Raw genomic sequence first — 72,089 nt, forward strand, 5'->3', positions numbered from 1 at the left:
AAGCCAGAGATAAATCCTGTTGAAACTTTTACAAAGACACAGACGGTGTTTAGAAAGGATAGATTGCATGCAACGGTGGTGGCGTGTTTGTCGCTGTTAGTAGTAGTTTATCCTGTAGTGAAGTAGAAGTGGATAGTTCCTGTGAATTATTATGGGTGGAGGTTACACTCAACAACCGAGCTAGGTTAATAATTGGCTCCTTTTACCGACCTCCCGACTCAGCAGCATAAGTGGCAGAACAACTGAGAGAAAATCTGGAATACATTTCACATAAATTTCCTCAGCATATTATAGTCTTAGGTGGAGATTTCAATTTACCAGATATAGACTGGGACACTCAGATGTTTAGGACGGGTGGTAGGGACAGAGCATCGAGTGACATTATACTGAGTGCACTATCCGAAAATTACCTCGAGCAATTAAACAGAGAACCGACTCGTGGAGATAACATCTTGGACCTACTGATAACAAACAGACCCGAACTTTTCGACTCTGCAAGCGCAGAACAGGGAATCGGTGATCATAAGGCAGTTGCAGCATCCCTGAATGTGGAAGTTAGTAGGAATATAAAAAAGGGGGGAAGGTTTATCTGTTTAGCAAGAGTAATAGAAGGCAGATTTCAGACTACCTAACAGATCAAAACGAAAATTTCTGTTCCGACACTGACAATGTTGAGTGTTTATGGAAAAAGTTCAAGGCAATCGTAAAATGCGTTTTAGACAGGTACGTGCCGAGAAAAACTGTGAGGGACGGGAAAATTCCACGTGTTTCAACACAAAGTTAGGAAACTACAGCGAAAGCAAAGAGAGCTTCACTGCAAGTTTAAACGCAGCCAAAACCTCTGAGACAAACAGAAGCTAAACTATGTCAAAATTAGCGTAAAGAGGGCTATGCGTGAAGCGGTCAGTGAATTCTATAGTAAAATTCTATCTACCGACTTGACAGAAAATCCTTGGAAGTTCTGGTCTTACGTTAAATCAGTAAGTGGCTCGAAACAGCATATCCAGAAACTCCGGGATGATGATGGCATTGAAACAGAGGACGAAACGCCTAAAGCTGAAATACTAAACACCTTTTTCCAAAGCTATTTCACAGAGGAAGACCGCACTGCAATTCCTTCTATAAGTCCTCGCACAAACGAAAAAAATGGCTGACATCGAAATAAGTGTCCAAGGAATAGAAAAGCAACTGGAATCACTCAACAGAGGAAAGTCCACTGGACCTGACGGGATACCAATTCGATTCTACACAGAGTACGCGAAAGAACTTGCCCCCCTTCTAATACCCGTGTACCGCAAGTCTCTAGAGGAACGTAAGGTTCCAAATGATTGGAAAAGAGCACAAGTAGTCCCAGTTTTCAAGATCTTTTGTAGAATTTTACAACATGTTTTTTGCTCGCGTATCATGTCGTTTCTGGAAACCCAGAATCTACTCTGTAGAAATCAACATGGATTCCGGAAAAAGCGATCGTGTGAGACTCAACTCGCTTTATTTGTTCATGAGACCCAGAAAATATTAGATACAGATTCCCAGGTAGATGGTATTTTCCTTGACTTCCGGAAGGCGTTCGATACAGTTCCGCACTGTCGCCTGATAAACAAAATCAGAGCCTACGGAATATCAGACCAGCTGTGTGGCTGGATTGAAGAGTTTTCAGCAAACGGAACACTGCATGTTGTTCTCAATGGAGAGGCGTCTACAGACGTTAAAGTAACATCTGGCGTGCCACAGGGGAGTGTTATGGGACCATTGCTTTTCACAATGTATATAAATGACCTAGTAGATTGGGCCGGAAGTTCCATGCGGCTTTTCGCAGATGATGCTGTAGAATACAGAGAAGTTGCATCATTAAAAAATTGTTGCGAAATGCAGGAAGATCTGCAGCGGTTAGGCACTTCGTGCAGTGAGTGGCAACTGACCCTTAACATAGACAAATGTAATGTATTTCCAATACATAGAAAGAAGGATCCTTCATTGTATGATTATATGATAGCGCAACAAACATTCGTAGCAGTTACTTCTGTAAAATATCTGGGGGTATGCGTGCGGAACGATTTGAAGTGGAATGATCATATGAAATTAATTGTTGGTAAGGCGGGTACCAGGTTGAAATTCATTGGGAGAATCCTTATAAAATGTAGTCCATCAACAAAGGAGGTGGCTTACAAGACACTCGTTCGACCTATACTTGAGTAATGCTCATCAATGTGGGATTCGTACCAGATCGGGTTGACGGAGGAGATATAGAAGATTCAAAGGAGAGGGGCACGTTTCGTGACAGGGTTATTTGGTAAGTGTGACAGCGTTACGGGGATATTTAACAAACTAAAGTGGCTGACCCTGCAAGCAGGCTTTCTGGCAGTCGTTCTTCCCACGAACCATACGCGACTGGAACAGGAAAGGGAGGTAATGACAGTGGCACTTTAAGTGCCCTCCGCCACACACCGTTGGGTGTCTTGCGGAGTATAAATGTGGATGTAGATGTAGACATAGCCAGAGAATATTTTACGAGAGGGAGGCATAAGGGGGTAGATTGTTTTTATTTCACCCAGACATACTCAAAAATGCCTAACAGCTAGTGCGGGACAACCTAAAGTTTTTGAACACCTTCAGGCAGGACGACAGGAGTTTGAGTCATATCAATCATGAATTAGTTGGTGGTGACTTGAAGTTCGACGACTTTAAGGAGCTGTGCAGTAGATGCTGGCATAGAGACAAACACGGTTTCATCACGATTGACATGTTAAGATCAAGTATAGAGAGAATATTAATGATTTTTTGAACGGTGAACGTAAGTGATGAACGATCAGCGTTGAACATTGAACGATGAACTATGAACGATGAAGGATCAACGATGAACATGAACGTTGAGTGATGAACGCAAAGGTAGAATGATGAACGCGAACGTTGAATGAATGAATGCAAACGTTAACGTTGAATGCACGTGTTGAACGATGATGAATGCAAACGTTGAACGATGATGATGAACGCAAACACTGAACGATGAATGCTAACGTTGAACGATGAACGATGGATGTCCAACATTTTTCTTTTAATAAATGTTCGCAAAATACGAGCGCTCTAAAGGGACGAGCATGTTGAAAGCATACGATCCCGAAGCCGTCAAGAAACCCAGGCAGAATATGGGAGTAAAGGCACAACTAAAGGAAGAGTTCAAAAACCGCGAGGGGTAGCTGCGCGGTCTGAGGCGTCTTGCCACGGTCCGGGCGGCTGCCCCCCGTCAGAGGATCGAGTACTCCCTCGAACACACACGTGTGTTGTACTTAGCGTAAGTTAGTTTAAGGTAGGTTAAGCAGTGTGTAGGCTTAGGGACTGATGACCTCAGCAGTTTGGTCCCTTAAGAATTCACACACATCTGGACATATACGAACAGTTCAAAAGTGGAAGAAGTAGCCAAGGACAGAATATGAAATTTTTTTTTTAAAAAAAAAAGAACCAACTTGATTGAAAAAGTCAAAGAGGCAATTGAAGGCTTGGGTGATAAAGTACTGAAGGCCATTCAAGAGAATAGAGAAGTCGAAAAAAACAACACCATTTTGATGAATTTCACGATATTCCATCAATCAAGCATCCTGATGACGAAGAGAGAGATTACACGCTAATGTAATCTGCTAGCAAAATACGAAGGAGAGCGACGTAAAATGAAGATCAAAGACGATGAAGAACGAGGCATAATGAAGAGCAAAGACGACGAAGAACGAAGTGAAATGAAAGGTAAAGACGTCAAACGAATCAACATAAACGAAAGAATGCTAGAATTTATCAACCACAGTGAAGACCACGTCTTTGGAATAAGGCCAGTTGGCACCTCCAAGTATGTCGGAAAATTGCCGATAAAGTTTGATGATGACAGGTTGAAAGTGATAAGGAGTATGATGGGACTAGTGACCTAATGAGTCTCTTGACTAAAAATGATACAACCTTGAATGATTCTGATGACAAGTTTCATTCTCTCGACTTGCAGAATTACGCAAGAATTTTGTTCGATTCAAACGCTGTGTACACCGAGAGCAACCCCAATAAAATAAAGTCGAGTAAAGGCAACAAGTACAATAACTTAATCAGAATTATCGTTGATGAATAATTCCACGCCTTTTCAGCGTCAAATCTCAACGAGTCATTTGAACGAGCTGGTGGTAGTTCGGACAGTCAAAGCAGTTCTCAGACCATGGTTGGCGACGGTTTGGTTAAAAAATACACAACGAGACCGATGGAACATGTTTGGATGAACGATGTTCGTCAATTAATCGACAGATTAGCAGTTATCCATGGCGAAGAACTATCAGGGAACAAAAATTTTCACAACGAAAAAGTTGGCATAACGCAGGTGCTGACGAACAAATTTAGCGACTTCATCATCAACAATCCCAAGGGGATTCCATACTTGATTTTTGAACAATCTTCAGCACACATTCTGGACGCGTGAAAAACATGGAAAAAGTCTAGTAAACACTCTCATCAACAAATTGCCATTCGAAATGCCTCTTCCAAGCTACAAATTTTGTGGTCTGGGGACGAAGTTAGAAGAAAGATTAGCTAGAGGAGATGAAGGAATCAATCAATTGGATGAGGCGTGCAAACGACATGACCTAGCATACAGAGACAACAGAGACTTAGAAAAAAGACATAAGCCGAAAAGAGCTTCAACTAGCTGCAAAAAAAGGAATGCATGCAAGTGATGCTTCATAAGGAGAAAAAGATGCAACTGTAGTTTGAGGAATAATGTACGGCAAACAAAAATTAGGCATGGGGATTGAAACTGACGGGGCCTGTAAAAATTTTTGTTCATCGCTTTTTTACCTTCATAACTGGGTAGCCTTTCAGTTAATTATACACTGCTTCCAAGCGGTAAGACAAGGCCAAAATCAATCAATTTGAGGTTGAAAAATGAGCAAATATATGCGATTGAGCCATTCTTGACTGATGCCCAAAAGCGGAAGAATGAGAAGGAAGCAGGTGGAAGTTTGCTCGTCACGCTATCCATACCAGTTGTGAAAAAATCGTCGAGTACCTAACAAAACAGAAGCATGAGGGTGCCTTTCTTCTATTATTTCTGGCAGCTTTACCATATCTCGCAACAACTGACTCACTTGTTGATGGGTCTGCAGCAATCGCAAAATCAGTCATAAACAAGAAAAAAGGTGATAAAGAGCTGGACGAAAAGAAAAGACACAATCAATTTGGAGATGGAGAAGAACCCTGGAAGAAGTCCTTCAGGTAACGCTGAACAAAAGTAACCAAAAAAAAAATAATCGAAAAGATGTTTAAAAAAATTGATGATCCACTGTCGAATTTTGACATAGAAACACTGGCTAAACAGTTAAAAATTGATCATTTTCGGGGTGTTTTCATGATTGATGAACTGCCGCCGGCTGGCGTGGTTGAGCGGTTATAGGCACTTCAGTCTGGAACCACGCGACCGCTGCGGTCGCAGGTTGGAATCCTGCCTCGGGCATGGATGTGTGTGATGTCCTTAGGTTAGTTAGGTTTAAGTAGTTATAAGTTCTAGGGGAATGATGACCTCAGATGTTAGGTCCCATAGTGCTCAGAGCCAGTTTTGAACTGCCCAATGAGGAGAAAAATTTTGAATGTGGCATAGTGAACTTAAACACTTCAAACCATGTTGGCACACACTGTATTTGCTACTACAAAAACAACAACATAAAGCTCGTTTTTAACTTGTTTGGTGGGATTATCCCTAAGCAGCTCGCTAGTTAGTTGGGTGAAGATGAGTTGTATCACAACAGCGAGAGAATACAAAATTTTGATGAATTTGTCTGTGGTCATCTGTGCCTGTTTGTCTTGAAACTCTTGTGTATGAATTATGGATTCAACGACATTTTAAACATGTTAAATGGAAACAAACTCGTTAAGAATTTTGAGTCTAACATCGATGGAGACTCAATTGAAGAATTTAGATCAGAAATCAATGATGTTTATGCGTCAATAGACTCAAAGATAGACTTGTAACCAGACGGTTTCGGAAAGAGTTGAAGAACAATTTTAAGGTGGCTAAGACTTTCGTTCACTTTAAGGGAAGAAGGATCGTAGATGTAAAAGACCCTGTAAATGGCTATGATGCTGTTACTAAACAATACCTAGAGAAATAGTGTGTTACAAAACCTGAATGCACGAGTATTCTGACACAATTCCCTCTCAATGCCAAGACCTTGATGAACGAATAATGCAGATTCATGAAGAGGTCTCTAACACAATAAGAAGTCTTGATCAAAATTTAACAAGCATGTGCACAGCCATCACGTTTGCTTTAGACAGGTGTAACAGACTAGAAAATTTAGTACATGATAGACAAATAGTTGAATTTACGTTAATGACTGTGGGCGAGCAAAAAACTGTGATTTCTGGCTTAAAAGAGTGGTTGTTCTTGGTAAGAATGCAAACAGAGACTTGAACTTTGATGACTCTGAAATCACTATAAGCGCAGTTGATAGCCTATATGAAGTAAACAATGGCAATCAATCAATAATGGTACACAACCACTAATCGGCCCAACAAACGCCATTACAGGTTCATTCACACATTGCTGCCCTTCAGTTGTAACCAGCAACTTGCTTCTCTGCTTTTACAATGATTTAAGGGGAGTTAGAACGGGAATTTTTTTTTCACATTTTCGTATATTTATCTCATTATAGAATTTGCAATTTTTCGAATAAAATGATGTAAATATCACTTATAAACTCACAAGGGGAGTATTTTATTTTATTTTTTAAAATATAATCTACACCAGTTGAAAATCTTAAAATTTTTACATGCATTACTTCAAGATCTAATAAAATCGGTAATTTTTTTATATAGAAGGATGCAGACTGCTGTGTTATAAAGATCATGTCCAGGTGAGGATGGGCACCAGGTTGAGGAAGTTGAAACAAAGTTTGAGAGACAAGAAACTTTCTGATGGTAAAATCATAAGAGGCAGGGTGACAGACAAAATGATTGATAAACTACATCAGTATTATGGGCTAGCCATTAGATATAATACTGAGGATTTGTTGAAAATGAAGCAGGCAGGTTAGCTTCTTCCACGGACTGTCAACTGATGAAAAACTAGTACACCACCTTTGCCCTCCTGGAACTGATTCATGGTGCAACTACAGCAATGCCCAGTACTCAAACGGTTCATAGAGCCATAAATATTCCATTCAAGCAGCAGTCATGGATATCATAAAACCTATTTCCAGAAACCTGGAAAATTCTGAATTACTGAAGAAGTGTCTGCTTGGTGAGACTAAAAATCCCAATCGGTCTTTCAATAATCTTATATGGACTGACTTCCCATGGGCAAGGTCGCATTGGTAAAGCAGAATATGCAGCACAGTTGGCCACTAAGGAGTCCAGAAAGAAGAAAAGAAGAAAAACTTGGAAAAAGATCAAGAGGATGATATACAGTATGGTGCAGAGTGCTTCTGAGTGACTAAAAATAAAAAATTAAGCACATACTAAGTGAGTTACAGTCTTTTCAAACTTTAGAAGCCGTTCCCGCAAGTTTACATTTTCTGTTTCCTTTTTTCCCTAAATATAAAAAATGACTTTGAGTAGATTACTCAAATTTTCAGGAAGTAATAACGTATATATTCTGAGTCTACTGAACCAAAAGAAGAACATAATGTTACGTTTAATTAAAATTATTTAGGATAACGTACAAAAAAGTTACATAACATTTTAACCGTGTAATTAAAAAATTGCATTTCCGAAAGCAGTAGCTGAAATGCAATTATTGTAGTTCATTGGACTCTGAAGATACAGTGTAATGTCCTGTAAAAGTTTCATGCCAATGGCTACAGTGGTTCCTGAAATACAGGAAAGCCAAGTCAGTAACTTTAACACTGTGGGGATAGGGCGTTCCAACTCCCCTTAATTTCCCCTGTCATATTACTTAAATTACAATTGAGTGGGTAAGAAGCAAAGGGGTATAAGTACACTTTTATTGTTCCTAGAAGACTGAAGTTAAAGTTCACAGGGATTCAAAATTCTCTCGAGATATCGAAATGGAGTTTCAAGTTTTTAATTTGTACTAGACATAAAAATACTTTGTAGCATTTTCTGTTCTCATGCTGGAGTAACAATTTAATATAAATGATCAGTTTGATATCACAGTTCATAATAGTCTGTATTATATTGTATCTCTTTGATTCCAGAATATTGGTAATTAAGGATATTCGATTCAACTTTTCTCCATAATACTTCATTATTGGTTGTTATCAATTCAGTTATCACACAGTTGCTATCTGGAGCAATATATATATAACGCTACATGAGCACTATCCCTTCTGTGGCTTACGATAGTGACACATACTAAGAATGAATACTGTGTAATGCACTATCTTATTGCTGAAAATATTTCGCACTGTATAGGTCACTTCCTTCTTGTCACGTGTCGTAAAAAGGTTAGTTAGATAACATACGACATAAAAGATCAATATAATCTTACAAGAGTGGAAGTCTTTCGTGACATCTTGTAGCTAGTTTTCTTTTCATTCACCGTGGAGCAATACAGAGTGGAATTTCAGTTGTATCCCTTTGACATGACAGTTTCACTTGCCTTACCATGCTCTAGGTGAACTTACCTCATTTTTGTGGGATATGTCACTTGTAGCCCTTTACTTCTGATCCCTCAATTCACCTTCTACTCACCTATGTAAATTATCCTTAGTTCGGATACTATCAATAATCTAAATTAACTAGCTATATTGATAAATAAAGGCACACCTACGAATTATGTCCGAAATTAGTTGAATATGATACAGTATTACAATCTTCAGGTGCTCAAAGCGTTTTCAGAAGTGATAGTCCCTCAAAAGTTCCAGAAAAAAGTGATACCTTGCACCAGTCCCAGATCCAATACCGCATTATTCCACGTGGTGTGAGATACAAATAGTGGCACGACTCTGCAATTATTTACGTACAAAGTGGCTATGCAGTTTTAAACATCAGATAAATACTGATATCTGTCAAAAGTTTCGAATGATCATGCGAAAGGAAAAAGATTCTTGTAAATGAATTGTAAGAGTTCACTGCTTTGCCTCAACTTTATAGAACAGTGGTTACAGTAACGTATAGTGAACAGGAAGTTCTCGCATTATTTTCACCTCTGACAAATGTTAGACATAAAAAAGGTGGCGTTATTTAAATTTTATACTCCTTTTAATGCTTCATTATATGATTGGGCAGAGGAAGTAGGGCAAGAACTTTTCTCTTATTTTCATGGAAATTAGTAAGTAATTATTTAATCTCACTGTATTAGAATGCGTATAAATAGACTAACATGTACAAACAAGCACACAATTATAAACAAAGTACAAATTAGTAAGCTGAAGTACTGACTGTGCGATATCGGCCGCAGTTAATGTAATCTCATGAAGTAGATTCTATTTTTATAACTAGTCACAGACGTTATTATGGTCTACAATGAAGGTAGTCCGTTAAAAGGATCCTTATGAAGATTACAACGAGTATTCTGCAGCCAAAGTCTGTTCATTGAGGGTCCTTGCCAGATTTCTTTCCTCTGCGGAACAGAGCTCTCGTCCGTGACAGACGATGTCTGGGTCCCACCACGACAGTATCATGTTCTTGAAAAGAGGGAGTGTTGTTTCGTTACAAACGAAGCAAACGAATAGCACTGGTCCCTGCACCATTGTAGCGATATGTACGTAGTACACAAACTGAGCTATACCCTGTGCCTGGTGGAACCCAATTCGAATGATTATTCCTACTCCACTTAAGATTACAGCCTTCACTGACATAAAAAGAAGTTGTTTCTTTGAAGCAAATTTAGCGCCACTAAAAATTTTGAGTTGCTTCATGGAATTCCGAGTACATAGGTACATGTATCCCAGCAGTCCGAGACAAATCAAATTGAAAGATATCGACAGTGTAATACCCAGCAGGAATAATATCCGACTGTACATCAGGTAATGTTTGCTTGTCTTTTCGAAAGCAATACATGCTGCACATACAGTACTCCAGGCTATTACTGCATACAGCGCCTGACGACGGAATATCTGGCTTGCTTCAGCACGTAGCAGGTCGTTAGGGAGTCTGAGATAACGAATGCATGCGAACATTTGGTAGCAGAATGAGTTTAGCCAGAAACAACTTAAAAGTGTGAGGGCGCTATCGATCAGCACTGCTGTCGATAAGTCAGGGACGCCTACCATACGATACACGACCTCGGAGCACAGGATCTGGACTATACCCGTGATCTGAAAGGACAAGAATATCTTTCCAGGTAAATTACGTAACTGGGGAAGGTACATATATACCCCTGCAGTCAATAAGCGGAAAAGAATATTTAGTGTTATAAATGAGATTTCTAATGGTTTTAAGTTGTCAATTTTAAAATCCTTGTATTTCAACGTGGCGCTGTTTAAACCGTATTTGTATTTCAGGGCTCTTTGTGTTGGCTTTCCATACTGTTTGTAGATACCTTCTCCCCAAGTTGCATTGAACACTGTAGAGTACGATCCATCTGAGTAAAGTTTGACGGCACACACCTCTAGAGGCTTATGTGAGGAAAAATCGCGACATTTCAGCAACAGAAGAGCTCTGAAAACAGAGCAGATGGCATCTGTATCGTTCGACTGCAGACACGACTGGTCGTCAGGGCTATCGAAATAGCAGCGAGCATCTTGTACGGACTGCGTCATACTAAAGGGGACGTCCTGACAAATGCTGTGTGAGTTGACAGTCATCCAGGCCAAGAGGCAGAGGTTGACGTTTGTCCTCTGCGTGTAAGCCAGGTAGCTGGTCACAGGTATGTGGGGTGACCTCTGCACCATGTCGTCCCAAAGTTGCACACGGCACTGATCACGCTGCTCGATCCTCTCTGGTGGCAGGTCTTCCAGTGGGCACGTGGGATGGTCCAGGGCATTCACCAACAGCTGCACGCAGCCAGTGTCCACGTAGAGCGTAGCGTTGCTTCTGTCTTCCAGCTGCCACTCCTCATCTGAAAAACAATCACAACAAACAAGTGTTGGTGATGCTCGTATACTGGTGGTATCTGCATTCGAATTTTCCTCCGGACAGCACAGTTGGGTGTCGTTTATCTAAATCATAGATGATCAATGAATAGAATAGGGTAGGTCATAATCAACAAATATCAAGGAGTAATCGCTCACAACGATGTAAGACGAAACGGAAATATAAATAACGTATTCAGAAAAACAGATATCTGAGATTGATGGAGTGAATACCACATACCTCTGCTTCATCTACAGCGTATCCGAGGAGTCCCCGTAACCCACTTGACTTCGTACAATTGAGGAAATGAATAGGTATTGCTCCTGCTCTGAAGCTGACAAATAGCAGTGTTGTCAGTTTGTGTTGTTTTGTTCCAGTGTTGTATTGTTTGCGCTGCGAATCCAATGTCGACACAGATAGATTGCAACGCAGCGATTGGTGGCGGCTACACACACTGTGTAGCTCACAGGTTGGGAAATTCTATTACAGAGAGGATCAGAGCATTTGCAATGATCTACCTAGCAAAGAAACCCTGCGTGGCAGAGAGAAACTGAGAGAAACTTCGTGTATTTTCGTGCTGCGTCAAAGACAGGAAGTACCTGCCATCGTCCCTTAATCAACTGAACTGTCTCCAATGAGATGAGTTTCCAAAGGAGCAGATGAATGTCAAGCACGGTGGCCACAAGGCGTGGCTTCCATGAAAAAAGATCTGAAAATGGAAGGGTTTAGGTTATACGTTAAAGTCCCCTACCGCTTGTTTCTGTCCGTATGTGAATGCTAATCTGAAAAACTAATGTAGGATTTTCACTGGAAGAGGACAGTTTCCGAATACAATGCTGGCCATCCAAAATGCAACTCCAAGAAGGGCCGGAGATATCGCAGCGAAATTTATTTGGGAGATGACACGTTGTGCAAAGATCACATGATTGAAAATACGGCCTCATCTGATGTGAGGAAGATGATGAAGTCAGTATTGATCTGTTGCCATTGCTTGCTCTAACGGCTACTACACGCCTAGGTAATGAATGAAACAGGCTCTGAATGTGTTGTTGAAGTGTAGCTGCCCACGATACTTCACACATATTGCCAAAGTTGATCTGGTGTAGCAACTAGTGATGTATCCCCGGCCAGGCTTTCCGCAATCACGGACGAGACGTTTCCAAAGGAGAGAGATTGTAAGTACAAGGAGGCCAAGCCTGCAATGCAATCCGATGGGTGAGACGAAGTCTCGAACACAGCATTCCAGATGTGGTCGGTCATTATCCTGTTGCAATGTGGCCATCAGCCAGCCCCGAAGGTATTGGAGGACAGCAGGCTCCAGCACTTGAGAGATGTAACTGTGACTGGCTGTGTAACAGCAGGGCGTAGTTGGGGGGTGCAGGAATTTAATGCAGTACCATCCCAAACCATAGTATCAGGTGCAGGACCAGTTTGGCGGTGGATGAGGCAACAGTCTCTCGCCGCGGTGCCTCCAGACAGTAATGCGACCACTGTGGTGGTGCTGGCAGAACCAGAATTCACCGGTAAAAACGATGTCGCCACATTCGGTTGTGAATGCCTGTCGTTCACCGCATCATTGCCGGATCGAATGCCTGTGCCGTTGACTCAGTGGTAAACGCACTAATGGATGCCTTGCGGACAGTAGTCCACTCTCCTGCAAACAACGTCGTATAGTACGCGCGCACACTACTTCTTGCGCAACAGACTGAATTTCTTCTGATACGGTTGGTGATGTGGCAGAGCGATCCATCACAGCCATGTGCACAGTAAGCCTGCCACCACGTGTAGCGGTGCAGCGAGGTTGGTGCAGCCGGTCCCGTCGGTCCGCCGTTCCTCCTGCGACCAGCGATTGCAGATCTGCATCACAGTTGTTCGGTTCCGTCCGACGTGGTCACCGATTTCTCTGAAGGATACTCCACAATCCATACAGGCAACTATTGTTCCTCGGTCGAACTACGAAACCTCACAGCCTTCTACGAGGCATACTGAAGCTGCTGACACAAAACAGCCGTGCGAAAGATCAATTCCGGTACGTCCACACTGTTCCCCGTTTATACAGCGCTTGCAGGTGGAGCTACTGGCGCCCGTGATATGAACATGCACTGAAATGCTAATCGTGACACAAATTGCATCCGAATTGGATGTTTCCTTCATGGTGTTGCATTTTGGATGGTCATCAGTTAATATTTGCAGTGCGTCCAGCTTTAGAAAATGCTACCCATGCAAAGGTGGGGCGAGTCACTACTTTTCTAATAAATGTGCTACATATCGCAGTTCGCACAGGAGGAATACCGTTTTCTAGCCTAAGGAAAACCACTGTTACGTGCAAGAGTTGGAAAGGAACCCACATCGTGTTATATGGCCCAGGATATTATCACGACACATGTCTCGACAACACTTTTTTGAAGGGTAAATGAACAGAAATTTTCATTTGAAATTGAAAAACTCCTGAGCACGATAACAAGGCTGCCACGGATGATATTTTGTGGTTACAGTAGGATGAAGTACAGAACACTTTGATTTTCAGGCGAGATGCTTAACGGTAAACGTCGCTCTCGTTTGGGCATGTGTCTGCAACATCTGCAGCGCCAATGAAGTGGCCAACACGAATTCCAGACGTTACCACGCCAACTGGGATATCTGGGTTCCATCTGGTTGAAGGTTACAAAACCAAAGGCAAATTTCGCTAAAGTGAAGCGGAAATGTTTCGGAGCGTCACTACAGGGACGCTTCGCGAGATGAGACGAGGCACAAGGAGAAACATAGTTCCCTAAGGCAAGATGGTTCACATACATTACTGTTAGATACAAATGTTTTCAGTAATCTACGGGTAGCATCTTTGATTACGAACCAACATGTCCTTGGATCTCGGGTTCTAACGCAGCCACTGCTTGAATTTTGAATAGATATCGTCATCAATCGTGGCTAAGGACACCTGGCGTAAGAAGTCACCCACGTTCTGCCAAAAGCCTTGTCAGAGAGGGCGAAGGTGCGGATAGAGCTTCAGTGCAGTCTCTTAGCCTTGGCGTGGAAAACTGCCCCTAAAATGCGAATGAGTCAGCAATAATCAACGGCATGAAGCAGAAGGAAAGGGAAACCACTGCATTAAAGACACATACTGTGTATACACAGGACATGAGTCCTATAATAGAAGAAGTGTGATGATAATCTCTGCAGTGGGAAAAAATTCCTGATCAATCTCGTATTCGGAATTCCGGGAGTGCGCTGCCAAGGGGGAGGTAACCATGAGAAAAAGATTGAATAACCAACGACGGGTTAACATTCTACGAGTCGGACCATGGAATATCAGAAGGTTAAACGTGGTAAGAAAGCTAGAAGGTCAGAAAAGTGAAATGCAAAAGTTCAGTCCAGATACTGTGGGAGTGAGTGAAGTGAAATGGAAAGAAGATAAAGATTTCTGATCAGACTAATACGGGATAATATCAACAGCAGCTGAAAGTGATATAACGGGAGTAGGATTCGTTATGAATTGGAAAGTAGGACATGAACGGTTCAGTGATACTGTAGTTCGCATCAGGTTCGCCAGTAAACCAAGGCTGACTATCATAGTTCCGGTGTACAAGCTAACGCCCCAAGCATCGGATAAGCAGACAAAGAATTGTATTGGGATACTGAACGGATAATTCAGTATGTAACAGGAGATGAAAATATGATTGTTGTACGAGGGGTGATTAGAAGATAGGACTTTGGAATGTAATGGGCTTGGCAGAGGAGAAAGGCTGAGTTCTGCAATGAATTTCAACTCGTAATACCGAATACTCTGTTCAAGAATCACAGGAGGGGGAGATATAAGACGTGTAGACACGAGAAAGTTCGAGCTCGATCACGTGATGTTCAGACAGAGACTTCGGAATCAGATATTGGAATGTAAGGGTCTATCCAGCAGCGGATATAGACTCAGACTAGTAACGATTAAGAGTAGACTGAAGTTTAAGGGAATCTACATCAACATCCATACTCCGCAAGCCACCTGACGGTGTATGGCGGAGGGTACCTTGAGTACCTCTATCGGTTCTCCCTTCTATTCCAGTCTCGTATTGTTCGTGGAAAGAAGGATTGTCGGTAGATTCTGTGTGGGCTCTAATCTCTCTGATTTTATCCTCATGGTCTCTTCGCGAGATATACGCAGGAGGGAGCAATCGTCAGAAAAAAAATCAGTGTGAAAGGAAGTGCGATGCCGTAGTAGTGAGAAATGTCGAGACGAGCTTAAAGTTCGCTAAGGATGTGGAGACTGCAAGAAGGAACACCGGAGTAGACAGTTCAGTTGAAGAGTAGTGGACCTCTCTAAAAACGGCAAGCACAGAATTTGGACAACAAACATAGTTACAAAGAAGGTAACTGGGAAGAAACCTTCTGAAACAGAAAACATACTTAAACTGATTGACGGAAGAAGGAGGTACAGAAATGGCCAAGGAAAGACAGGAATAAAGCATTATAAATCACTTACGAATAAACTAAATAGCAAATGGGGTCAGCCGGTCCGAAATGGCTGCAAGGTAGAGGTGAAGAAATGGAAAATAAAATGATCGAAGGCAGGACCGAAACAGTATAAGTATATGAAAGTCAAAAGAACCGTCGGTGAAACTGAATGCAACGGTGTAAGATTAGGAGTACAAAGGCGATTCCACCGTTAAAATCAGAAGAGTGAGTGTATAGTGCAAATACCATTTAAGGCCTATGTGAGGGAGAGGACGTGTCTCATGACGTGATAAAAGGGGAAATTGGATTCTATATGGATGACACAGGCGACCCGGTATTACAGTCAGAATTTAAAAGAGCTCTGAGATCAGATAAGGCACAGAGGATAGATTATATTCAACTGGAGTTTCCAAAATTATTGTGGGAAGTGACAAATAAACAAATATTCAAGCTAGTATGTAATATCTATGAGATGGGTGACGTACCATCACATTTTCGAGGAAATGCTATCAACACAAATCCGTGTATAGCTATGAAGAGCAAGTGCGAAAACTATTGAACAATCAGTTGAACAGCTCGCACATCCAAGCTGTTGACGAGAACGGTATACAGAAGAATGGCAAAGAAAATTGTGGATCTGTTAAATGACGATCAGAGCAGCTTTAGGAAAGGTAGAGTGACCAGACAAGCAGTCCAAACGTTGCGGTTGATATCGGAATCAAGGCTGAAGAAGAATGACGAAACGCTCATTCCTCGACCTAGAGAAAGCGTTCGACAATGTAAAACTGTGCAAGATGACGAAAAATATGAGAAAGCTATGGGGAGAGAAGGGAAGTATGTACAAGAAACAAGGAGGAGTCATAATAATTGATGATCAAGAAGCACGTGCTCCGATTAAAAATAGTGTAAGAGAGAGTTGTAGTAATTTTACTCTACTGTTCAATCCATTGATCGATAAAACAATGACGGGAAAAAATAAAGTTTGACGAGTGGAATTAAAATTCATGATCAAAGGATATCGATGATAAGATTCGCTGACGACGTGCCTTCTAAGTGAATATGAAGAAGAATTACAAGATTCTTTGGATGGAATGAACAGTTTAACGAGTACAAAATATGGATCGAGAGCAAACTGGAAAAAGAGAAAAGTATAACATGTAGCTGAAATGAGAACGTCAAAATTAGTGATCTTGGAGTAGACGAAGTTGGAACTTGTTACCTTGGAAGCAAAACTGCCCATAACAGACGAAGCAAGGACACAAAAGTAGACCAGCATAGGCAAAGGGAGGACTTCTGGACAAGAGAAGCCCACTTGCATCAAACATAGGATTTAGTCTGATGAAGAAATTTCTGAAAATATACATTTGGAGCTCAGCATCATAGACAATGGCAACATAAGAACAAAAAAGGATCGAAGCGTTTGAGATGTGTCGCTGCAGAAGAATGTTGAAAATTAGGTGGACTGATAAGAAATGAGCAGGTTTGTGAGCAATTGGTTAAGAATGCATGGGGAACACTGTCAAAATGAAGAGAGAAGATGATAGGTTATGTGCTACGACATATGAGTATAACCTCCATTGTACTAGACAGAGCAATAATGGCAAAAAACTGTGGCGGAAGAGAGAGATATTCTGCGAGTACAACTGTAAAACACTTGTATAAATGTATAACTTCCTGTCACATACATCTCTCATAATGAGAATAATCATCAAGAAGAGGAAATGGGTTGTATAATGGCTAGGTCGATGAGTGGTTGAGTGTTGGAATAAAACTCGAAACATCTGCTCTTCTGGGATAGCTGCTAAGATTTCGTTTGTCACTTATCGTTTTCTCACCCCTAGAATGGTTTGGCGACACAGAAAATGCCGAAACTGTGCAATGGCTGGAAGACCACATCAAAGCGTCCGTCTCCCACTAATAAACATAGGTCCATGGCCGGCAAAGCATTGTAGTGTCCAAACCAGCTTGACCTCTTACTTTCTGAGACGCACTGGGAGCTGTTTTCTTGAACACCATTCAGATTCAAAATAGAAAGCGAAGAGAAATGATATATACTGTGCATCATCCACTGTATGTTGTGCGTTGGTTCGATGAGTGCAAATCTAGACCCAATAAGACAAATATATTACAAAAGAATGAGATTCCGGCACACAGTTTTAATCTACCAGGAAGTTTCATATTACAAAGGACTCTTATGCACGGGCAGGTATATGCAAGGCCAATAACACGGCTTTGATGTTGATACGTCTTTTTCTTAACTATTAATTTCATTCTCATCACATGATGGAGTGGTGGGCAGACTGCATACATATTGCTACTCCGCAGCAAACTGACATTGTAAAATATTTACATAGTTTTACCTCTAGAATGAATTAAATTAACAGGATTAAGATAAATTAAAAAGCAATGTATCTCTAAAGAAGCAAAGATGGCGATGGTGATGCTGGTGCTGGTGCTAAGGTGAAGATAAAGCTACTGCTTCTGGAAAGTCCTTTGAGGTCAGCTCAAGGTAACTGCTATAAGGCTATTAAGATAGGATGGAGGTGAGGGCTGAAAAGGTTATATGGATCGGTAGGTTTGTGAGCGGGTGTAGGGAAGAGCGTGGGGAAATTTATGCTCATTGGGAGGTCAGATGATGTACTGTAGCCTTGACATACGGAGGCGATATAAACGCTACAATTATAGCTAGTAAGATGGGGGAACGTCAGCACGCAGTCCTGGGACAGGAAGTTTCCTTGGAATACGATTCGAAAGGTGCTGAACAGGAGGGAGGGTACAACATGTTAATATAGGCGCAACACGAACCAGGGGATTCGTGAGAAAACTGTTGCTTTCTTCTCCAAGTTTACAGGATCTATAGAATTTGTGAGATACACGAGGAACTTGAGAGGAGATGGCAATTTAATCACCTAGTAGACGGGAAAGAGTGCTTGGCATTCTGGGCTTTAAAATGAATTGTAAAGTGTTCGGAGAGTGGAGATCCGAGCTAAGTTGGGGGATGTGAGTCTGACACAGATAAGGCTTTAGATAAAACGAATAAAGTAAAAAGATTTGGGATCAGTGTCCTGTTAATGACGAAACCATTACAGACAGAGCACAAGACAGAACTGCGGAATTATGGGGAAGCAACTCAGCTGTGCCCTCCAAAACAACCGTCCTAGCATTCACCTTAAATTGCTTACGGAGCTCCTGGGAGACCTCGAGGGATAATTCCAATAGTCTAATGCGAAACGCTCATCTTCACGATAGCAAATATCCTTCAACTTTCCCCACAGAAAGAAATCCGGGGACGTCAGATGCGGTGAACGTGCGGGCCATGGTATAGTGCTTCGACGACCAATACACCTGTCATGAAATATGCTAGCCGGCCGCAGTGGCCGAGCGGTTCTAGGCGCTACAGTCTGGAGCCGCCCGAACGCTACGGTCGCAGGTTCGAATCCTGCCTCGGGCATGGATGTGTGTAATATCCTTAGGTTAGTTAGGTTTAAGTAGTTCTAAGTACTAGGGGACTGATGACCTCAGCAGTTAAGTTTCCATAGTGCTCATAGCCATTTTTGAAATATGCTATTCAATACCGCTTCAACTGCTCGCGAGCTATGTGCCGGACATCCATCATGTTGGAAGTACATCGCCATTCTGTCATGCAGTGAAATATCTTGTAGTAACATCGGTAGAACATTACGTAGGAAATCAGCATACATTGCACCATTTAGATTGCCATCGATAAAATGGGGGCCATTTATCCTTCCTCCCATAATGCCGCACGATACATTAACCCGACGAGGTCGCTGATATTCCACTTGTCGCAGCCATAATGGATTTTCCGTCGCCCAGTAGTGTATATTATGCCGGTTTACGTTACCGCTGTTGGTGAATGGCGCTTCGTCGCTAAATAGAACGCGTGTAAAAAATCTGTCAGAACTGTACACGGCGTTCAAAGTCGTCACCATGCAATTCCTGGTGCATAGAAATATGGTACGGGTGCAATCGATGTTGATGTTGCATTCTCAACACCGACATTTTTGAGATTACCGATTCTCACGTAATTTGTTTGCTACTGATGTGCGGATTAACCGCGACAGCAGTTAAAACACCTACTAGAGCATCATAACTTATTGCAGGTCGTGGTTGACGTTTCACATGTGCCTGGACACTTCCTACAGGAGAGTAATACGGAACGCCGTGCTGGATCCCAACGGCCTCGTATCACTAGCAGTCGAGATGACAGGCATCTTATCCGCATTGATGTAACGGATCGTGCATCCACGTCTCGATCCCTGAGTCAAGAGATAGGGACGTTTTCAAGACAACAACTATCTGGACGATCAGTTCGACGACGTTTGCAGCAGCATGGACTATCAGCTCGGAGAGCATGGCTGCGGTTACTCTTGACGCTGCATCACAGATAGGAGGGCCTGCGATGGTATACTCAACGACGAACCTGGGTGCACGAATGGCAAAACGTCATTTTTTCGGATGAATCCAGGTTCTGTTTACAGCATCATGATGGTCGCATCCGTGTTTGGCACATTGGATGCGTGTATTCGTCATCGCCATACTGGCGTATCACCTGGCGTGATGGTATGGGGTGCCATTGGTTACAGGTCCCGGTCACTTCTTGTTGACATTTATGGCACTTTGAACAGTGGACGTTACATTTCAGATGTGTTACGACCCGTGGCTGTACCCTTCATTCGATCCCTGGGAAACCCTACATTTCAGTAGGATAATGCACGACCGCATGTTGCAGGTCCTGTACGGGCCTTTCCGGATACAGAAAATGTTCGACTGCTGCCCTAGCCAGCACATTATTCACATCTCTCACCAACTGAAAACGTCTGGTCAATGGTGGCCGAGCAATTGGCTCGTCACAATACGCCAGTCACTACTCTTGATGAACTGTGGTATCGTTTTGAAGCTGCATGGGCAGCTGTACCTGTACACGCCATCCAATCTCTGTTTGACTCAATGCCCAGGTGTATCGAGGCCGTTATTACGGCCAGAGGTGGTTGTTCTGGGTACTGATTTCTCGGGATCTACTCACCCAAATTGCGTGAAAATGTGATGACATGCCAGTTCTAATATAATATATTTGTCCAATGAATACCCGTTTATCGTCTGCATTTCTTTTTGGTGCAATTTTAATGGCCAGTAGAGTAATAACGACAGGTTACATCAAAGATGGCAGTAGTCCTGATACTGTCCGCCTATTGTAGCGTCTGCCCGCGTCAAATTCCACGGCGGCCCCCTCACCGCGAGCGTGTACCACACTGTTGGTTGGTTGGTTGGTTGAAGGTGGAGGGAAGGGGACCAAACAGCGGCGTCATCGGCCGCGTCGGACTAGGGAAGAACGGGGAAGGCGATCGGCCGTGACCTTTCAAGGGAGCCATCCCGGCATTTGCCAGAAGCGATTAAGGAAAATCACGGTAAACCTAAGTCAGGACGGCCGGACTCGGGTTTGAACCGGCGACCTCCCGAATGCAACTTCAGTGTGCTAGCCACTTCGCCGCCTCCCTCCGTGAACTATACCGTACAGCCCGGTATTTCGCGCCCGGCCCTCACTTGTGTGCAGCGTATTAATTACGGTTTTGTAAAGGGATTCTTCACCGCCATTACTACTACAGTTAACACACTTTCACACAGTGTTTTCTTAGCCTCACTGCAGGGCAGAATATTAACATTTGTAAGAACTACACTGACAGGAAAAAAATTAGTACATCCTTTTAGAGGTATTGCAATTCACTCAAGATTTAATGTTGCAACAGTGCATGTGGAGTACATGAATAATTATATTTATGCATCAATAGCACAAGCGCTTATGAGGTATCAGTGCGAGCTGGCCGGAGTGGCCGAGCGGTTAAAGGCGCTACAGTCTGGAACCGCACGACCGCTACGGTCGCAGGTTCGAATCCTGCCTCGGGCATGGATGTGTGTGATGTCCTTAGGTTAGTTAGGTTTAAGTAGTTCTGAGTTCTAGGGGACTTATGACCACAGCAGTTGAGTCCCATAGTGCTCAGAGCCATTTTTTTATCAGTGCGAACAACAGGCTACGGTCGAAAACACTCTAATCTTTTTTTTGTTTTATTACAGAATTCGTATGTATATACGTTGAAGAATTATTTCCCAAAATATTGTGAGAGAACTCCAAAAATTAACGACTCTGCAAGCGTTTGAAGCCGAGCGTGCACGGCACTCCTCGGAGTTAGAGAACTGGTTCCGCGCTCACGCTCCATGATTTTTTGGAACATTGTTTGGGCGATTTTAGTCAAAATATGAACAGAACTTTCAATAGCCTCATTTGGAGATACGTTCCAAAAGTAACATCCAGCCTGAGCGAAATTGTCAACATTGCTTCAAATTCGGTCATATGTCTATTGACTGCAGGCCACACTGCATTAATGCACGTGGCAAATGCCCTCCAAATCAAAATCGGCGATGAAATGCGCCGATTCTGAGAAGATAGTGGCACCAGCGGAGATACGCTAAGCAACGAAAAGGGCTTTGAGGACGAAAATGAGGAGTTACCAGGTCAAAGTAGCCGAAGGAGGCCATCGACTAGTTGTTATGGACCTGGTATCGATATCATTTGGAAGCTTTGTCCCTTTTTTTATACGATAAATGTTTGTCTAACTTTAAACGCGTTTTCCTCCAATCCACGTTTTTCGGCATGGTTGTCGTCGCCCACGCTGCAATTTTAATCCCATTTTAATGATTTTTGGTCTCCCTTGAAGCAAACTGAATTCTGCTCAGTTCATCCTAACCGTCCAATAATGAAATTTTTTACAGGTATCTACAATTTTGATCAATTTATTTATTTATTTTGCAAATTCCTACGACGAACTAAAATTACATCTGTAAGGCTCAGCGTGATATGTTAATTTCATGTTTTACATAACCACAATCGGAGTGCAGCGACAACCGTCGATCTATCCCCTTTCAGAGCTGCCTCGGGAAAATCCTCAATTACGCAGCGTATATATTAACATTTTTCAATAAAAATACCAATAAAAACTTCAATGTATACTTTATTCATTGCAACAAACCCAATTTGTCTACTACACTCCACTACGGAGAAAATAATCCTAAATTTGAGCAATACTTTCGTCCATCAGCCTGTCGTTCCTCTTTAAACACCCATATTACCATGTAGTGTAGCCTCTACAGACAGCAATGCAGGTGCTGAGTCTGGCTTCCATCGATCGTAGAGATGGCAAGTACTGTCCTGGAATACGTTTGCCACGGCTGCTCGACCTGTTCACGTAGTTGAGTAAGAGCTATTAGTGGACGAGTTGCGCGAGTCACTTCTCGTCCCAGCATATCCCTCACATGGAGACAAGCCCAGAGATCGTGTTGGCCAGGGCAAGTTGGACTTCACAGTCAGTGTGTGGACGAGCTTTATCCTGATGGAACAACACATCACCTACTGGTTGCAAGAACAGCAAAAGGATGGGTCTAACAACATTATGCACGTGCCAAGCGCTGGCTACCGTTCCCTCCAGAAACACCAAAGGTGAACGGGAGTTAATGCTTTTCGTACCTCAGACCATAAGGCTTGGGATGGGACCGATGTGTCCTGGTGAAAGCGCTCCACTAGACAGCGCTCACCAGGTCTACGCCATACGCGGAAACGGCCATCACTGGTGTGCAGGCAGAATCCGCTTTCATCGCTGGAGACCACAGTGCGCCATTCCAAGTCATCCTCTGACGGGACCAGTCAAGCTGTGCACGTCGATGATACGGCGTGACTGAAAGATGGGCTAGAGGTGAGCGTGCCTGTAGTCCCACTGCTAATAAGTGGTTCACAACAGTTCGTCTTGACACATCTGGCCTCACAAGATCTGTTACCTGTGCTGTGTCCGGCACCGGTAGCTGAGTGGTCAGCGTGACGGAATGTCAATCCTAAGGTCCCGGTTTCGATTCCCGGCTGGATCGGAGATTTTCTCCGCTCAGGGACTGGGTGTTGTGTTGTCCTAATCATCATCATTTCATCCCCATCGACGCACAGGTCGCAGAAGTGGCGTCAAATCGAAAGACCTGCACCAGGCGAACGGTCTACCCGACGGGGGGCCTTAGCTACACGACATTTCATTTCACCTGTGCTGTGGTAGCCGTACAATCTGTCAGTGCTGCTGTTCCAATAGGAAGATCCCTGCAGGTGTCTGTGCTGCACTGGCATCCCCAACTTCATCTGTGGTTGCGTCAAAATGTTCACATGACCACTGATACCAGTAGCGCTGCACAAATGACGCAGGGCGTCCAAATTATATGGCAGTTTTACGAAAAGGGCCATTCCGCCACTCGGAAGGCCACGATTTGATAACCTTTCATACTCGCTCGCTTGGCTGTAGGAGGCACTAGTGCATCTCCATGGCATCGTTGCCTGCTTGCTTCACACGTCTGCAGCTCACAAGCATTCTGGCTGTGAGCATTGGCTGTTAGAGGGTAGACACAGACAGATCTCTGGTAGCTACTGCACTGCGTAATTTGGTGGCGGACGACGTTGATACGACCAGCACATCTACTATCCCCCAGGTGGCATGTGCCGCCACAGAATCAAAGTCGACGTCATCTTTCCAGGTGTACTAACTTTGTACCGGAAGTGTATATTATAAGCTTATGTTGTGCAATAAACTATTCAGTAGAAAAGCCAAATATTACTCATTAAATAAATATAGAAAGTATGAGAAATGTAGAAGGCTACATCACTTATAACAAAAAATTAAATTGTGTATGTTGCTGTTCCGTTAGAAGGTCAAATTTTCATTTTTATAACAAGCAAGATATACGGTACAAAATAAAATTATGTGCACATAGACTGTTTAGAGAATTTAAAAAGAAACAGTTCTTTATATGATACAATTGTCCAGTGCTCTGTTTCTGCACTAGGGTTATATGAACGTTTTGCTCGTTTTGCTGATAACGATGTTCACAGACGGTGTTCAAACTGCCGTGTGGTGAACGTTGTTTCAGAGATATTGCTGACCTCCTATGGAAATTGGTTTGTGGACGAAGCTGAAGTGTTTCGTGTATGAGACACCGATAGACGCATCAGATCAGATCAGCTGTTGCCCATGTGGTTGAAGCTGTAACCATTATTCTTGAGTCACCTGTGACTCTGAGCGAGTTAGACAGTCATTAGAAAGTAGATACCAGCTGTGCATTAATACAAATGCACCACATTTCCATCAAACATCAGTTAGAATACCACCTCTGAATGTTACTAGCGTCAAAACCTTCCTCGCTGGGATACTGAGCAGCTATGACATTTCTATCACATAAAAATGGTCTTTTTATATGTTTTCTATACAGTCTAAAATATTGTATACATAGTTTTTTTACACCTTGCATAACGAAAGACTCAATAGCACGTCAAAATATGGTATTCATCTTCTGATAGATCCAAATGAAGATTTGCTAACCTTCGAAAAACTGACGACGAAAATAACACATTCAGTTTCCCTGTGTGACACAGAAAGTCATGGAAGATCTAAAACTAAATGCCTGAAGTGATTTGCAAACCTAATTCCTCGAATCAGAGTACGGTTGACTGTCATCAGTACATAAACGCGGAATGGATGAGGCCCATTATTAAACTTACCCACGGTCTTGGTATAATATTTATATTTTTGGTTGAAGTCCAGTGATCTGTAGTCCAGTGCTCTATCATACCAGTAGCGATGATAGAAGTTGTACAGTGCATCGGCGAGACCGAACATTTGTGAAGCCTCTGGATGTTGCACCTCACACAGCTCACTGAAGTCGTCATGAAAGGAGAGATACTCCCCATGGTAGACCAGTAGTGCATCACTCAACAGCGGTCGCCTGTAACGTGGAATGAGAGTTTAAAGAGTTGGAAAACTAAAAATGTCAGCTTGCTTAATCATGTACAGTACATACTGGACTGTAGGAATATGAAGAATGAATTTTGACTCAGAAGCAGGGTGTGCGGTGATTTGAAACTTCCTGGAAGATTGAAGCCGTGTACCAGACCCAAAATATACGTGTTACCAGCATTGCGTGAAATTTCGTTGTTTTTTAGAATGCCTCGGTAATATAAAGAATGCCTGATGTTCTTAGGCAAACTATGAAATATAAGTTTTTTGTGAAACTTTACATACCTTTCGTAGGCAGCTTATATGACCCCTGTGTATTATACAGAATAACCAGGACAATTTACGCGAAGTGTTAAAATTTCGCATCATGAGAAGACTTCATTAATTAATATGTATTAGAAACAGAAAGAACAAAATTACGAGATAAAGGGCAGAATATTCTTACTAGAAAACAGTATAGCAGAACAGAGGCTGAAGTACTTATTGCAGTAAGTACTCACGTTTCTACTTCACGAAAAAAGCACTTTTCATTTTAGCAGTTTGATCTTGTGCATACATTTCGCGATTTATAGAAGAATGTGAACAGAATGCTGTTACCCGTAGAAGACAAAACAGAACTGGCACGACCTATTTCTTGCAACAGGAAAGGCTGGAGTGACATTTTGAATTGCACTTAATTTTCTTTTTGATACAATGTCACCTCATATTTTTGCTTTCCGTGTTGCAGATACATCTGAAGAATCCCTGACTGTTTTCTGTGGACTGAGAAGTAGCTGCGGATCGGAGAGGTGTTTTGTGGTCAGGAATGTCTTCAACTCTCATCAAGTTCTTTGGACGTCCGGTGAATTCTGATCTTGCTTAGAGCTGCTTCAAGATTCCTTCTGCAGTCGTAAGTCGGTAAAAGCCTTCCACTGTCACGTTCATAACAAATGTCAACAGTTTGCTTGAGTCATCCCGCCCTTTGTAGACGTCGGGAATCGGTACTGGCGCAGAGTACTCAAAGGTGCAGGAAGAAATTTTTGTCAGAAGCCCTTTTCGTTTATTTCGTATGGACCTCAAGGTTCCATTTCGATTCCATTTCACTTTGGATAGATTTCTCAATATTGACGTGAACAATGGACAAAAAGCTAACCCCATAACCTCCTACTTCGTCGCCGTCACCGGCTTTACGAAAACGTACACAAATGGCATGAACGTTTCTTCCAAACTTCTGACATATATGAGCACCCATGGTTTCTTTTAAGCAGACGTAAAAGATATCAGAAAAAGAAGGATTTTCGGTAAACACAGGAATGGAAGTCTCATCGACAACCATGGCTTCATCAATGCTTTGGTTTCCTCCATCATGGACTCCATTCACACTTACGTCTTCTGCAGGGAGCAGAATTCATCTCGTCTTTCTTTTCGCTGTCTGTACGCTCTCAATTACATTCTCCAGCTCTTCCTCAGATTCTACATCTTGTCTTGTAAAACGTCGTCAGGCAGGGACAACGTCGAGAGACCTACTCTAGTCTTTCAGCCTAACAGGGCTTGGTGTGGTGACTTGTTAATTGCAGAATGGAAAGCTCTGTCTTTCGTAAACTGGACTAACCGCAGTCCGTCACTGCAGTAGGTTGTATCCAAGCCTGAAACATATTTTCAATATCTTGATTTGTTCTTTGTACACTCCCCTGACTTTGTGTGAGGCGCGGCTTAGCATAGACCATCTTCAAGGTGGGCCAATAATCCTTTAGGCTGCTTACCACATTGTTTGCAAAATTTTCTGCCTTTATCAGACAGTAAAATCGTTGGAGCACCGAGCAACATAAATACGAGGGTTGCCCAGAGAATAATGCACCGCATTTTTTTCTTTAACTATTCTTTATTGAACATAATGAGACACACACGAAAGAGTGGTGTTTTATCTGCATACCCTTTTTCCCCACGTAATCTCCATCCCATTCTATGGCATTCCTCCAGCACGAAACACGGGCGTGTATGCCCTGTCGGCACCAATCCTTGTCCTGGTTCAAAGTGGTTCAAATGGCTCTGAGCACTATTGAACTTAACATCTGAGGTCATCAGTCCCCTAGAACGTAGAACTACTTAAACCTAACGAACCTAAGGACATCACACACATCCATGCCCGAGGCAGGATTCGAACCTGCGATCGTAGCGGTCGCGCGATTCCAGACTCAAGCGCCTAGAACCGCTCGGCCACACCGACTGGCCGTTGTCCTGGTGGCGGAGCCAGTGCCTCATTGTGTGTATCAACTCCTCATTGTCCTCAAAATGCCTTCCACAAATGGCATCCTTTAATGGCCCAAACCAGTGGAAGTCCAAGGAGGCTAGGTCAGGACCGTAGGGTAGATGGGATAATACTGTAGAAACCTGTTTTTCAATGTGTTTAGCCGTCCTCAGACTTGTGTGGGCCGAGCGTTATCGTGTTGCAGAAAAACATCTCCAGCGTTGATGTCGGGCCGAAGTCACCGGAAGCGCATCTTGAGTTTTTTAATGTGTTGACGTACGATTCTGAATTAATGGTTTATGTTCCATAAGATTTCACACACATTTGAACAATTAATGGTGCCGCCTCTTGGAATCACATCAGTGAGAATCACACCTTCGCAATCCCAGAACACGGTTATCAGGGCCTTATCGGCGAAATTTTTGTTCTATGGGGAGTGGGAATGACACCGTTCCACCGACTGTCGTTTCGTTTCTGGCTCAAAATGGTTTCATCACCTGCCACAGTCCGGAACAAGAAGGCCTACCCCTCAGTTTCAAAATGTTGCAACAGATCAAGACAAATGTTTTTTCTGTGCGATTTGTGATCCACTGTTCTGAATATCCAAGAGTACGGATAATTGCATCCACACTTACTTTGCTGATTGACAGATGAAGTGCCAACTGCCGAGTCGTAATGCGTCTGTCGTCGCGAATGACAACATCAGATCGCTGCAACACGTCATGTGTGACATCCGTGGATGGTCTCCCTGACCGCTGCAAGTCGCGGAACTCCGCCGAATCGCCTTATGATGACCTGATCTCCGTGCCCAGCGACTAACTGTACTTCTGACAACAGCAGATGCTCTATAGACTATGCACAAGCGTTTGTGAATACTCCTCACTACTTCTTTCTCTGCAGTGAGAAATTCAAGGAAGGCACGTACATCACCTACAGACGCCATTTTGGAAATGTGTGCATCTATGCTATCTGTTGGAAGTGACGGAAACTTGGCGCGCTCACTCAGGAGGCCTCAAAGAATACATACATAACATTCCGCATTCGTAACATTGTGTTCTGCTGACAAAAAATTGCGGTACATTACTTTGTGGGCAACCCTTATACGTCGATGAGGTTGTAGGCTACTTCTTCCATTCTTTTTTCATTTCAGAGCCTTGAGAACTACAAAATTAGTCAGATGATCTTGCTAGACCTATATAAACTTTTATTCTCTGTGAGGATGGGACTGAAAATCGATAAGACCGACCTGACGTCGGGAACTGAATTCCGGAAAAAAACATTGGCTTGACCACAACGCCTTTTGGTTCCCACCGGCAATGCTTCCAAAAGTGAACGTACAGCTCAATATCATGACGTATAACGTTCTTACACTTGGGTGAGAGTTCTTCCAACATCCTGCCCCGCCCTCCGTGACCCATAGCCAAATGGGCCTTATGGAGTTCGTCAGATAACTCACAGTCTGTGACGTAAAATTGAATAGGACTCATACCTTCTTTAACAGGATAGACAAACTTAGTTTTGTTGTCGACCATTATTACGACATAGTGTTTCAGCAGCCAATAGTCCCCTGGTTCCTTCTTCATGGTCATCTTAGCCTTTTTCATATCGTTGACTATGTTTTGGTAACTGATTTCTACTAGAAAAACAAAGCTCTTAGCAACGTTGATTCTTAGCTGGGATATTTCACTTCGTTGTTTATCGTTGCATGTCAGCATGGCGGGATTCCTGTCTTGAAATTAAACTACCTTGTGCCGATACAAGAACAATGAGGAAGGAAGATGGGATAGTATCTGTGGATCTACAGCGGGATTCTATGCACTGGAAATTATTATGGCAATATCCTCGGCATGATATTTGAACATTGCACAACAATACACTGTCTTCGCAACAAAAAAAGTTCAGAACCAGAAAATACTTTCACAGGAAATCCGAATATATTCCCCAAACTCATAAATATCGTAAGTCATGCCTATGAAACTTACTATTATTACCAAAACCATGAGTCCCCACTTCCAATCCTACTCTGCAGACATCCTGCTTTTTGTTTCCATACACCGTCACATTCCTATACCCACCTGCCAGGACTTACAGTCATGATGTAGAGTGTCAACTCTGAGGTCATGGTAGATGAGGACATGCAGGAAATCAAATAAAACGCCAACTTAGAAATACGAACCGGCATGCACATCCATAACAACTATGGACCCATCGGTTTTATCTGCGTTTTATCAGAAACCTCCAGCAGCATTGACCAACTAGTTAAAAGCAGAACATTCATTTACCTCCAACGCCATAAAGTAGAACCATCCGAAGTCCAGTTGCAAGCCATCCATTGCCTTGGGTGTCTTCACTACAATGAAACAACACAGTCTAAAAACCCACCGACCTGTCGACACTACAGGTCTAATAACCTACACGAAGACTGTCATAGCGTACAGACTATAATATACTCAGATTTGTAAACAACGTCCTCATAATTATCCGTTATATCGAACATCCCCATACCCTACAACAGTTGTCCCTATGTGCCCCAGCTGTATTCCACCTCAATGTGATCGCTGCCTTCTCCCACGAGCAGCTCGACAGTTTATTAACCTTAACTGGAGCTACTCAATTCCCTACACTACTTTCTAAATCTAAATGGCGCCACAAATACACAAATCCTTGATTCCAACATCTGCTTCAAGACAGCCCAAGACATCAACACTCTTACCCAACATAATACCCATGCTTTTATTCTGCCACATTACCTTTATGTCTCCCTATAACCTACAGTGGATCAATAACCACATACAGTAGCCATGCCAGATGTGGAGTAGAAACTGCAAACACCCCGAACCAGATACATGGCCTCTACAATAATTCTGCTGAAAACTTTATTCTAAACATGTATTTTACCTTCTCAACACTCAACTGTGCAGTGTTTGTATCTTTACGACTTATTCTACCCCATTCAATTTACTCGCTGTCATAGATTAACCTTCTGCATCTATGTTATTTTTACTGACTTATATATACAGCACTCCCATGCTGAACTTAAATGGGCCCCTCAGTTAATCACTTGCCTTCTGCGGTATATAGTTTGCTTCCTCGACGCAAAAATCCCCAAAATGACATTTCTGCCAACGTCCCCAGAAACATAATTGATAAGTCATCTGATTGGAAGCGATACCAACACCAGTCCAGCTTCAGTCCTAATCTACACTTCTCACATTCATAGCCATCTCGCAACAACAGAACTAAAATAATCCAATAACATCACCAAAAAATCTGGAGCACCTTCTGGGAGCTTACGCATATCCAAACAGCAAGCTACCTCCACACAACGAAGGTATCTCCAACACCACATCCTTCCTACAGATAAGCTTGACCGAAGCTGCAACCACACACACACACACACACACACACACACACACACACACACACACACACACACAGCCGCCCCATGCATCCAACTGACTTCAGTTAATCCTGCAAGCCTAACGCTCCTTCTCCTGCACCCATGACTGGTACACAACAACACCCACCCCCCTCCTCCAGAAATTACACAGAAACGTCCATAATATGCTTAATGCAAAAAGACGCCTCGACTATAGTTAGACATGCTATAAACTAAATGCCACACTACTCACAGATTCAAGTAACTGTTGGAAAGCTTGCCAACGACATACCAGCCGCAATCCTCCCCATTCCACCAACATCCACTCCGTAATCAACTCCTCCATGATAGCCTATGTAAAGTAAAACTTCTCGGGCCTCACGTGCTACTCACCTTCCACGACAATCCTGACTTGGCTATTCCATGACCTCATATGTCCACCACTGGAGAGACACATACGCTGTCCCTCTCTCTCCAAGCCTGCAGCATTTACGCCCTATGCAATGAAATGATTTAAACACACCAGTCCAAATTGAGATGTTAAAACCATGTCTCCCCACTTCTGTCAACATCCCATTGTTTGTTTCATCCTCATCGTTTCATAGCTTTTCACTTCGTTTATTGAGATTAACATGACTCGCGGACTCTACTCCTCGCCGAAACGATGACATTGGTCCAGAGGCATTAATGTACGATATTAGCATGAATCTCATATATGGGCAGCTATTTACTATGTTGCGTTCGTTGTGACGACAAATTTAGTTTTTGTGTCAGGTACCGGATGTGTTTCCAAGTTATCGTTGTTGCCACAAATTATGAAACGTTAGGTAATATCTGGAAAAAAACAGTATTTCCTCTGGTCCAAGAATTAACACTGTTCATTGTAACGGTTTGGTCTGCTCATCTGGTGCGTAATATGAGGGAGATTTAAAGATAGAAGACAAACCTAAAAGCAGAAGATAAACTTGATCCGTAAAACTTGTAAATTATTACTTGACGTAACCGTCTCATTCATTACTGTCTATCTACCAGTGCTCTCTTACTCTATCCTCGATTAAATGATCTCAGTGATCTCAGTTGTTTGTATAAGAGTAAAGACTACGCTACTGGCAAAGAAACGAAATAAACATTTATGAATCACAGTGAGTTTGAAAAAGGTTTGAATGTGCGCTGGTTTATACCTGAGAATATACTTTCCAGAACTATTCTTGTCCTCTTCAATCTTGTAATTCACTGTCTGGTCGATGACGAATTGCGTATCTTGTACCCAGCCTCTTAATTTTGTGTGCAACATGTCTCTCACACGTTTTATGTTCTTAATCCATCCAGGAAGTAGTTCATCACTCATATGGTTACCCTGAGACACATGAAAAACAGTTCAGATTTCTTCCATTACATTCACAAGCAACAGCCAATCAAAATTTCCACTTCTAGGTACGGCTGTTATACAGCATTTAAATTATTAGTGAAGCAGGACTACGTACGTCTCTAGCGATATTTCAGGAGATACACACAAATCTTAACCTATAGCGCCAGGTAAGAGAGTTGTAGATATTTCTAAATAGTTACATTATAAACATTTTAAAGCACGAATGCATGTTCTCGTGGCAGTATGAATGATATATTCTGGGGGATGCCAACGGCGTCACGTTGCAACATGTGTGTGCCCACCTGAAACCAGCCTGTTTCTTTAGATATGTTGACGATACCTTTGTTGTTTGGCCTTATGGTAAGGAGAATTTGAGTGCTTTTCTAGAATATCTGAACTCGATCCACCGGAACATTCGTTTTACGATGGAGGTGGAAGAGAATGGTTGGCTTTCTTTTCTTGACGTGTTTGTTAGGAGGAGGGATGATGGATCACTGGAACATGCAGTCTACAGGAAAAGTACTCACATCGACTTGTACTTACAGGCAAATGGTTCTCACCATCCGGCTCAGTGTGAAGGGGTACTTCGTACCTTGGTACACAGGGCACATGTCGTTTCTGACGCTGAGACTTTGCCAGCTGAGCTGTCCAATTTTGAAGTTACGTTTCGTCAAAATGGTTATAGTGATAAACAGACTGAACGTGCGTTGCGCTATCGACCAACTGTACATCGGATCCACTGCCTTTTTGCCTTACATAGGAAACACTTCCAACAAGATGGGTCGTATTGTACGGAAATACGATGTGAAATGTGTTTTCCGACCTCCATCTAAAATTAGAGTGCTTTTGAGTTCTGTTAAGGATGATCCTGGTCTGCTAAGGCGTGTGTATATCGCATTCCTTGTAGCTGTGGCATGGTATATATCGGTCAAACTATCAGGACCATGGAGGACCGATGTACTGAGCATAATCGGCACACACGATTACAGCAGCCAAGTAGATCTGCTATTGCCGGACACTTCTTGGATACTGGTCACCCCATGTTATGTAATAACACCGAGATACTGGCGTGCACGACCAGCTATTGGGACAGTGTTATTAAGGAGGCAGTTGAGAGTAAATTAGCGATCAACCTCGTTAACAGGGATGGACCGAAGTTTTAAATTTGCATGTACGTCGCCTGTCCGTTGCAGTTTGCCTTGAAGATTGCGGGGTGTTCTCCCGCCGAAATATCGGTGGTCGCTGGAAGTGTTACCCGGCTGAATTCCCGGAAGTTATTTGAAAGTTGTATACACCAGGAGAAGCTCAGGTCTCAAGGCGAATAGTGTTTTTCGATTTATTGGGAGAATTTTAGGTAAGTGTAACGCATCTATCAAGGTGACTCCGTATAGAAGACCTGTGTGACCATTTCCTCGAGTACTGCTCGTGTGTTTGGGATCCAGACCTGACAGGGTTAAAGCAACACGTAGAAGCAATTCAGAGGCTTACTGCTAGATTTGTTGCTGGAAGGTGTACTGAACATGCAAGCTTTACGGAAGAGAAGATGACATACTTTCGACAAACGCTTTTGAGGAACGTGAAATATGAAATAGGCTCTGTTCCAAAATATTCCGAGAGAACCTTCGGATGTCAGTGACTTGCTGCCACAATATTTCGGAGAAGAGCTGTATTGAACTGTATACTAGCGGAAGTACACTGAACTGTCCCATTTAAAAATCCACTGGCGCTTGAATGGTGCACTGGGCACGGGTTACTTGAGGGCGTGCACTTTTACTGCAATCTGCGAGCTGCTGAGAGCACACTCTGCGGTAGAAACTCGTCTCTTCCTTGTTATCGGACAACGACTCCAGCGCCATTCACAAAGAGCATTAAAACTCCCTGTACTGGCCGATCGAGTGCAACAGCCATCGACATCCATCGCACAAAGTGACAATACAATGCATGCATTTTTGCATGTTTGCATTCAAGGTTCTGGCGGTTACATCGGTTATTACTGTATTAGCATGGTTGATCTTGTGCTTACATTGACGCCTGGTCTTGAAATGTCAATCAATTAAATTTGTTGCTCAGACAAATGTATTCCAGAAGAAACATTACTCATTGCTTGAGTGATAAGTAGGGGATTGTGGTATCTTTCTAGAGGTATCGTTTGAGCCTGGTTCTCGAAAATTTGTTAGTAGACTTCCTCTGGAGGTTTTCGTTTACCTTCTAAAGTCTACTAGTTCAGTCCCTCCAACATCTCAGTGACACCCTTCCGTGGGTCAAACAAGCCTATGACCATCCGTGCAGCCCTTCTTTGTATATGTTCAATATTTTCTGCTAGTCCTATTTTGTACAAGTCCTTCGAACTTAATAAATATTCTGAGATGGGACACGAAGTGATTTGTAAGTGATATTCTGTGTAGGATGATTGCATTTGATAAATTTAGGCAACATTGTCCGCGGGGCGCAGGGATCTGGTGCTAACTTTGATAAAAACAACAGTCGAGCTCGCAATAACATTTGTTTGTTACTACTAGTCTCGGCTTATGTTGAAGCCATCCTCAGACTTCTTGTGCACCCTACGGCTGTTGCTGGCGGCTCCTCGGTTTTTCAAGTGATAATCACTGTGTACGATCGTTTCATCATGCGAAAACCGAGGAACCGCCAGCAACAGCCGTAAGGGGCCCAAAAAATTTGAGGATGGCTTTAACATAAGCCGCCCACTAGCTCCGCAGTTGCTGAAGGCATTCAATGTACATATTTTGAAATAAAGAAAATTATATACTTACGTTATACGAGGTATTATTTTTGGTGGGTGACTGGAATTCGGTAGTCAGAAAAGGAAGAGAAGAAAAAGTGGCAGCGCGGAAAGAATGAAATGGGAAGCACTCTGGTAGATTGAAATTTTCACTGTGGAATTTTGCACAGTGTGCGCTGATATGAAACTTCCTGGCAGATAAAAACTGTGTGCTGGACCGACACTCGAACTCGGGACCTTTGCTTTTCGCAGGTAAGTACTCTACTATCTGAGTAGACCCTCCTCTTAGCTTTGCTTCCACCAGTACGTCGTTTCCTACCTTCCAAACTTCACCAGGCTGTTGTAAAGCCATATCTCCGCAATAGTCTTTCTTCCAGGTGTGCTACTACAGCAAGTTTCGCAGGGGAGCTTCTGTGAAGCATGGAAGGTAGGAAACGAGGTACTGGCGGAAGTAAAGCTGCGAGGAGGGGCCTTGAGTAGTGCATGGGCAGCTCACGTAATAGAACACTTGCTCTCTGAAGACAAAGGTCCCGAGTTCGTGTCTCCATCCGGCACACAGTTTTAATCTGCCAGGCAGTTTCATCCTGGTAATATGTTGCACAGAACATAATTTAATCCTCGATAATACTTGGATTAAGAATCATGAAAGGAAGTTCTGTACGCAGAAGAGACTTGCAGGCACTGCAAAGTTTCACATCCAATAAATAATGCTAAGATAAGGACTTATAAACCAGATCTCCAACAGGGAAGATGTGGACTCTGATCATAATTTATTGGTTTTGAACTGCAGACTGAAGTTGGAGAAATCTGAAAAAGGTAGGAAATTAAGGAGATGGGACCTTGGTAAAACGAAGCAACCGGAGGCTGGCATCTCATTGACTGGAATAGAGTTGTCTTCAGTAATGGTTTCCTCTTAGAAATGAACGCCATTGACCAGCGAACCGCGTCTGGAGACATTCCAGGCTGCTGTGGGATACCAATCTGCCTGTCGCTCGTCGTGTGACCGGACGACAAGGAGTGATGGTCTGGAGTGTGATTTCTTTGCAGAGCAGTATCCCTTTCGTTGTCATCCACGGCACAATTACATTTTGGTGCCCTTCGTCATCATGGGTTATATTTCAGCAAGATAACTCCCGCCCTTTCACAGCGAAAGTTTCTACTGCTTGTCTGCGTGCTTGCCAAGCCGTACCCTGACCAACCTGGAATCGAACTCGGGCGCAGTTCATGGGAGGCAAGCACGTTACAACCCAGCTAAGCAGGCAGACTGTGGAAAGGAGAAGCAGCTGTATGAATATCAAGAGCTTATATGGTAAACCAGTCGTAACGAAAGAAGGGAAAGTGAAAAGTGGAAGGAGTATATAGAGCTCCTATACAAGGGAGATGAAAGCAATATTATAGAAAGGGAACTGGATGTCAAGAATGATAGGGTGGATGATATGGTACTGCGAGAAGAATTTGACAGACATCTGAAAGACATAAGTCAAAAAAGGGCCCGGGGTTAGACACATCCCATTAGAACTACTGATAGCCTTTGGATAGACAACCATCACAAAACTCTTCCACCTGGTGTGTAAGTTGTATGAGACAGGCGAAATACCCTCATACGTCAAAAAGAATGTAGTAATTCCAATTCCAATGAAAGCAGTTGCTGACAGGTGTGAAAATTATCAAACTATCAGTTTAATAAGTCGTGGTTGCAAAATGTTGGCAAGAATTCTTTACGAAAGAATTGAATAACTGATAGAAGCTGACCTCAGGGAAGATCAATTTGGATTCGGGAAAAGTGTAGGGAAACATGAGGCTCTACAGACCATACGATTTATCTTAGATGACAATATAAGGAAAGACCAAGCTACATTTATAGCATTTGTAGACTCAGAGAAATCTTTCGACGATGTTGAGTGGAATACTCTCTTTGTAATTCTGAAAGTAGCCGGGGGTAAAATATTTCGAGTGAAGGGCTATTTACAGCTTGTACAGAAGCCAGACGGCAGTTGTAAGAGTCGAGGAGTAGGAATGAGATTCAGTGGTTGAAAAGAGAGTGAGGCAGGTTTGAAGCCTACCCCAAATGTTATTCCATATGTACATTAAACAAGCAGTAAAGGAAATCAGAGAAAAATGTGGAATAGGAATCGAAGATTAGGGAGAGGAAATAAAAATTTCGAGTTTTGCCGACGGCACTGTAATTCTGTCGGAGAGAGCAAAGGATTTGAGAGAGCAGTTGAACGTAATGGAAATTGTCTTGGAAGGTGGGGGTAACATGAACATAAACAAAAGCAAAACAAAGGTAATGGAATATAGTAGAATTAAATCAGGTGATGCGAAGTGAACGAGATTAGGAAACGAGACACTTAAAGTAGTAGATCAGGTCTGCTATTTTGGCAGCAAAATAACTGATGATGGCTAAAGTAGAGAGGATATAAAATATAGACTGGCAATGGCAAGAAAAGCATCTCTGAAGAAGAGAAATTTGCTAACACCGAATATAGATTTAAGTGTCTTTTTTGAAGGTACTTGTATAGAGTGTAGCCATATATAGTAGAGAAACATGAGCAATAAACATTTCAGATAAAAAGAGAAACATACGAGGGTTGTCCAGAAAGTAAGTTCCGATCGGTCGCGAAATGGAAACCACTGGGAAAATCTGGTGAAGCTTTGTATAGATGTGTTGGGCAGTGTCTGTACTGCCCGTCGATTGTGTCGCGTCGCTCTTTTCAGTTCTGAGTGAACAGTGAGCATGCAAAGATGCGTAGGGAATAGCGTCTCCCGCCAAGTATGAGTTCCTGGTTAGAGATTTCGCCTATGTCATCCACCTCGCGTAACACAACTGTCGAGCTGTTTCTTCTTCATGCCAATTCTCGGCCGCACACTGCAGGCACAATGAAGACGCTCCTGCAGCGTTTCCGACGAGATGTGTTTGATCACCCACAATGCAGTCCGTAATTGGCTACCCCTGAGTCTCATCTCTGCTCACAAGAACCGCTGGCTATGAAGACAAAATTTTTCCACAGACAACGAGCCGCAGACCAGTGCAGATAATTGGCCTAAAGCACGGGCGGCTGCTTTCTATGATGAGGATATTGAAATTTGATGTAACACTACGACAATACTCGAAGTTGGAGCTGCGAATATGTAGAGAAGTAGGTGGAAGGTGTACCTAACTGTTGTAAATAAAACGTTTCTGGTTTTCGTTGTGGTTTCCATTTCGCGACCGATCGGAACTTACTTTCTGGACAACCCTCGTAGCTTGCGAAATCTGTGCCTCAGAAGAATGGTGAATATTAGATGGGTCGATCATGTAACTGAAGATGAGATACTGAACAGAATTCGGAAGGAGAGAAATTTGTGGCACAACTTGGCCAAAGAAGGGGATCGGTTGATAGGACACATTCTGAGACGTCAATGGATCACCAACTTAGTATTAGAGGGATGTGTCGGGGATAAATATCTTAGGGGAGGCCAAGAGAGGCATATAGTAAGGAGAATCAGAAATGCGTAGGTTTCAATAGTTACTGGGAGATGAGGAGGCTCGCACAGAATAGAGTAGTGTGGAGAGCTGCACCAAACCAGTACTTGGACTAAAGACCAAAACAACAACAAGAACAGCAGCAACAACAACGGTTTTGAGCATTAATTACCTTTGAGGTTGGACGTAGCGAGTTGACTTTAGTCAAGAAGGCCTTTAAAACGGATAAGACGTCAGTATCAACACGTCATTGAGTTTGGACCAGGTTACTGCAGAATGAGCTGGAATGTAGCCACTGTACGTGATTGCTGGCAACGGTGGTGACGAAAGCGCACAGTTCTGCCTCTGTGTCAGTGATGACCGTCTGTTGGTTAGAGAAAGGCTACCTGAGGGCCTGGAAGCCACCTTTCTGAATGCCAGGCACAGCGAAACTACACCTGCAGCTATGATCTAGGGTGCCATTACATATGACACCAGAAGCACTCTCTCATTATCCCATACACCCTCACGAAACATTTGTATGTCAGTCTCGTGATTAGACATGTTGTGCTGCCATTCATGAACAGCATTCCAGGGGTGTTTTCAACACGATAACGCTCCCTCACATAGTTAGTTAGTTACGTGTTCCATTCATCAATAACACGGAAAACCGTTATGATGCGGAATGTGTCAAATGCACAAGAAATTCGCACAGGAAACAAGTTTTTTTTCTTTTCTTTGTTTACATTATAGTGTTATACCTAAATATTTCTATTATCTATCCCATTCCTTTAAATTGCACAAGATGCATACATTATATCTCCAGATTTATTTACTCATATTCAAGAAATCATCTATAGTATAGAAGGAGTTGTCAAGGAGGTATGCATTCAATTAGTTTTTGAAACTATTACGGCTGTCTGTCAGACATTTTATTTCATCTGTTAATTTATCAAAAAGTTTTATAGCCGCATATTTCACCCCTTTCTGTGTCAAATATAGGTTATGTAAAGGATAGTGTAGGTCTTTCTTTTTTCTGGTATTGTAACCAAGAATGTCGCTGTTTATTTTAAACTGGTCCATGTTGCTGAGAAAAAATTTCATTACTGAGTAAATGTACTGTGAAGAAGTTGTAAGAATTCCTAACCTTTTGAACAGATGCCTACACGATGTACGACTATGAACCCCACACATTATTCTAACTACTTTCTTTTGAGCAGTGAATACCTTTTGCCTAAGTGTTGAGTTGCCCCAGAATATAGTTCCGTATGACATCAGAGAGTGGAAGTATGCAAAGTATGTTAGCTTACTAATTTCTACATCCTCAGAATTGGCAATTATTCTGATTGAAAAAGTTGTTGAACCTAGTCGCTTTAGCAGATCCAAAATATGAATTTTCCAATTAAAATTCTCATCTACATGTACACCCAAAAACGTAGTATGCTCTACTCTGGCAGCTGACTTCTTTTGATGTGTTATGTTCTTTGAAGGAATTATACTTTTTGCAACAGAAAATTGGATGTAATGTGTTTTTTCAAAGTTCAGAGCAAGTCCAGAAAACCAATCAATAACTATTCCAAAGACATTTGTATAATTTTCTATCGGACTTTCTTTTACTGGATTAATAATTATGCTTGTATCATCAGCAAACAGTGTCAGATCAGCATCTTGTTTCACATAAGATGGGAGGTCATTCACATATATCAAGAACAGGAGGGGACACCTGATCGAACCTTGTGGAACACCTCATGTAATTTCACCAAAGTTAGATGAAGTGGCAAACTCCTTTGAATCACTTAAGCATGTAAAGAGACCTTTTGCTTCTTATTCTGTAGATATGACTTAAACCACTCATATGCTGTTCCATTGACACCATAGAATTGTAATTTATCTAACATAATGTCATGGTGTGCACAATCAAATGCTCTGGATAAGTCACAGAATATTCCTACTGGTGATATTTTACTATTTAAAGACTCTACTATGTGGACAGTGAAATTGTATATTGCTGTCTCAGTGGAACAGTACTTCTGAAATCTGAACTGTGATTTACTAAGCATCTCATTACTATTGAGATGGCTAACCACTCTTGAGTACATTACTTTCTCAAAGATTTTGGAAAATGCTGTAAGCAAGGATACTGGCCAGTAAATATTGACATCTGGGGTTTCCCTCTTTTTATAGAGAGGCTTGACAATGGCATATTTTAACCTGTCTTGAAAAATGCCCTGAGTCAGTGATGCATTACATATGTGACTCAAAACATCAGCTGTAATTGTTCCACATAGTTTTAATAACTTGTTAGAGATATCATCTACTCCAACAGAACATTTATTTTTCAAAGATTTAGTAATTTTCGTTATTTCACAAGAGGTTGTTACATGAAACTTAATGTGACTAAAATTTTTCAACACTGACTCTTCCATGTACTGCCTGGCAATTTCTTTTGAACTATTTTCATCAATTTTTTCTCCTACACTTAAAAAGTGATTGTTAAATACATTGGCTACCTGTGTACTGTTGGTTAAGATGGTCTCATTCTCTTTAACAGTAATACTACCTATCCCGGTGGTTACTTTTCCTGTCTCCCTTCTAACAACATTCCGTACTGATTTGATTTTATTGCTGGAGTTGCTAATTTCTTCTCTAACATACATATTTCTTGATTTCCTTATAACTTTTCTCAGTATGTTACAATAATTTTTATAGTGTACAACTACTTCTGGATCTTTACTATTTCTTGCTGTCTCACACAGTTTTTTTTTTGAAGACACTTTAATACCTGTAGTAATCCAAGGTTTCCTTGAAAAGTTTGTGGTGTTACAGTTAGTAATTTTCTTTGGAAAACCATGTTAAAAAGGGATACAAATTTATCAAGAAATATGCTGCATTTATCTTTAGCATTTGGCTCATTATATACATCTTCCCAGTTTACATTTCCTAAACTATCTCTAAAGTGATCTATAGATACCGGGTTGAGCACCCTCACACTTATACTTAATGGTTTCTGAAGTGTACAGCCTGTTAGGTTTTGGAAGTTAATCAGCTGTGCATCATGGTCAGATAATCCGTTTACCATAGGCAAAGTGTGTGCTTGTTCTAGATCCTCTTGCTGTACAAACACATTATCTATTAGAGTACTACTGTCCTGAGCTATACGTGTAGGGAAACTGATCACTGTTTCTAGGTTATATGTTGTTATAACACTTCTAGTTTACTTTTCCTATCAGAATTGCGTAGAAAGTTAACATTGAAATCACCACACTACTTCTTTTTGGCTGACAGACAGCATAATAGGGAATCAAACTTTTTTATGAAAGCTCCCAATCTCCTAGTGGAGACCTGTACACTGTTGCTAATATCAACACAACATTATCTAGCTGAAGTTCACAAGCACAAACCTCAAAGTGCTGATCAACACAAAATTAGCTTACTTCAACAGTTCTGTATTTATACCCTTGTTTTATAGAAATGGCAACTCCACCTTTATCCATACTAGATCTACAAGTGAAAGATGCCAAATTATACCCATTTATACTGACATTTTCCGTCCCTACAGTTACGTGATGCTCAGACAGACAAAGTATATCAATCTCATTCTTAGTTTTTAGATCATCTAAACACATTATCAGCTCATCTACTTTATTTTTTATTCCCCTGATATTTTGGTGAAGTAAGTTGATACCACCCTTAGCTTTATCCCTACTTGCTGTGTATGAAGTTTCTTTTCTTCTATTTTCCTTGATTGTTGTCTGTCTGGAAATTGGCTTTAACCTAAAAAACCTGTCTGCCTGGTCCCATAACCACAGGGATCACCCCTTGTGTGACTATGGCCGTTAGTTTAACCCAACATTCTCTATGGAGTATCGACATGTGGCATTGGCCTGCTCGATCAGCAGATCTGTCCCCACCCGAGCACATATGTGTCATCATTGGACAATAACTCCAGCGTTATTCACAAATAGTGTTACCAGATCCCGTGTAAACCGACCAAGTACAACAGGCATGGTACTCCGCTGCACAACTAAAATCTGACACCTGTACAGCACAATGCATGCATGTTTGTGTATTTGCATTCAACATCCTATCGGTTACACTGGTTATTAATGTACCTGCATTTCAACTTGCAATGGCTTTCTTCGAGTATACCTTAACCTGTTCATCACTTAAATATGTTACATAGATAAATGTATTCCAATAATTTCACTAGTCTGTATTAATTACTTCTTGGTGTTGGGATGTATTTCCCCATCAGTTTACATAGGAGATTCGAAGAAAGTAAGAAATAAAAAAAAGATGCAGAAGACTTTCTTTCCTACCCATACCTATTTCGACTTTTCACTTTCTGTCTGACAGCCCCACGTGGACTGCAGCCTGAGAGATGGGTCAGAACTCCTTCAGAGTTAACATTACAGTCGGAGAGGTAAGGTAATGTCAAAGTGAGCCAGGTAAGTCAGGAAACAGATACTGAGAACTGAATACTTACACAGAGCTGTGTGTGTCAGGTTTTCAACCCATGCACATATAGCGCAGCTCAAAATAGGAGGAAAAAAAAGAACGCCACTTACCATGTGTTCGAAAGCGAGGGGAATGAACAGGTGTGAGAGATACGTCACACCGAGGGAGAGCAGCTGCGCGGACTCTCGCCTGTAGCTGGAGTAGCGTTCCAGGAACCCTGCAGGAGGAGGAGAAAGGCGACATACCAGTGAATAATCCAGCGCATCCACTTTCTGTTAAAGCACAACTTTCACTTCCTGCCTTAACCAGCTTACAGACTGTAAAACTGTAGAACTTTTGAAACTACATACATGTCGGAAGTGTTTAGAGTTGCAACGCAGACACCTTTACGAAACTCATACTCCAGTATTTTTTGTGTCTATGGGCTATTTTTATCGCATCATCCTTATGCGAGCTTATTCTCAGTATTTTCAGTCCAGCAAAATGACATCACTACAGATGGTATTTGGTGGTACGCGTGGTACATGATACAGGTGTTGTGTGTTTCTAATGCTAGTAGGGGCACAGCACAACAAATATTGTCGAGAGTATGTGCATGTGTAGTTTGTTGACGCCTTTCCGACGCTGAGGTACGTCGAATCTTTGGCGTGAGGGACTTGATAACGTCATACCGAAATATCACAAGTACAGTTGGCTGCAGTATATTGATGGCAGAGCATGTGGCGACATGATGGACTGAGGACAAGAGTGTGGCAAGAAGACCACCAACCGACAGGAAGCGATTCATGGAACCTGGTTTGAGATGTGGATTTGCCATGTAGCTTTTACCACTGACAACAGAGACTTGGATCGAGCAGACCCAGTGTCGACTGGGACATGGTGTGATATTCATCGACGGGAATGACTTTCTGTTTGTGGTAGTAAGCCTGGCGCTGCTTTTTCTTCAGACGACCTTCTGAAAAGTCTCAGGAAGCGGTGATACTCGACATACATATCTCTCCAATACATGGTATCATCGTTTGGGAAGCTACTGATATGTCAGCAGAACTCATTTCTAAATTGCTGAAGGGGGCTGTATACTCGCCACTATATAGCAAAATGGTAAACTCTGATGTCATACCCGTTGTGTGCATGGTACCAAGTGGCATATTTCAGCGGAATACCACACGAACTTATACTTTACAGACATCTAGAGGAATGCACGAATCCGTGAATAGCAAGCCGTGTCCCCTGATTTGTCAGCCACAGAGCATGTCGGAGTTGGGGCAGGAAGACGTATACCATCATAAAAGCCGCTGTCAGCAATGCTCATGCTTTGCATGCTTCACCGCAAGTGCAAGACTGAACATACAGACTAACAAGATAATTGCAAGACGAGGTCAACGGAGTGTACTCAAGAGGATGAGTGGAGCCTTCAACACCACATCACTAGAGACACGCTGCATTGTGATGGGGACTTAAGAACGGCAAGCTCGATAAATTCACCGAGATTACAGGAATCATCATCACAAAGAAAACACAAATGAAACAATGGCGGATTCAAACATGACAGAGAGAGTGCAAGGCATTCGACAAGGGTCGCCAAGCTCACTCTTTCTTCCCTAACGTACGCGAAATGTTGCAACTAAAACACGTCGACCCAAGCCAGAGGATGGTCCATTTCCTGACCGGCAACTAACTAACACTGAAATATGCATTTGTGGAGAAACTGGGACACCAGAACGCATCGTACTGATGTAACACGGTAGCACATGTGGGACCTATATAGAACGATAATGACATCGCCAGAATAATATGTAATCCCGTAGCTGATAGTGTATCGAACACATTGTACGAAGAATACAAGCGCCAAAACCTATATGTAAGGAGGCTTACACAAGCACAAAAACACAACAAACCACGTCGGAGGACGCAAGCACGACCATAGATTCCTAAACTGAGGAATAAAGCAACACACTAAGGTTGAATATGATTAAAATGGGATCAAGACGTAAGGGACCCAAACCAACAACACACGACTCTATACGTCATAACAGAGCCACGAACAACACAACAGGTAGTAACAATCATAAAACAAACAAAGCACTGACAGAATGAGTGACACCACATAAAAGGACTTTAGTAAAAAGGCAAACGTCGTTTGGGAGGAAAAGGCACGAAAGAATTTTTGTTCCGAGGCTCCTCCTTCCCAACGACGCACTGCATGTTGTGTATAGTATACTGTACACAAGCAGTAATGTATTATACGTTTTGTTATGTGTAGGCAGAAGTATATTCTGTTCTTTATGTAAAGCTACAACCAATGTTTTTTATACATCAGATGTATTTTCTGTATAAACCATGTATAAAACCAAAAATCTAATGGGTTAAGTTATTTAAGGATTACTGCACTCAAGAGACACTGAACTACATTCTATTTCTACTACTAAATTTACAACCAGACGTTTATTCTTCATGTAAAACTAAAATTCATGTACCCCATGTATCAAATGCTAGATCAGTATATAATCTGTATACCACCAGGTGTGTATGTATGTAAGGTATCACAAATAATATACCACAATTACCAACAATTATACAAAAGTCTACTGAATATAATACAGTGTCCCAACGTGCAACTCCCCATGTATCTACACACACGAACACAAAAAACCCACAACAACGGCATCTCTGATGTGATCAACCAACAAGCTACTTAGCCTATATTAACACATCCAAATGTAGCATATCACTTCTCCCTACGTGTTGTACCTTATTTTTAACAAACTCATTGTATGACATTTTTTCGACTTTTGCATTATATAAATTATATTTTCTTCAACTAGGCAGAAACGACTTTGGCAGTCCTAAAGCATTAAATTCTCTGCAAAAGTAGAAAATTTTTTATGTACTTTGTTATTTATGTTATTTAAAATAGCTTTAACAAATGCGTACCAATAACACTGTAAAAATATGAGCTCTTTGCTATTAGATTTAGCAGCCCTCGATCGACCTTAGATTTCGAGGTGGAGGGTACTCTGTGCTGTTAATGAAATAAATAAATGAGTGCTCATCAACAGACACAGCATGTGTTTCAAAATCGCAACTAATCCTTCAAGACGATACTCAAAAAGCATTTCTTATTTTCATAGTCCATACGAAATGAATGTTGAACCATGTAGTACCCATAATACATTCAAAAAAAAAAAAAATATCAAGCCGGACCACGAGGTTATATATTCTTAGTCCATACGAAATGAATGTTGAACCATGTAGTACCCATAATACATTCAAACAAAAAGAATATCAAGACGGACCACGAGGTTATAAATTCTTATTTATATCGACGGAAGATGCGAAATTGTAACTTTGGCGGCCGGCGGATGAATGTGTGTCACTGCAGCGCTGTTTCACCGCCCAGATGGTAAGAATAGTAAACAGCGGACATGACGATACGAGGGCATAAAGTTTTTTAAGAATTTATTTCTGTACAGGCAGGACGGGGTGAACCATGGCAGAATACAGCTTCCAGAAGGATGCGTCGACTTAGGGAGGCGACAGAATGTGAGGACCGAGCAATCGTCAGAAGCACTCAGAGCCCCGGATTCGTCGTTATCATCGATCCTACGCGCTTCTCGCGCTTCAGTGACCACATCTAAGCACTAAATAGGCGGCTCACAGAAATGGGCCTGAGCTCACGGCACCCGTTAGGCCGACTAACACTGACAGTTCACCGACAAGCCCACTTGCAGTGGTGTCGGGCATATTAGACCTGGAATCTCATTCACTGGAGTAGAACTGACTTCAGTGGTGAGTCCCGTTTCCAGCTGAGACCTTATGACCAGCAAGGATGTATCTGGGTACCAAGCAGACTGTCGGCCGCCATACGGCCCACAGTCAGTAGTGATTTCCTGCGGTGCCACTTCATTTCGTAGGAGGACCCATTTGGTTGTCCTTCGTGGCATCCTTATAGCACGGCTCTATGTCGGCGCCCCGTTGTGCTGCGCATCATGGCAAGCCACATGCCTTACAGTTCAGAAAGATAGTGCTCGCACGCACACAGCGAGAAATTCTACTGCTTGTCTTCGTCCTTGTCAAACGCTGCCTTGGCCAGCAAGTTCTCTGGACCTCTCTCTCTAATTGAGAACGCTTAGAGCATAATGTGCAGGCACCTTCAAACACCTCGGAAGTTTGACGATGTAACGCGCCAGTTGGGCAGAATTTGGTGTGAAATCCGTCGCGAGCACATCCAACAACTCTATCAGTCAATGCGGAGCCAAATAACTGCTTGCATGAGGGCCAGAGGTGGACTAACGCCTTTCACACAATTTGTAAAGCTCTTTATCTTGAATTAATCATCCAGTTTTTATGAAATTGTAATCATTTGTTTATCTGAACGTGTACATAAGCTCTACCGATTTCCGTACCATTCGGAGAATTCATTCGTGGTGCGTCGTTTTTTTTTTTTTTTACTTATTTTAATTTTTTTAACACGTGGCATTACAGCAACTGTGTGTCCTAACAGTGTCATAAAGATGGTCTTCGATCTCGATTCAATTCTCTCCGCATTGCTGCCATGCCTTTTATTAGTACATATACCGAATACGTTTTGATCGAAACGTGTATTTTTCATACTGTTTGTTGGATTGAAACCTATATACAATATTTTTTTTATGAACATCCTTCAGTACCTGCAGTTAGATGTAAGAGACGACTAGAAAACTGTCACCTTCGTAGTTAAAAAATAACAAACAGGGAAAGAGTTTACGCTTTTAGGAGACCTCATGGAAATGCCGTGTAACTCTGTCTCTAGCCTCTCTTCCTAATGACCTCAACTGGGAGAGCAAGAGAACACGTAAGAATCTTCGTATATGCTATAATCAGCCGGATGCGCTCGATATTGTTCCTCATGAAACTAAAGCTATCTAAGACAGAAGTGGCTGAAAACTTTCAAGTACAAGCGGTGAGCCTCGATCTGTCATCTGCCTTGTTAACGAAACTACCCGTAAAGGTCAGAAGACTCAACAAGAATCAATGGCATGAGTATGCTGAAGGCAGTAGAAACCATGGCATTAAAGACAGGTAATGTAATCCACAGAATATGTGTCCTGTGATTGAAAATGTTTCATGAATGTCTCCATTGGCAGAAGATTCCGGATTTGTCTTCCTCTGGTATTTGCAGGTGGGCACTGCAGAGTGAGAGGTGACCGCAACACGAAAACTGCGTAAACCAAAAGCAGTCGAAGCGTGGAGTGACGGAAATCAGAACGTGGTAGGTCAGGTAGAATATCTCAAGACGTAAATACCAAGGCTCAAACTATAACTACTGAGGGTCAGTGAAATGAAATGGAAAGAAAAGGATTTCTCGTCAGCAGAATATGGGCTAATATCAAGCTGAAAAAGAAGAGATGTATGTAGGGGTCGTCATCAATGGGAAGGAGGAGCAGAGAATATGTTTCTGTGAACAAAGGGTGCTCTGACTACTACGGGACTTCACATCTGAGGTCATCAGTCCCCTAGAACTTAGAACTACTTAAACCTAACTAACCTAGGGACATCACACACATCCATGCCCGAGGCAGGATTCGAACCTGCGACCGTAGTGGTCGCGTGGTTCCACACTGAAGCGCCTAGAACCGCTCAGCCACACCGGCAGGCTTCTGTGAACAGCTCGGTGATAGGATTATTCTCATCAGAATCGACAACAAACCAACCACAACAACAATAGGTCAAGAATACATCTCGACGTTACGGGCATAGGGTATTTCGGTAATGAATTCAGTTTAAGAGCAATGGACATCTCTAAAAAAGGGAATAACATCACTGGACAGACAAAATAGGTATACGGATGGCAGCAGCGAGGACAGCTTGGATAACAGAAAAAATACTTCAATCGACCAAATAAAGAAGAAGAATTCAGCACAAGTGGCTTAGGAATGAAATAAATAAGAAGTACAGGGAAGACAAAGTGTAAAGACAACTGAAATAATATGGGAAAATATCATCCACTCAGTCCTTAAGATAGCAGGGGCAAATAAGTGCTAGGACTTTTATCACAATCAGCTTAGCAGTTCATGCATCCTAGTTGCCGACAGGTTTAATTTACAAAAGAGGGAAAAGAAAACTGAGGAAGTTCTAGAACACGATCAGTTACGTTTTAGGAAAGATAAAGGTACCATAGAGACAGAGGCTGTGATCGATTATTAAAGCAAGACTTACGAGAGATCAAGTCAGGTTCAGAGGATTTGCCAACGTAGGAAAATCAAATGACAGTTTAAAATACTGCAAGATGTTAGAAAATCTCAGGATCGTAGGTGTAAGCTACAGGAAAAGTCGGTAATATTTCATTTTTCCAAGTAACAAGAAGAAAAAAAAATGGGAATCGTAGACCAACAACCAAGTTTTCACATTAGAAAGGGAGTAACAGGAGAATGTAATCTTTCACACAGTACATCGAAGAATAAGATTGACTGAAGATATTGCTATCCTGATTGAAAGCCAAGAATATCTGTAGAACTTGTTGACTGGAATGAACAGTCTAATGAACACACAGGATGATCCGATAGGAAACTGAAGATAAGAAAAGGAGAAAACTCTACAACCCCTTCAATTAATAAATCGGTCAAAATAAAAGTGCCAGAATTGACACATCTGATAAACTTAACATAAAAATTTTGGGCGAGGTAGTGAATGAAGTAAAGGAATTCTGCTACCCTGAAAGCATAAAACTCATAACGGAAATATTGAGGAAGACATAAAAACCAGACTAGAACAGGCAGGCGAAGTGGCATTCTCGCCCAAAACCCAAAACAAATCCACTATTATCAAACATTAGCTCTAATTTGAGGGCAAAATTTGGGACACAGGATTGTATGAAAGTGAAAAGAAGAAACTCGAGGCGTTCGAGATGTAGTGCTGTGGAAGCAATCTGAAAAATAGGTGGACTGATCAAAGAAGACATAAGGCGGTTTTCCGCAGAATCGGTGAAGAATGGAACATAGGGAAAACGCCGACAAGAAGAAAGAACAGCATTTTTTTCTTGCTCTTCCAGTCTTATTCTTGTTTTTCTGAAGTATTGCTTCCATCACGAACCGCAACCTCAGAACCGCCTCTGTAATTCATTTACATATTTACATATTCTCACATATTCTCAATCTTCTTTTCGATTGCCAGGAACTTGGATACATGAGCTGTTACGCTGATTGTGCGACAGTTCGCACAACTGCCCTTGCTACCTTCATGGTAATGCGATTATATTTTTCAGAAAGTGTGAGGTGTATCTCCAAACTCATACAACGTAGATTCTACACTCAACTTCAATCATTGTCTGGCTGCCACTTCGACTAATGATTTCAGAAAATTTTTATCTATCCCGTCCACCTTATCTGACCGCAGGTCTTCCAACGTTGTTTTAAGCTCTAACTACTTGGATCACCTATGTTTTCCACTGCAGCTCCAGTTTCTTTTCAGTGACGTCAACAGACAAGCCTTTCCCCTCGAGGATGCCTTCAGTGTATTGTACACACCTATCCATTCTTTTATCTGTTGATCAGTGGAATTAACTTTGCAGCCTCAAAGTTGATGCCCTTGCTTTAAATTTAACCAAATGTTCCATTGACTTTTCGTTACAATGAATCAGTCCTCCCGACGAACACATCTTATTATAATTCTTCACATATTTCCAGCAACCATTTCTCTTTGTGTTCCTTGTACTTCCTATTTATTTCGTTCCTAAGGGATTACATTGTTGTATTCCTCCATTTTCTTGAATATTTGTATACTTTCTTATTTTGTCAATCAGTTGAAGTCCTTTTTATGTTACTCAAGACCTCTTCGCTGTTACCTACCTTATATCTACATTTGTCTGTGTAATTTCTCTGACTGCCCTTTTTACTGATGTCTGTTCTCTTCAAATGAATTGCCTATTGTGCAATTCATTAACGTAATATCTACAGCCTTGGATAAATTACAGCACACCACATCATATGCCCAGCACTTCAGTATCTCACTTCATCCACATTGGTTCTTGTGGACCATTCTCTTAAGCTTCAGTCCACTATTCATCATAACTAAGTTGTAATTCGATTTTACGAGGACTATTCGTTCATTGAGGTCCGATCGGTGGTGAAATGGAAACCACAGTGAAAATCCAAGAAAGTTTGCACAGACGTGTTGAGCAGTGTTTCTGGTATGCCCTTCGATCATATCTTGTATGTCCTTTCATCTCTGTACGTAAAGATGCCTAGAGAATGATCTCTCCCCATGTGTGAGAGCATGCTGAGAGATTTCGCCTGGTATCCTGCAGCTCACATAACGTAACTGTCATACAATTCCTTCTTCATGACAGTTCTCGGCCGTACACTGCAGAGGCAGTGAGGAGGGATATGAAGATAACATTTTTGCACACATAACGAGCTGCAGACCGACGCAGAGAATTGTCGAGAAGAACAGGCAGCTGCCTTCTATGACAAGGGTATTGGAAAGTTAGTACAATGCTACGACAATGTCTAAGCCGTGGTTTCCATTTTGTGACCGACAGGACCACAGTAAAATAGCACTGGATACACCTTACAATCAAATATCTGATTTCGGAGTCTCTGTGTGGTCATGATGCAATCAGTGTTGAATTTTCCCATATCTCGGGCCTCTTCTAATCACACGGCCCATGGGGAAGCTTTCGATACTTAGCGACAGTTCCAAGTTAAAACAAAGAGTGACAATGAGAAAGATAGACTCGCCCTTCGTTCCTCTCAGCTCAAAGGCTAAGCCCAGTGCGGTATCGTTCTTGTTCTGCTGGCAGCCATAACTTAATGCAGCTGCGTACATAAAATTTTGATATTATTATAATGGAGTAATATGTTACTAGAATGGCGTAGAAATACTAGAAAGTAACGAATCCTGATTTTGCAAATCGTTAGATAAGTAATTTCTCCGAAATCGATGTTTTGGGATGTTTGACATCCGCATGAATTAAAAAAACATGGGGTTAACATTTTGGTAGTACGTGTATTTTGACTAAAAATGATATTACAGAACATTTCTTAAGCTTCATATATTCATTCCTGTACCTGTTATTATTATTATTGCTATTATTACTATAATTACTATTACTTCTATTACGAGTATTGTTATTATTATTATAACTATATACTGTTGATGTACTATACATGTTGTAATGTTCAATCCCTAAGGATGTCTGCTTAGATGTAAGAGAGAACATAAATGCCCTAATTTGACCATGTGAAATAAATAAATAAATAAACAAGAGAATCAAAATTTTCGAAATTCAATGTGGTTTGGAATCCACGTTTACCATTGCGTAGTGGCGCAGGGTCTATTCTTACTTTCTTGCAATTCATGTTTTCTGATCTATTGGGGTTTGCATTGGTAGTGGATCCATGTACTCTCCGTAGCGTGTGTTTAAAAGGTAGGTCTCAATAAACCTCCAGATGGGCTACTCAGGGCACCAGATGGCCTCAAATCTCCAGAAATTTCGAAAGAACGCCTTCTGGAGCTGTGCGTTGAAGTTTTGAAAACATGCAGCCTAGACGGCATCGCATAGTGTAGCAATTTCGTAGCCCATTCTTGTTCTCCATCTTCATTCAGAGCGTGCGGTGGACATTCCTGTCTTTCCAGACGACAGTCCCTAGCTTGACGACTACTCAGACGTCCTATAACGCATCCAATGGTTCGCTTAATCACACGGTTATAGTCTCACAGGAAATGTGACGGTCTGGAGCGTGAAGCACAACAGCCAACATCCTCGCAATTTGGTGTCTGTGCGGGATCTGATGAGTGGCTACTGGGTGTGGCACACCTGGAGAAACTTGTGGACACTCTCTTCCTCCCCGAACTCAGTTATCTAGGCTACAGGCAGTGAACTGTGCAGTAGTAGCGTCATCTTGCCCGCGGGCGACTAACTCTTTGTCTGACGTGCTTATCTGACATCAGCTGAAAATTGTTGTCAGAGTTCGTGTTCATTAGTAAGCATAATAAATGCTTTCGTCCGATTCGCTTATTACTTACTTCTACGACAGTAGTTTTCTATGAATTTTGACACTGTTGTGTGCGCCGACACAGTAATGTCATGTATGTATACATTATCTCAGGAGAGGTTTTCTTGATGGCGTGCCTTACTGAGAACATTGCGCGGTATTTAACAACATAAAACTTACCTAAAAGATACTCACCAGTTTTGTTCAAGTGTCGGACAGAAAACTTAATTTGTCGTCGGTAATAGCACCATCTCCTGACGATTATGGCTCTTGTGATGCGCCGAACAGTGTGCATTAAAGGGGAAAGAATACTGTCCCTCAGATGATCATTTGGCAGCGTTCCCAAGTTCCATTCCACGTCGTTCAACCTTTCAAAAGAAAATGGAATCAGCTGACATAATAAATGATATTATGAAACAGGACTGTATTTTCTGGAACAAAATAGAGAAAGCTAAACTCAACTGCCCCTTCCACAGTGTTTATTGTTTGCACTGAAAGAGTTCCAGGGCATTAAGGATTAAGCAAGGTATTGGTCTGAGTTATTCCGGTGTAAATTATGAAGGGTATGCTAGTCTGTTGACACATTTTTGTAAACGGAGCAGCCTCTGCTGAAATCAAAAACGCCTGTGCACACATCCAAACTTCTGACAGGACTAGAACATGGTCTAGTACAGGAGTATCATTATAGCCCTGTCTCTTTACACAACATACAGATATTCATACGCAATATATTCCCAGGGTAATGTCTAAATCTGAGAATCAGATCGTTGCACTCGGTGACAATTTGGGCAAGTCTCTCAGGCTACAATGCGCAGCTCTCCGCCATATTTATCACTGTATGTTGCTGGCACCACACTCACAAGCAACACTTTCCATACAAGCTCACTTGTTGAGGATGTCTCCCTTGTGCCTTTCAGATATGGTAGGGTCTTGAGTATTCGTGAAGCGAAAGATCACACCCCGCAAATTTCTTCAGTTAATGGATTCTGGAACTCTCCGCGGTGCCTTTGATTCTCTTGGCGCCTTTGTCTAGTAGGAGCAATACTGGACAGAAGAGAGAACCATTGAGTGGGAGTTGACATGTTAGTGCTATTAATGCTCCTCAGGCCATCATTCTGTGTTATTTGTATGTGGGCTGTTCTACCATGCAGCGACACCATGTTCAGTAGCTGAGGACACAAGACAGGCTGCATCACTGCGTAGTGTATCTGAATTTTGTCCCCACTTGTTTCCGACGATGTGGTGTACTAGACTTACTATTGAGCCAATCTCGTTTCATCGGTTCGTGACCTAGTTACTTAGGGAAGTAGGTGTGGGGAACTTTTGATCCTATCTAATAGGATGTGTAAGTTCCTGTGTCAGTAAGATCCTGTGTCCCTCTTTCTTCTAGAAATGGAGGGCTATGACCCTCCTTTACTTGGATTTGGCACAAGTCTCCATTAACTCTCATTCATTATGATGTCAAATATGAGGACTACGTCGACCCAGAGAGTACTCAACCAGCTGCACACCATCAGTTTGGTTGCTTCGCGTCCATAAGAACAACACTACACATTCATCAGGATCCTGGTGTGTAAAGAAACTGAGAAAGGGAACACTTCGAACGGAACTTGGTTTACAGTGTCAGATTACTTTCACTGGGTATTATAGAACTTGTATCGAGCCTCGCAATCTTCGTAGAGGAGTGTGGAGGTGACCGGGTCTTATCCATGCAGTCCCACGGGCTTGGCTTGGGGTGGGGGTGCGGTGGCAGTTATGATTTGGGCTGGTACGATGAAGGGATAGGTGATACTTCTGACGGGTACCGACGGTAATATTAGCGCTACACAGTAGCCTTCAGCTTGCCGTCCAACTCGACACACAAGATTCCGGTGATGCTTCATCTTTCAAAAGGATACTGCGTGGGAACATCATGGTCTCCTCGTAAATAACTTTCTGCAGGCGATGGGTATCAAACGAATTGCGTAGCTAGTGGTGTCTGTTTTCAGGGAACCTAATGAGTCTACACTGTCGAGCCAAAACCCTATGACCACCTGTGTACCATTTCATTTCATGTATGTGTTATTTCTATGGAATAAAGACGGCTGAAATATTTGGCACCAGATTTCTAGCGCAATTCATTTGATTTCCGCAAACAAAGGGCTGCTGCTTGAGGGTGCGGCGTTAGCGAGTGGTAGCGACCCAGATGGGTTCCATCAGTCGATCTTTGCGGCCTAGATGACAGTGTGAGTTAACTGTCATGTTCCTCAAAACACTGTGCTACTGTTCTGAACAATTGTCTTGCTCAAAGATGACATCACCGTTGGGGAAGACGTAAAGCATGAAGCGATGCAGGTGAACCTCAGCTGTCTTTGATCACTATTACAGGCCCCATGCAAAGGCAGAAGAATATCTCCCATAGCATAATACTGTTCCCACCAGCCTGCTCCCGTAGCGCGCTGCACGTTTCGAAGCGCCATTCGCGAGTTTGACGGCGTTTGTGGAGTCGGCCACCGACCTGGTGTAGCAAAAACGTTATTCATACGACGAGGCCACGCGTTTCCATTGATCCAACTTGCAGTCTCGACTATCCCGTGGCCACTGCTTCGTAATTGACGATGTCGTTACGTCAACAAGTAGGAGTCGTCTGCTGTGGAGTCCTATGATCAAAAACGTGACAGGAATGATGTGCTACAAAACACTTGTGCGTGCACCAGCAGTGCGTTATTTCGGCCTCCGAATCCCAGGTTCTGTGGAGAGCCGTAGATGTCCAGCCACTTATCGTCCAGTGGTACTTTCACTGTCATTCTAGCACTTTCCATAGATGCTCAATACAGCAGCACGTGAACGTTCGACCAGCTACGCCTTTTTCGAGATACTCGTTCACAGGCTCTTGGTAATAATATCATGTTTGACAATGTTGCTCATGTTAGTATATTTCCCCATTTTCGGCCCGTTTCGTCTCTAGAATGATTCCCCATCCGCCTTTGATCCACTTCTATACTTTCCTTACCGTGTCACGTTCCCGCAACGCCAATAGGCGACATCCATCCTCGCGTTGGGCAGTGGCGATAGCGTTTTGGCGTATCAGTGTACTGGGACTGCTCCAAAGTTTTAATGCTTCGTTACAACCTGGATGATCACAGGAAGGCCGCCGTGGACGAGAAAGAGAGGCAGAAGCTGCAACAATTCGACCACCTCGTGGACAAAACAACTGAGAGGGGAATCCAAACACACTACACAGCATGGGGCGGGGCAACATGGTGATGAATCTTTCCTGGCAACAGACATCGATTTAACTGAGGTTGGAACCGACCTCATTTATTTTGGTTGTTGTTTCGCTCTTCTTTTACGGTGAGGTTGCATTTTTAGTTTCATAAGTCTGATTTTCTCACACTCTGCTGCACGGGAATGTAAGCCCGTTCGTGTTCCCAGATATAAGGGTTGAGCAAAACGTTTGATGATTAGTTTATTTACTACAAGTAACTGTTACCCTACCTATCACGAATGCTCTCTGTCTGGTGATTCCAGTACTGTATTGGCAGGGGGCGTGTGGGGGAGTCTTTGTTGGCTACTGACGGAGTTCCAAGTGCATTCTAGATAATGGGCAAAAGGACTCAAATCTCAATCATCACGAGCCATTTTATGGAATCAATATCTTCACGTAAGAAAAATTCAGAAACCTCTGCAGCGAAACGCATTCACATTAACTTCCATGAACAGAAAGCATTGACGAGCTCTGACTTGTTGCACATGAGACGGCGGTATCTCATCTCTGTACCTCTAGAAGTTTAAGCTATTCTGGCGGCCATCATTGGAAACCACTACGAGGCTTCTCCCAAGCAAATGCTCAGTTACCTTCGAACGAGTCTCTTTCAGCGTTTCTTCACTTTCCAGTATACCAGTTACTGCCTCTTTTTTGTAAGTGGACCATATGGCGAGAGGAATTACTGAAATTTAAATGGATGCAACTGTGAAAGAGAAGGCTCCTTTAATTGACGACCTAAAGAACTGCAAACACGCTCGATACATTGTCGACCTGAATCTGTACTTTCTCTTTTCTTTGAATCATGTTTCCGTCTGTAGCAGGAAACAGATATTTCCTACAATGATAGCTTAGTCTTGAATCTTGTGGAAATCTTGTAAGTGATTTACAGTGGCTGGGCGTTTTGCTCTTTCCATAATTTCTGTTTTCCCAGTTACATTTAATATTGGAATACTGATGCACCAATATAATGAGGCAATGAAACTTAATTCCTACAGAAACATTGCTTATGAGTGTTAATTTTTTACTTTCCAGTGTGGTGTTTGGTATGATGAAATGTACCCTCTTCCATGCACTTCATACTGATGGGTAGCGTGTAGAAGTGGATTTAAATACAACACCTAGTCTTATACATTCTTAGCATTCCCAGTGGCTTCCTGGGGACTACATCTCCGAACTACTGTCTTTCCTAGAGCACATGCTGTAGAGCCTTACTTCAATTGATTGATTCGAAACATGCCCAGTTGTTGACTTTCTTACTCATAACATGTTACTCGGAACTCCATCTAAGAAGTAAAGAAGAAGACGAAGACGAGGGTTTGACGTCATGTCAAGCACAGGGCCGTCGGAGGCGGAGCGCAGTCTTGAAATGAGGAAAGTTGGGGAAGGAAATTGGCCTTGTCCCTTGAGAGGATTTATGGAAATAATGGGCAGCTAACATGTGGATGTTGAAGCGCCGTCCTCCAGAACCTGCGGGCAGTGAATGTCTGACACAGCGCTACTTGCTGCACCTGCTTCGCTCTGTAGGAACTGTGGGGCTATGCCTGCAGCGACACACGCCAACAAATCTCTTCTTCTGGAATACTTGGTAGGTGCATATTATGTTAACGATAATATCCTATCCCAACAACAAACAAAACTTGCAGTCAACAAGTGCTAGAATGCTACACTGCCGGAAATACGACGTCAATTTTGATCCGATAACGGCATATGCTATCTGGGAGACAGTAGCTGTACCGATAATGGCTTTAACGTAGTCCGCCAAAAGACAGCGTAGTGGCATAGCTACCAGGCACACCACTTAATAGGGAATGCCCACAGAAAGAAGGCTCAGTGGTGCAAAGGTGTAAAGCAAGCACTCAACCACGCCACAGTGAGGCGTTAATGGTTCCTATGACCAACATAGCAAGTTTGGAAGGTGTCAAATCGTGGCCTTCCGAGTGGCAGGATGGTCCTTCCGGAGAACTGCCGCAACAGTAAGTCGCGCTACATCAGTTGTGCAACGACGCTGGTGTCAGTGGTCACGTGAACATCCTCACAGTCGCAGACAGGATTCTAGATGTCCACGCAACACAGAACCAGTTATTAACAGTTGGACAACAGGCTCCCACCCCTTTAGCCTGTCTTCCACTCACACCATAGCATCGACTTGCATGGCTGATTGGCTTCATCAGAGGATCACTTGGAAGATGGAATGGTGTGCTGTGGTCTTCAGCGATGAAAGCAGATTCTTCCTGCACCCAAGTGATGGTCGTTTATACGTATGATGTAGACCTGGTAAGCGCTGTCGCTAGAATGCATTCGTCCGAGACACACTGGCCACACCCCAAACCTTGTGGTCTGGGATGCTTGATGCTCCAACTCTCGTTCACTTTTGGTGCTTCTGGAGGGGACTCTAACCAGCACTTGGTATGTGTAGGATGTTGTCAGGCCCCTTATTTTGTCATTCTTGCGACAGGAAGGTAATGCGTTATTCCAACAGAATGATGCTCGCTCAAACACTGCAGGTGAAACTCAAAATGCCATGCAAGACCTTCAGCAACTTCCCTGGCCAGCACGGTTTCCGGACTTGTCTCCAATTGGGCACGTGTGGGATATGACAGGACGGGAAGTGGCTCGTGTGACTCGCCAGCCAACAACTCTCACAAAACTACATGGACAGGTCTGGCAGGTGGGATCCTGGGAAGCGATATCCATTGTGTCCCAGGATAACAAACGTCTTCTGTAAAATCGGTTGGATGCCAGACTCAGGGCCTGCACTGCCGCCTGTGGAGGCTCACTGTGTACTAATACGGCTGTTTCAGCAGGATGGATACCTCGTACCTCAGAGTCGCTTGTGCCATTGACCTGTAAACCTAATCATTTTATGTACTCCATATGAACTGTTGCAACAATGTATCTTGAGTGAATTGGAAATCACTAAAAGACTGAACTAAGTTTGTTTCCAGCAGTGTAACTTATTGAAATCATGTTTTTAACGATAATGATTTTCAAGAAAGCCTGCATTTACCTCTGAAAATTTCTGTTAAATGTTACTTACGAGAAAAAACTTGTATCATACTATGTGGTGAGTTCAGGATTCAGATTAAATTGTATTCCACGTAGAGAGATTAAAGAAAACATTTGCGTTCTTCATTTATTTATTTTCCACTGTAAAATTCCAAAGAACAAAGTAAGAACATACTGTGTTGATCCTACAACACTGGTTATCACGACCATTATTTGCGTCTTTGATGATTTCCTTTTACAGGTGTCAGCGTTACGTGTGGTACCTCTCTGTCAATCCTGCTTTAGGATTTGAACTTGATAATATCTTCAGAGACGTCATATGAGAAGCTTAGAGTATCAGTTTAGCGAGTAGGGTGTATGAATCACAGTGCAATACCAAAAGACTTTGCCGTATAATGAAGATGGTGTGCTGCCCGCGCTGCTGAAGGAGAACGCACGCTGGCAGCAGCTGGCGAGCGGGCCATCTTGGGACCGTTTCAGAGGCGGGGCTTTCCCAGCGCCGCGTTCCCTGTCGAGGCACCAGTAAGAAAACGTCGCCTAACATCACAACGGCGGTGAGTGCGTCCATTGTGCCATGAGTCTCCATCTGGCTGGAAACTGTCTTCATAAACTTGGTTCGCCTTTGGCATATTACCTTGGCTCAGTGTCAGCTCAGTTCCGCTTGTATTAAAGGGAGCTCCAGTGTACCGAATTTTGGCTCAATAGCAACCTGTTTTGTGTCGTAGGGACTGGGTTACGGACATCCTACATCCTTTCTTACTGACAGCTTTAAAAGTGGTATTTTTTATTTATTTTTTATTATTTTTTTAAAATTTGTACAGATGTTTTCTACTCGGTGCTGACCATCATTCACAGGCTCCATGGTAATGTTGCCAATCGAATGACAGTTGTTGTGGTTGTCGTCAGTGGCGTCGATGATAATTTGGTTCCTATCTTTATTGTTAAGGTTTTGCCCACTGCTTGTTTTTGGGTGGCCCTGGTTAGACTATGCCTTAATTTTTTAAACTTCTGCTGATTAAAGTTTGGGTCTGATTTCTGTGGATGGGACAATCTGGATCTGAAATCAAAACGTGAGTTACGAAATTATTTTAAAAAGGAATGTGAACGCTGGCATAGACCTGAGAGTTTTAGGGGATACCTTTTAAACTCTGACATTAAGAGATGGGTACTGTCAGAGTTAAGTCTGAAATATTACTGTAGTAGTTATAAAGTTCGATATTTCCTTTCTTATTGGACTTGCTTTAGAGTAGCTATCAGTTATGTTATTAAACTGTAAATGTTAACTGGAGTTCGCTTCTTGATTTGGATATGATTTAAATTGATGCTATTTTGAATTGCCAACAAACTTCTTTCCTGACTGTCGTTACACACCTCTCAACCTGGCACCACAAGTACTAACTGGCACCACACTGTAGTAGCAAAGAGTTGTGTGGACGGCGGATAATTACTAGAGGTGAAAACGAGAATTTTTAAAATTTGAAATTTGTTTTGTTTTAGTATGGAGGCTTTACGTATTTCCCTTCCCTGTTCTAGAAACATCCTCCAGGCTGTGGCTAAGCCATGTCTCCGCAATATCTTTTCTTCCAGCAGTGCTATTACTACAAAGTTCGCAGAAGAGCTTCTGTGAAGTTTGGAAGGGAAGAGACGGCATTATGGCAGTACTGAGGGTATGAGGACGGGTCCTGAGTCGTGCTTGGGTACCTCAATCGACAGAGCACTTTCCCGCGAAAGACAAAGTTCTCGAGTTCGAATCTCGGTCCGGCACACTGTTGTAATCTGCCAGGAAGTTTCATATCAGTGCACACACCACTGCAGAGTGAAAATCTCATTATGGAATTTTTCTTCTATTTATTTCATACCCGACACAGATTCTTGCATTGCTACTACAGCTGTACCGTTAATAGCTCAGACTATTATGTACTCTGATGAGCCAAAACTTTATGAACACCAACTTAATAGCTTGTTTGGTCACCTTTGGAGCGAAATACATCGCTGATACCGCGTATGACAACTTAGGGACTACAGAGGATATTTGAGAGCAGGAGCTATTGTGATGGGCTGTTTAGGTCATCACCCAGTGAGAATCAAGCACTTCCCGTGCTTAGCGGAAGGACTGGTGCTGTCATTGTGCAATGTCTTCTGGAGTCTCTCCTGTACTGAACTTCGCAAACGCTCCACACCAACTTCAGTTAAGGAGAAGTAAATCGCTCGTTCTCTCGGTTCTTTTACCATGATTGTGAAGAGACTTCAATTTTAAACCGTTTATTGAAATATCGAGATCATTGGTCAAAAACAGTCTTGGCTGCAATTTTAATTTTTAATTTTTCAACTATGCGTTTCGCCTTATTTAGGCATCTTCAGGTTGATCTACATAGAGAACAAATACGTCTATTTAAGAATCGGACTGACATTTGAAATGAATTGGTTGAGTGGCGACATTAATAGTAAAATGAATTGCTTGATATCTGATATGATCTATGAAACCACTGGATTGTTTTCTGGGCTTAACCAGAGGTTTATTAAACATTAAGCAGAATTCTAAGCAAAATTAAAAAGTTCAAAAGTGAAATACACTGGGAACCGAATAAACTGTTTCTAATTTAATAGATTCATTGACAAATGACATCTCAGAACTTAATAATAACTTGAAAGGACAAATTGGTTAAGTGGAACAGAAATGTAATAACGCTTATGTAACAGTGGAAAGTGAGGAAGTTGCTGAAGAGAACCAACAGTTTGAGGTAAAGTTGAATTCAGGTTCAAGAACATTGTATTGAAGAACAATGTGACAATAACCATAATATTTTGAAAAAAGGAACAAAGTATAGGTGCAAAGAGTTTGGTGTGACCGTGTGAGCAAGAGTTAACAACTTGGAAAATAACTTGACGCAATGTAGTGCAGCTCTGAGTGATAACTTGCATCACCGTGATTGTAATTTTCAAAGAGTAGAACAAATTTTACCTAACAGTAATGGTCATGTGATGTACTGTGGTGTGGAGAATCATCTAGAATTGCATACGTTACCGACAGAAAATGTTTTGAGATTTGACCCTAATTAAACCGTGCTGCATAAGAAATTCTGGAGTAACTTTGAGGATGTATTGCCTATATTATGGAACAACATTCAGAAAATAGGCTCTGTGATATCGAAGTAAATGGCAGAAGCTCCTGTATGGGGAAACTTATCTGAAGTTAATTAACAGGTTTCTTTGAGGAATATTGGTTAAGCTGAAATAAATGTTAGTTTGATTCTAAAACACATTTGTGCAAAAGTGGGTAACAGCTTTATGCAACTGAGCACTGAATTACAAACTGAGAAGATTTTTATGGGAACTGAGAATAAGTTGCCTTTGTACTGGCCATACAAGGTAATTTCTGTATCCAGGGATGCCATTAATGAGTTTATTCTCTGTCTGGAGAGGGTAGAAGTCAGAGGAGAATGCACATAGAGATTATAGGCCTCACAATAGGCAAAATGAGGATAGGATCAAAGCATATGTAAATAGAATAGATGTACTACGATTGAATCATTCTAGGAGAAGGTATAGATGACGAGGCTATCCTGCTAGAAGTAGATATTGTGGCAGGGAACAGGGAAAGGAATCCCGATTACCAACAGCAGCAACCAACCGAATGAGATGAACGATATTCTAGACAGCCAGTAGAAAGTAGTACTAGCGTTCATGATAGCACAGAAGGTGAGGAAAATTAATAGGAGTCTGTAAAAGGGTTAGCATTTGCATACTGTACGAGCACATGTCAAATCCGTTAGCAAATCTATTTGTAATCCCACACCAAACAAAAATTTGCAATATTGGTGCAGTAAAACAGTTGTAATAGAAGCGAGAGATGAAGGCTATGTATTTTTAAGGGGAGCGTGGCAGATTTTCGTGAAAGAGAGGATAATAACAGCGATTATAGGAATTAGATTGACAAGGAACGAATTTTGGATAGTAAAATTTTAGAGCAGGATCATATTGTAAACTAGTTAAGTACCTGGCGTTGCCGTGGTATGTGTTTATTTCTCCTCTTTACGCCCCTATTCCCCCTTCTCTGTTTCACCTACTGCTGACACACTGTGCTTCTGCTCCTGCCCCTGCCTTCATCCACCTGCTGCTTTCCCCTCCCTATGCCCATCTCCTGCTCCCATTTTATCTGTCCGTTGGCTCCTTCCCTCATGTCACCTGAACTACATGCGAGTCGTACAGCAATATTATTTTGTAGGTACATTCAGCAGCATATTTGCATATTGTCTTGTAAATGTGTCGCAAATAGAATTAGTAGCAAAGAAGCAGTAAGTGTAAACATCATGACGTCATGCCTGACAAGACAGATTACTACATGAACAGCGGAAATGCAGTAAGCGAAAAACTTTTTACCTTTCACCGTCTTGTGAGTGTTGTCAACGAGACAAATTTCGTAACGGTTTGAAATTATGTGTAAATTTCGTTGCAAGCCACCAAGTTCTCCCGTTCTCAAGTACTGGACAGTGCGCGTAGTAGCTGTACTTTACGCAACGTGTACATTATGCAACAAATAGTGCGGAAGTATGCAATAAACACGTTGAAGATTACATAAGCCTTGCATTCAGTATTTTGAATCGTATCATGAAGCCGGCCGGGGTGGCCGAGCGGTTGTAGGCGCTACAGTCTGGAACCGCGCGACCGCTACGGTCGCATGTTCGAATCCTGCCTCGGGCATGGATGTGTGTGATGTCTTTAGGTTAGTTAGGTTTAAGTAGTTCTAAGTTCTAGCGGACTGATGACCTTAGAAGTTAAGTCCCATAGTGCTCAGAGCCATTTGAACCATTTTTTTCGTATCATGAAACATATATCAACCAAGAAAATAATTTTCTCATGTATGAAGAACACCGAAAGTCAAAGAGTAATTTGGTTTTTGAAAGGGTAAATATTTTTCCCCAATTCGCGTTATATTCTTCAACTTAGTATCTACTACCAACACTTTATAAAGTAGCCTATGTCCTTCCTCAGCATTCAGTCCATCTCAATATCAATTTTTTTTTCTAAATCGGATCAGCGAGTGACTAATAATTAATCTAAAAGTCATTGCATGACGCGGCAGATTTTCACGCATCTCAGCGTTGAAGACGTGATACATATTGATCTATTTTTGTTGTTGTGATATATCTTGAAATATGTGTTGCACATAGATATAATTATGCAGGTACATTCAACGGTGTACGAGGTGCGACAATAAAGTAATGAGACTGATGTGAAAATATAAATGTTGCTTACCGTTTTAGTCAAGTTAAGTGTTGTCACCATCAAAGTAGTTCCCTTCTGATTGCACACACTTTCTCCGGCGCTTCTTCCATTGATGGTAACATTTCTGGAACTGATCTTCTGTAATATCCTCCAAGACCCTCTTCACAGCTTTTTGGACATCTTGTGCTGTTTGAAAATGGTGTCCCTTTGACAGCCGTTTTTACTCTTGGAAATAGAAAAATGTCGCACGGAGTGATATGTGGTGAATAAGGTGGCTGTGGTAGTACTGAAATTTGTTTTCAGGTTAAAAATTGCTGTACTGACAGAGCAATATGGGATAGCGCATTATGGTGATGCAGAATCCAATTATCAGCCATGTTGTCACGGACACGAAGAACTCTTTTACGAAGTCTTTCAAAAATTTCTTTGTGGTAATATTAGTTAACTGTTTGTCCATGAGGCACCCACTCTTTATGAACAATACCATTGGAATCAAAGTAGCACACAGGCAGGCATTTCACTTTTGACTTTGACATGCGAGCTTTTTTTGGTCTGGGTGATCCTTTGAGCACCATTGCGATCTTTGGCGTTTTGTCTCTGGATCGTACTGAAAAAACCAACTTTCATCACCAGTGATAGCATGGCTCAACAATTCTGGATTTATTTCCGTTTGCTCTAACAAATTGGCTGCCACATTTTTCCGTGTTTCTCGCTGTTATGGTGTGATTTTCAGTCAGAATCCAAGGAACAAACTAGGCAGCAACACTTTTGATTCCCAAAACTTCCATGAAATTTCGCTCTAACGCTATTCCCGATGTTATTCAGTCTGTATATTGAGCAAGCAGTAAAGGTTCAAATGGTTCAAATGGCTCTGAGCACTATGGGACTTAACTTCTAAGATCATCAGTCCCCTAGAACTTAAAACTACTTAAACCTAACTAAGCTAAGGGCATCACACACATCCACGCCCGAGGCAGGATTCGAACCTGCGACCGTAGCGGTAGTGCGGTTCCAGACTGTAGCGCCTAGAACCGCTCGGCCACCCCGTCCGGCAAGCAGTAAAGGAAACCAAAGAAAAATTTGGAGGAAGAATTAAAGTTCAGGGAGAAGAAAGAATAGCTTGAGGTTCGCCGATGGCACTGTATTTCTTTCAGAGGCAGCAAAATAGTTGGAAGAGCAGTTGAACGGAAGTGACTGTGTTTTCAAAGGAGTATATAAGGTGAACATAAACAGAATGCAAAATAAGGCTAATGAATGTAGTCGAATTAAATCTGGCGACGCAGGGGGACTTAGATTATGAAACGAGACACTGAAAGTAGTAGATAAGATTGGTTATTTAGACAGAAAAATAACTGATGCTGACTCAAATTGAGAGCATACAAAATATAAACCGTTAATGGCAAGAAAAGCGTTGTGAAGAAAAGAAATTTGTTAGCATCGAATATAGATTTAGGTTTTAGGAAGTCTGTTCTGAAAGTATTTTGGTGAAAGTGGAACATAGACGATAAACGATTTAGATAAGAAGAGAAGAGAAGCTTTTGAAATGTGATACTACAGAATACCGAAGATTAGGTGGTCATATCACAGGAATTACTGAATAGAACTGGGGAAAAAAGAAATTTGTGGCACAACTTGACCAGAAGAAGGGATCAGTTGGTAGGACACATTCTGAGACTTCAAGGGTTCACCAATTTACTATTGGGTTGTACTATTGTGGGGGGGGGGGGATGGTAAAAATTGTAGAGAGAGACCAAGTGATGTATACAGCAAGCGGATTCAGAATTATGTAAGTTGCAGTCGTTATTCGGAGGTGAAGAAGCTTGCACAGAATAGGATAGCATGGAGAGCTGCATCAAACTAGTCTTTGGACTGGAGACCATAACAGCGAAGATAACAGCCAATACACGTACAGAGAATGAGCGGAAGTAGAAACCACTGAAATCCGAGAGATCGAGATAAGAACTGAAGAGTACAGGAAATATCGGCTCTGATAGAAACGCAGAAGAATGAGCTAAATTGGGTCTTGCAGAAGCCTAATGAAATATTTTATGAGAAGCTTAGTTCGCGGTTATGAATGTTATCGAACCACACACGAATATAACACTTCCTTTTAGGAAGCTATTTGCTGTGGATGATGTACATAAGGAAGCGCTAAGGGAATTGATTCAGGAAACGCTCAAATGGAAAGTTTTTGAACAGGGTATTAGTGTTTGTAATAATCCCCTATTTGTCTTTCCCTTAAAAGACAATGAATCACGCCTGCATTGGATGCAAGAGCTTTAAACAAAATGACATTACCAGTGAGTGGTAGTCCTAAAAATATAGAAAAATTATTACAGAGGTTTAAATGTGCAAAATTTTGTCACATCTATGAATGTAACTTATGGATACTGGAACCCACCATTAGCAAAAGACTGCAGGATGTACACACCTTTCCTATTTGTGAGATTGTCTTCTTTTTTTGTGTCTATTCCTAAGGGAACAAACTGCTGAGGTCATCGGTCCCTAGACTTACACACTACTTAAACTAACTTATGCAAAGAACAACACACACACGAGGGAAGACTCGAACCTCCGGCGGTAGCGGCAGCGCAACCCGTGACATGGCGCCTCAACCCGCGCGGCCCCTCTGCGCGGCTTTGTGGGTCTGTGTGACCATTAAAAGATGGTAGTTTTTGAACTGAGAGTCAAAGCTCGCTCTTTAGTTAGGACAATGTCCTAAGCAATAGCTGACGAATTGTTAAAGAGGATTACAATCTACGTGGACGATGTGTTGATTTCGATTCCTAGTTGTTAAGAACATTGTGTGCTGTTGGATGCAGTTTTAGAAGCTATAGAAAGTGATGAAATAAAGTTGAAATTGTGCAAAATGCAATTTACGAGAAAAGAAAAGAAGTTCTTGGGATACGCTGTCAGTGGTGTAGGTATTTTACTGGATCCTGATGTTCATTCAGAGCGCCTTATTTGAGGACACCGTTAAGGAAGAATGTGCCATATAGATGGACAGAGGACTGTCAGCAGGTCTTTGGAGAACTCAAGGGAGCATTGTAAACAATAGGATTTTAAATCATCCTCAATTTTCCAAGCCTGTTTCGTCTAGGAGGTAGAAATGTTTCAGATCGAAACAGAAGGTGAAGGGCAAGTGCACAAAACCATAGCATTAGCGAGCTGATCTTTGCAACATGTACTGAGCCACCCTTTAGAAACAAACTACTCGTAGAACTAACACAGTATGAGCAGATTCTAGCAACACTGCGACACGTTAGAGAGAAAGCAACGCCGAACAGTGTAGCCTCTACCTTGGAACACGTCATTAACTGTGCAGACAAAACAATACCTAAGATCAACGACGTAATCTGTGTATTCAGGAATGATCGTCCATCCAGACACAACGATGGCAGGTATGCTTGGATGTTAATTTTCTCTCACTACAGATCACACTATCACTACAACGACGCTATGTGCTGAAGGATTGCCACAATTAATATTTTAGTGGTATAATGGGGCTATTGGTAGCTGCCGGGATATGTTAATACTGGTCTTAATGAGGTATCTGGCTCACATGATATGACTAGGTTCGTAAGGTTAACTACTACCAAAGCTAACCTCAATCACGATGAAAAAGTACTATGCACAGGAGTATACGATGGATAGAAATCCAATATTTCAATTTAATACTTGCAGCGATAAACTAAAATCTTCCAGTATATGAACTGGCAATATGATGGCGAATTTCGCTAAGCAACACCGTAAAAGATATGCTACCAACGAATAAAATTACTAAATGCCGGCTGTCTATCTCTCTGATTCCACTTAAATGCTTTTCCTATCGAAGCTGCAAAGTATCACGTAAATACATCATCTCAACGTAGGCTTTTTAAGTACGTGGGTGAGTCAAATGAAAGTCTTAAATATTTTTTAAAATATTGTTTATTGTGCAGAAGTGGTACAAAGCTGTATCACTTTTCAACATAATCTCCCCCACGCTCAATGCAAGCCCCCGAGCGCTTACAAAGTGCATAAATTCCTTTAGAAACAATTCCTTTGGTAGTCCTCGCAACCCCTCATACACCGCGTGGCGTACCTCTTCATCAGAACGGAACTTCTTTCCTCCCATTGCGTCTTTGAGTGGTCCAAACATACGAAAATCACTTGGGGCAAGGTCTGGTGAGTATGGTGGATGGGAAAGACACTCAAAATGCAGGTCTGTGATTATTGAAACTGTTGTACGGGCTGTGTGGGACCTTGCATTGTCAAGTTGCAAAAGGACACCTGCTGACAGCAATCCAGGTCGCTTTGATTTGATTGCAGGCCGCAGATGATTTTTAGGAGATCTGTGTATGACGCACTGGTGACAGTGGTCCCTCTAGGCATGTAATGCTCCAAAATGAAGCCTTTTTCGTCCCAAAAGAGAGCATAACCTTGCTTGCTGATAGTTCTGTTCGAAACTTGTTTGGTTTTGGTGATGAGGAGTGGCGCCATTCCTTGCTCGCTCTCTTCGTTTCCGGTTGGTGGAAGTGAACCCAGGTTTGGTCCGCAGTAACGATTCTTGCAAGGAAGCCATCACCTTCTCGTTCTAAGCGCCGAAGAAGTTCTTCGCAAGCATCAACACGTCGTTCTCTGATTTCAGGAGTCAGCCGCCGTGGCACCCATCTTGCAGACACTTTGTGAAACTGGAGCACACCATGCACAATGTGGTGTGCTGACCCATGACTAATCTAAGGTCAACGGAATAAAAACCTAAAGTGCTCTGCATAGAAGGTTGCATGAAAACCACGTTCGACATCTGTTTCTAAATTGGAGATTGCACTACGAATTTGTAAGTCAGCTGCTACAAACAATTGTTCACTGACTGCTCTTTCACGCACCTGAAAAGACTCATATATTATTTACGGTCATCCATTACGCAGGACTGAATCAACAGTGTTGAAGTGGTCTCTATGAACTCTTACATAACGCAGCAACTATACTGTGAAGATGTGTTTGAGGAATTTACTACAGGGGAAGCACTCTTTGCTGATGTGAATGTGCTGGGTTCAGTACGCATATATTTATTATTATTATTACGAGGGCGTTCAGTAAATAATGCAACGCATATTTTTTCGTGGCTAATGCAGAATTTGTTGTGGAAGAAGCGTGAGTATTCTCGCTTCTACAGTTATATGTTACAACAGGTGGCGGTGCAATACGTAGCCTTGAAAATTGAGTGTAAAACGGAGGTGCGTTCCAAGCAGAGAGTTGTCACTGAGTTTCTTTTGGCGGCAAACCAAAGACGCTCGCTCTACGTCTACTGAGACCAGGCAGTGGACAAAAGCACGGTGAGTCGTTGGGCGAGGCGCCAGTTATCTTTGCAACAAGGTCGAGCAAACCAGTCCGAACTCCCGCGTGCTGGAAGAGTGCATACAGCTGTGATTGCTGCAATGTTGGAACCTGCGGACACTCTCATTCGAGGTGATGGACGGAAACACTTCGCTGCACAATTGCACTTCTCTGTTGGTAGTGCGGACACACTCGTCCACCCGTTGGGGTACACGGAGGTGTGTTCCAACTGGGTTCCTCGCCACCTAACAGAACACCATAAAGAGCACCGCAGGACCGTCAGTGAGGAATTGCACGCACAGTACGAGCCTGATCGTGACAATTCTTTCATCGAACATCGTCATACGTGATAATACATGTGATCATCACATCCGGCAACAAAGCAGCAATCCATGGAGCGGCGCCATCCGTCTCTCTTCAGATCAAAAAGTTCAAAGCCGTCCCCTCAGCCGGTTAAGGGATGGCGACTGTCATTTGGGACTCTGAAGGGGTTATTCTGATTTCCTCTCTGATAATACAACGATCGTCTCCTAGGTGTACTAAGCTACCCTTAGGAATATAAAAAAACGACTTCAGCACGTTCGTTGCCATAAAAACGCAAAAGAGCTTTTCCTTCTCCACGAAAATGCAAGGCCTCACACAAGCCTGCGCTCCCGAAAAGAGCTCACAAAACTTCACTGGAGCGTTCTCCCTCATCCACCCTGCAGCCCGGATCTCGCCCCTTCAGACTTTCATATGTTTGTCGGAGTGAAGCATGTACTCCGCGGGTAGGAGTATGTGAATGATGGGGATGTTATTGGTACAGCGAGACGTGGGATCCAATGTAGACCAGTAGAGTGATACCATGCGGGCATACAGGCCCTGCCAGTTAGGCGGTGTTATGTCGTCGTATTGAACGGAGAGTATGTTGAAAAATAGATTTTTGCAGACAAAGGGGTGGAGGATGATATGGTGTATTGGAATCGTGAATAAAACCAAGCCAGCAGGTGTGGCCGAGCGGTTCTAGGCGCTACAGTTTGGAACCGCGCGACCGCTACGGTCGCAGGTTCGAATCCTGCCTCGGGCATGGATGCGTGTGACGTCCTTAGGTTAGTAAGGCTTCAGTATTTCTAAGTTCTAGGCGACTGATGATCTCAGACGTTAAGTCCCATAGTGCTCAGAGCCATTTGAACCATTTGTAATTGCGCTCCGCGACAGAAGGTGCATTAAGTGTACTCCGAAGGGACACCGTTGTTTTGTCTTGGTATAACATATCAACTAACGCAACACTGTAGCCATTATTACGGACGATACACTTTAGATTGTCAAGTTCTCTGTTAACTGCGTCGTCAGATAATGGCAATTCCCATACATGCGTGATCATTGCTCTAAAAAACGTAAATCTTAAGATCTTGTATTTTGGGCAAAAGGGTAAGAAGTTAAACATTTAGGAAGAAATTGAAAAATTTAGGCATATGGACGACAAAGATTTGTCCCTCCTTAACGACCAAATATATGGCGCCAGTGAGGCCTTTTTTTAAGTTGTGAAATCGGTACTATTAACGTAATATTGGGGCTCTCGTAATTCTGCAGAAATATGAGCCCTGTTCGTCGGCGGCCTTATGTCGTCTTGTAAGCCAAGCCATTAGGGGTTTTTGACTCAAATATGATACTTGCGAGTTTGTCGCTTTAAAAGTCGACGAATTTTACACATTTCAATGTAGCTATAAAATGGAAATGGGGAAAAAGTTTACCAACATTACCGCGGAAAATACTGTAAGAAAGCCCCCCCCCCCCCCCCCCGAAAAAGTTTTGTTAGTTCATAACTAAAATTGCCCATAAATGGCAAAGAAATGTAATTGTGCGGCGGCCGCTGTGGTCGAGCGGTTCTAGGCTCTTCAGTCCAGAACCACGCGACTGCTACGGCCGCAGGTTCGAATCCTGCCTTGGGCATGGATGTGTGTGATGTCCTTAGGTTAGTTAGGTTTAAGTAGTTCTAAGTTATAGGGGACTGATGACCTCACAAGTTAAGCCCCATAGTGCTCAGAGCCATTTGAACCATTTGAATAAAACCAACCCGCTGTCAGAAAAAAAATATTGCATTGCTTAGTGAACGCCACTCGTATTATTAGCAGCAGCAGTAGCTGTACAAGTCAATTACGAACAGAAGTAATTTACTTGCTGGTACACTTATGTCGAAATGAGGGTCAGAAAGCTTTTTCTCTGCCTGGGAACGGCAAATATCTAAGTAATCCCGTGTCACACAGCCACGTTGAAGCAGACCAAGTGCTGTATAATGTGTGAGATACAGAGGCGAGCGAGTGCACCAGGACTTACACCAGTTCACTGCCAGTAGCGCCACGTCACCTTAACGCGTCTACATGTAGCGCACAAGTATTGCACCACAATTTAGTATGAAATTAAAAGTCAAAATTTATGTTTAAAACTT

The 72,089-nt window shown here is 42.3% G+C and overlaps 1 protein-coding gene across 1 annotated transcript; it reads right to left on the reverse strand.

The window, feature by feature from the left end:
* Positions 1–9,259: 9,259 nt before the first annotated feature.
* Positions 9,260–53,217, reverse strand: LOC124595394. The gene is made up of 5 exons (XM_047134118.1): positions 53,059–53,217; positions 43,000–43,106; positions 32,059–32,234; positions 25,037–25,260; positions 9,260–10,984 (listed from the first exon to the last, which is right to left on the reverse strand). The coding sequence occupies exons 1-5, from the start codon at positions 53,156–53,158 to the stop codon at positions 9,483–9,485; spliced, it is 2,109 nt and encodes a 702-aa protein (XP_046990074.1). The 5' UTR covers positions 53,159–53,217; the 3' UTR covers positions 9,260–9,482.
* Between the last annotated feature and the right edge of the window lie 18,872 nt (positions 53,218–72,089).

This window comes from Schistocerca americana, chromosome 2 (genome assembly GCF_021461395.2).
Source record: "Schistocerca americana isolate TAMUIC-IGC-003095 chromosome 2, iqSchAmer2.1, whole genome shotgun sequence".
Classification (NCBI taxonomy): domain Eukaryota; kingdom Metazoa; phylum Arthropoda; class Insecta; order Orthoptera; family Acrididae; genus Schistocerca; species Schistocerca americana.

Excerpts from the sequence above, each read along its gene's own strand:
- LOC124595394 (XM_047134118.1), bottom strand. The coding sequence starts at position 53,158 with ATGCACACTGTTCGGCGCATCACAAGAGCCATAATCGTCAGGAGATGG. Across the intron at positions 25,261-32,058 it reads TCTGGAAAGTATATTCTCAG|GCGACCGCTGTTGAGTGATG; the intron begins GTATAAACCAGC and ends TCCACGTTACAG. Across the intron at positions 10,985-25,036 it reads ATATTATACCAAGACCGTGG|ATGAGGAGTGGCAGCTGGAA; the intron begins GTAAGTTTAATA and ends ATTGTTTTTCAG.